Source organism: Pinus tabuliformis, chromosome 5_1, assembly GCF_031772625.1.
Source record: "Pinus tabuliformis cultivar Carrire ecotype Pingquan chromosome 5_1, CPIR1, whole genome shotgun sequence".
In the NCBI taxonomy this organism is placed as follows: Eukaryota; Viridiplantae; Streptophyta; class Pinopsida; order Pinales; family Pinaceae; genus Pinus; species Pinus tabuliformis.
Window position 1 is genome coordinate 463041417 of NC_142305.1, and position 72089 is coordinate 463113505.

The following is a 72089-nucleotide window of genomic DNA, read 5'->3' on the forward strand; positions in this document are numbered from 1 at the left end:
TCTTTATTTCTGCCATGAAGATAGGTAGATTGCATCATCTCATCCATTGTATTTTTCACTTTTTAGATGGGTCCATCATCCACACCATATATTGATCATGCCCACGATGTGAGTTGCTTGTCCAGGAATCTAGCCTCGGCAACCTAGCCAATTTTACCCGCTTGCATAAGTTAGTCCTTTCAAACCCCATGTGCATTGGATTCACCACCAATAACCAGGCTGAATATGATGCATTGATAGGATTCTTAGTCAATGCCCTTGCTCATCGCAACCTTCACCTTCATGTTCTTTTAGATTCCTTGCTACTTTTCATGCAGTTGAATGGTGTGTATCATGTGCATAAGCAAGTCCTATTTAGAAAATATCTAGGAGTTAAGCTGTTGGTACAAGAATTTGAAACCATTATGCTCATTCATGTTCCTAGAGCCCAAAATAACTATGTAGATATCATCACAAATAACGTTCTAGATTTGCATTTATCACCTGTATACCACAGAAGACAACCATAAACATAACACATGGTCAACCATCATCATCATATAAAGAAGCATAATGATATTATGCATCACAAAAAACATACAAGTGTTTGGAGCCCTTACCTCTAAATACATCTGGTACGCCATAGCATACTAAGAGGGGCATATAGGACCCTACATCTCCTTATCATCATTTGGAGGATCTTGTGCCAAGTTTGGTCAAGATTCTTGAATCCATTTTTCGAGCACTCAAAACACAATGGCATGCCACAAATGCCTCCTCCTATGGCCCATCATTCCCACCTTTCCATACCAGATTAGTCCCCTCCATAACATATGCTTTCGAGTAGTACATGCTTGAGTGCATGATGGTTTTCCCTTGGCCATCTTCTCAATTGATTACCATAAGTCTTAGCCTAGATCCCATCAAATCTATGTATGGTCAATTATCCTCCCATTCCTTGTTTAATTTGTCCTACCGGCCTTTCCGGCGAGCCATATTCACATCGCATATCGTAGATGTTTGATACCATATCTTCAAATATTATACTCTATGTCATACCACTTTTACCACCTAGTACCCATGTTTGATTTAGTGGGTGAGTATTATTCTAGACCTCCTCTAGTAGTTCATTCTTGTTTTCCTCTTCCCTTAATTCTTCACTAGGAACCATCATTCCACGAATCATTAAGACCACATTTAGACAAGTAAGGACCCTTTCGTCAAAGTCCTAGATCCCAATTCTGATGGTCGATTTGTCCGCTACGATATCCACAAGATTTAGGGCCTTATCCTCCTCTCAATTGAAGGAAAAATGCCCTTTTATAGGAAAACACACAGTTTGTCTAACGCACATTATGACCAAACTATAGCTCCATTTTACAAACCCTTAGAACCATGGGAAATCTCTCATAGAGTACTATAATGAGTCTTCCTTAGTTTTTGATGATTTGAAACTTCGCCAGGAAGTCATTTTTCCAAGAAGGGTCACTTAGTCACCTCTCAAAATCAAATTTCTTCATGAAACGAAACTTGTTTTTTGAGGGTCACCTCCTCTTAATACTTGTCGTACCACGTGTCGATTTTCGTAATGACTAACCATCATTTACTCATTTTTTCATGGTCCCCATTGGGCCTATTCCATGTGGTAACTTCATCAAGTCACCCTTGTTCAGAGCATTTGCGATGAGTCACCCTTACATCCATGGAGTCTGCTTCATGTCCCATTCTATCATGTCACTATATTCCATCCATATTTTAATACCATTAATCCTGTGTTGCCCATTTTGGCCTCTAGTCATACTGTGCCCATTCCCTCCATATTTGAGTCAGTCGCTGCGAGGGAAACCATGCACTTTATGCTCTAACAATGGAAGTTGTTTGTTTGTCCCTTAGTCCCACATTTTCCATTATCCCTATTGTCAGTCCATCAGTCACATTACTATTTTTCCTCACACCTTAGTTGAGGATCCTTATTGCGTCACCTATTGCGGGGCCTATTCTATCAACATCAACTCATTTATTCCAGAAGAATGGCCGAGGGGGTGGTGTATCTTGGTTCTAGATTCCTTTCTTGTTTGGTTCCTTAGATAGAGTAGAGGGACTCATCATTTCCTTTTGACTTGGTTGTTTCATGTTTGTGATTCATACACATGATGGGCTAGTGATGCAACAGATTGTACCGATGATTCCAGGTGTGTGTGATATGTTTCAGACCTCAAGAGGAGGGGGGCCTTCAGGTAGCCCCCACATGCCTAGATGCATTCCTATTATGCTACAACCTTAGATGCAGTTCCACAAAGTTCATGGGTTCCATTCCTACCGATTGCAGTGTTCATAGCATGCACATCTCCTTCAGATGATCCATTCAGTTTTGTAGAGCCCTTCCCTATTCAGCAGGGATTCTCCAGATGTTCTGCCCTCCCTCCCACCCATTTTTTGAGGGAAGGGCCATTATGTCTCATGTACTAAGATATTATTGTATTCAGTCTTGGTTCATGTTTTTCCAGGTGCATGATCTATATGGGATAGATTGTATTATTTTCTGGCTCTGTTATGCCAACATGTCCTGTACCATTCAACATGTACTTTATTTGTCAGTTTTATGTTTCTGGGTGCACAATTATTTTTGTACTAGGTTATCTTGGTAGGTAGGGGTATGCCTACCCCACATCATTTAAGTCCGGTACAACAATATAAAAGGAGACTTACATTAGTTTCCCCCCCTCTATCTCTATCCTCTTTCACTTAAGTTTAATGCTCTCTCTCTCTCTCTCTCTCTCTCTCTCTCTCTCTCTCTCTCTCTCTCTCTGACTCCATTGTGCTGTCTACGTTTTTCTCCTAACACGCGTACGTTGGGGGGCAATATGTTATCACCAAAAATTGATCATCTAGCCTAATTTACTAGATGGATTGAAGTACACCATGTAAAGCCAATTTTATCATTGTAAAACTACTTTCACTGTGAGAAATTACTTAATAAACCACCTTTGTTAAGTAATTTATAATTATACCCATGAAGAATAATTAAATAAATCAGTATTTATTTTATTTTATTCTAGGAATAATTAATTAAACCATTATTCAATTATTATTCCTTGTCATATTTGACCCAATTATGAAAAATCAACATATAAATTATTAATTATCTTATTTTTCTCTAGGAATAGTTAATTAATTATTATTCCTTATCAAATTGACTAAATCTCCTAGTAATAATTAAATAAATCATTATTTGTTTATTATTTCTTAACCAATTCCTTGAGATGATAAATAAATCATTTATTTATTTATTATTTGTAAATAAAAGTTTAAATACCTTTTCCTCCTACCAAAATATAATAAAATATTCCAAGCAGTTATTCCAACAATGGGGTTAATAATACTGTATTATTGCTCATTATTCGAGGATAACTCAAGATTTTGCTCTAAATAGAAGGGTTTTCCATTCACTATTCACTTTTGATTATTTCATTGTTGCACTCACTTCTATAACTCTGATTATTTTCATTGTCGCACACCATTTTCCTTCCATTTGAGTTCCCATTGACTCAATGATTTTATTTGGTGGGTTTGCACATTATAGAGGAGAGAGACTCTATAAAAATGTTCAAGACGTTTGAGGATAGCCAAGAACTCATCCCACTGAGGGGGACTAGTAACATTTATTTGTTCCCTTCAAAGGTGTTATAATAAAATCTATTCTTTGTATATCTGGTTTCCATTGGATGATTGGAGTTATTAATGTTTCTTTTTGTTGTTTAACTATGGTTATAGCATAGATAAAGACTTTGGCAAGTTTTTTTTTGATCAGTTGTTGTAGATCTACAATGTTTAGTAGCCATTTATATTGTTGAGACTTTTTGCTATCCACAATCTTAAGTGGGTTCCTTTCATACATCTTTGAGAAGAAAATACTACAACAATAGTTCTTTTACTATGTCAACCTACTTAAAAGATGTAATAGGTTCATATGAGAATAGTTCCTTTCCTGTGTTAAGCTCGTTAAAAATGAAACAAATCCCCTTTCAATTATATTCTTCGATTAGATCTTGTAAATTCCCAGTCGAGTCTTTCACTTGATCTCCTAAATGAACCTTCATTCCATCCACCTGTTAATACCCAGTAGTCTAATTATGTGAATGAATTGAAATTTGGGGGCATGTTCCTCGAAATTAGTCATTATGTTAGGGGTGTGCAAAATTATTTCAAGCATAGTTTCCCATGTTTCAAGATTGCGTAAAAATGAAACCAATTTCAAGCATAGTTTTCGCATGTTTCAAGATTCTGTGAAAATGAAACCATTCCAATTTTATCCCTTGTGATTTCTATTGTTATCAGAATGTTTTTTCCAGATGAGTCTTGGTTTTTTCATTCCATTTTAACCATCTTCTTGGATGATAATACACTTTCACTTGGATTTTACACTTTCTTAAGGAACCACTGGGATGAGTGGGCTTATTAGCTAGCCTCTTGACCTTTCCATGTTTTAAGAAGTTCCATCATGACCAAAACCAGTTGCTACCATTTATACCATTGTTTCCTTTAGGAGGAGTACTCTTTTAGCTCTTTCAGAATCCCAAAATATGAAAATACCATCAAGCACTTATCCTTTTGAACTCGTAAAAGTGAATGAAAATATTTCTACTCAGTATAAGTTTAACCCTTTTCTGGACTGAGATAGACTATCTACCAAATAACAATACCTTAGTCGAACATGGCTAAGAGTCTCCCTTGAGTATTTTTTTCTACCTTTCGAGACTTGAGAAACTATATACGAAAAGGGACATCCATTTTTCTTTTTTGCCTCTTTTTCAAACTCTCTAAACATGAAAAATATGTTGATTTTTACCTTCATTTGACTCATTAAAACATTAAACAGTGATGGAATTGTTGAACATGACAAGGTAGAACCTCTCCTTCTCAGGGTTCATTAAATATACTTGGAGTGATTCATCTGGAGGGTGAAATTACAAATAAAGCATATGTTATCCTCCTCAATCTTGTTAAAAAATAAAGATGTATTGATCAGTTTGGTTGGGGAAATTGACAAAACAAGATTTTCCATTTTCTAATGGTAGCGAGTCACTCTTGAACACAACACTATCCCACTTCATCTATGTGGCTGTTGCGTTGGGTAATTTTCTTCTCTTTTGGTTATCATATCATTTTCGGAGCCTCCATTTTAGTTTTGGGTCAATGATGCCAACTCCATTTGGTGTCATCGGTGTGTTTAATATAATTCATTTAGTCGATATTTGTTACAATACTCTTAAGCCTTTATAACATGTCTGCCTTTCCTAAACTAGTTTCGTATCAACATCATTCAGATAAATTTCTCTCAATCGTGATAACCATTTCATGTCATTTATGAGGGATACATCAAGGCCCTCATGTGACGGGTTGCTTCCTGTTGACATCAGAACATTATCCAAGAAGTTGAGTTAGAAACAATAGTTTGGTACCTTAGTGCTTTCATATGTCAATGCCAAATTTCCTCACTCTTGATAATATGTTTACATAAATGGACTTTGACCGAAAGCCTTTGTGTGGTGTTTAACATCAACTCATTTATTCACACCATACATATTTTACTGGACTACCTTCAACACACTAACATCATCAATGGTTTCTCTCACATGTGTTAATGACTTACATCATTAGCCCGTAATCCAATGGTGTCTACCATGTTCAACCTCAGCTAATTTATTCACATTGTTAGACTCGTACGTTGGTTGGTCATGTGAAGGAGATACAATACCCTTGATCTACTTTCATCCATCCAGGATGCCATTTCAGGAGTTATACAAATATCACAATATATCATGACCATCATCATACAAATAGTCATCTGTTAATGGGTCCACCAATTGTCATATGTGGACATGTCTTTTGATCATTCTACATGTTGTGTTAACTTATGTGATGACTATGGCTATGCCTCCCTCAACAACAAAGATGTCACGATGAAAATTTATTGTAACAAATGAATCTTGTTGGTTGTTCTTGATCTTGACTTGTCACAAGGTAGAGCACTTCAGTCATCAGTCGTCATTTCTAACTTTGCACATTAGGAGGGAATACTTTATAGGCCATTTTGTCACATCCAATCAATAAGCCTTCTAATGGGATTAATCAACATCTTCTTCCACCTTGTCATCATCTTGAACAAATCCTTAAGCATGCCTCTTTCATTCCATATAGTTTCTTCCTGAAACTACATTATCTGAGCCAGTTTTAGGACAAATGCTCCCTAGCCTCTTGTTAGACAATGTTCACCTATACGTTTGTCTATTATGGCATGGTTTTATCACCTACAGGTTGTTACTATTTTCACCTGCGTTGGTTCTAGAAATTTGGGGAAATGAGATAAATTCTGGAAGCTTCCTCTTTGAGAAACTTCCAAATTTTGTTACATTGATTATAGGTTTTAACATTGTACATAAATTACCTGGATAATAATTCTAAAAATAGAAAATAAATAATGGTGAGAGCATAAAACATAAAATAGATATACAAAGGTATTTTCCCCTATATCCCAAAACAAAGACTACTATATTGATTTTTCAGTATATTCCTTGCAATGTTACAATACATATATATACATATCGAAGCATCCATAAACCCCAATACATTAAGCCTAGATTAGAACATAATCGTAGTTCCCATGACTGTATCTAAAAAATACCATGGGCATAAAAACATCATGCCCAAAACCATGTGTGAAAACCATGCACAAAACCATAAGTAGGTTCATCCACCTAATATAGGGTCCAAAAAAAATTTCCTGGGGTGCTGCCCCGGACCCCATAGAGGGGGGCTACCACCACCAAACAGGGGGGGATGCTATGCCTAGCAAAATGAATAGGGGAGTCTATCACCCCCTCAAGCATGTGGCTAGTGATGGAAGGAATATAACACACACCCAACATTCTCCCACTTGTTGTTTTCTTTCCATCGAGGGCCACATGAGAGCTTAATCATTGGGTTAGCATTGCAATGCCCATTGTTTATGTACACCAAGAATGCTTAGTGCTCAAAGTATTCATTAATGCATCTGTGCATTCTTCAAAGTGCCCACCTTTACCAGCAACACATTTTTGTCCTCAACCATATCCCTCACAAAGTGATACTAAACATCAGTGTTCTTTGTCTTTGAATGATAAGTAGGTTTCTTTTACAAGAAAATTTCATGTTGGTTGTAAGAGAATATCCTTATAGATTGTTGTACTAACCCAATACTTGAATAAAATCTCTAGAACCAAACTACTTCCTTGCTTGCATGAGTGGCTATAACGTATTCTGCCTCTCTAGTTGAAAGCGCCACTACAAAATGTCTCTTGCTCATCCAACTGAGTGCACCTCCAAATAAGCTAAATACATACCCACTTATAGATATTATCTGATCCAAATCTATAGCTTAGTTTGCATCAACAAATACATGGATGTCCAAACTTCTATCCAATCATGGTCTTCCTTGGTAACACAAACCATAATCACTAGTGGCAGGCAAATACCTAAAAACTAGCTTCACTGCTATCCAATGCTCTTTCATCAGTTTTGTCATAACCTTGATCAATACTCCCACTGCATGTGCAATGTCTGGTCTAATACAAACCATTTCATACATCAGTCTACTGACTGCACTTGTTTATGGAACACGAGACGTGTCCTCTTCCTCTTCTTGTGTCTTGGGACACTCTTAAAAAGATAAATTTACACTGACAAGAATAGGTAACTTCACTGGTTTATTATATTGCATATTAAACCTCTGCAGTATTGTCTCGACGTAATTCCTTTGGTTTAACCAGAGCTTCCATTTTTCCTGATCTCGTTTAATTTCCATGCCCAAAATATAGTTTGCAGCACCAATATCTTTCATGTCGAATTTGGAGGACAATTGGGTCTTCAATTACTCGATAATTTATTTTTTATTTCCAGTCAACAACATCTCATCCACATACAACACCAAATAAATAACACATTCATCAATTAATTTAAAATACACACAATGATTTTCTTTTCTTTTGGTGAAGCCAAGTCCCCATATATATGTCTCAAATTTCTGAAGAGTGAGCTACCACATCCTTGGTGATTGTTTAAACCCATAAAGGGACCTTTTAAACCTGCATACTAGTTCTTTCTTACCCTTAACCACAAATACTCCAGGTTGTTCCATGTATATCTCTTCTTCCACATCCCTATGAAGAAAGTTTGTCTTCACATCCATCTGTTCTGCCTCAGAATAAAAAGCAGCAACAAGAGATAAAATTAATCTAATAGAAGCTACCTTGGCAATATGATAAAAAATATCACCAAAATTAATTCTTGGCACTTGGGAATAACCTTTTTCTACCAAGGGAGCTTGTATTTCTCCACCTTGCCATTTTCATTCATCTTCTTCTTAAACAACCATTTTCTTCCAATGGGTTTCCTTCCAGCCGACAACTCCACCAGATCCCATCCCTCATTTTTGTGCAAAGACGCCATTTCATCAACCATGGCCTTTTTCTAGATTTTTGTATCCTCTAAATCTATTGTTTCGCTCACAGTTATGGGATCATCATCAGTAATAAATAAAGAAAAATTTTAATAGAAAGAAACATGACTATACCTTTATGGCTTCCTTATTTCTTGAACTGATCTTCTCACAGCTGGAGTTTGTGGCTCTTAATCCTCTGGTTCCTCTTTTGCTGTAGAGTTAGGTTCCTCCTCCTTTTACTCAAACTATATCTTCTTAGGTTCCTTTGGTAGGACTTCATGTTTAATAACATCTTTCACCTCTCTAAACACCACATTGTGGTTGTACACAATCCTTCTTGTTTTTTGGTTCCAAAGATTATAACCTTTTAAACCATCCTTATACCCAATAAAGATGCACCTTTCAGATTTACTATCCAATTTAGTTCTTTTCTCCTTTGGAACATGTACATATGCATCACATCTTAATACCCCCAGATGTGAAAGAGAGGGTTTTTTTACCATTCCATACCTCTTGTGGAGTCGTATCCTCCAACACTGATGAAGGTGATCTATTGAACGGGTAACATGTAGTCTCCATCGCCTTTACCCATAACTCCTACCCTAACCTGGCACCACTGAGCATGCTTCTTTCCTTTTCCATCAATGTCCTGTTCATTGTTTCTGCAACTCCATTTTGTTGAGGTGTGTATGGAGTAGTCTTTCATTGTGTTATACCACTCTTCTTATAGAACTCTTAAAATTCCTTCTTGCAAAACTCTCCACCGTTGTCTGTCCTTAACACCTTTATCTTCTTCTCTTTTTGGCTTTCCACTAGAGCCTTAAGTTGTTTAAACCTATCAAACACTTTAGATTTATTCCTAAGGAAATATATCCTTGTATTCTTTGAGAATTCATCTATAAATATAGAGTAGACACACTTACCTAGTGATGGAACTGACACAGGTCCAAACACACCACTGTGCACAAGCTCTAATATCCATTTGACTCCTCTTAACACTAAAGGGTAAACTCACCCCATTCTACTTCCCGTATACACAATTTTTACAGAAATCAAAATCCAGAGAGAAATTAGACATACCTTCTACCATACCATTACGTGAAGTATTTGAAGGCCATTCTCTCCAATAAGCCCAAGCTTTTGATGCCATAGTATGGTATTTTCTCCGGAGACCACTAGATTTTCTCCTCCACTTTTAGGAACAACAAAATTGTTGCACCCATCAATAACAATGCTACCCTGAAGCTTGTAAAGAGTTCTAATTCAAACTTCCCGCATCAATACCAGTGCTCCCCATACCATCATGCAAGTATAATTCTTGAATACTATTTTTACACCTACGTCATCCAACTTGGTTAGAGAAATTAGATTTCTAGCCAGTGTAAGAATATGTAGAACACCTAGAAATGTTCTAATCCTTCCACCTTGCAACTTCAACTTGACTTTTCTGTGATCGACGATTCTAGCTTTCCTATCATCCCCTAAGAAGATATCACCACCATCATACTTATCATACTCGTAGAACCATTCCCTATAGGGAGTGAAGTGAAAGGATGAACTTGAGTCAATTAACCATGCCTCATGATATACATGTGTACTTGAAGAAGAATCCAAGTACACATACCCACCTTCATCTGAGGTGGTTATCACCTCTGTAAAAGGAGAATCATCAGATCCCTGTCCTTTCTTAGGACCTTTAGATGTACATTCATTTTTGAGGTGCCCTTCCTTTCTGTATTTCCAGAACAACTTTATAGGTTTTCCTGGAGATTTAGATCTGCCACTCGAGGATTTATTTTTGTTTATTTTCGAGGACCATCCTCGTACAAACAAGGCATCACCATTCTGGCCCACCATATTTTTCCATCTCGTCTCCTCTGACAAAAAGGATTAGACTATTTCATCAAACTTCAAGGCAGTCACATTGGTACCTATTGTAACAATTAGACTATCCCATGAATCTGGTAGAGAACACAAGAAACTGATGCACTTATCTTCATTTGAAATTTTTATATCAATAGATAACAACTGTCTTACCACAATATTAAAGGTGTTTAAATGCTCTATCACTACGTCTTCATTCTTCATCCTCAAGATATACATATTTTTTCGTAGCAACAATTTATTCACCGGAGAATTACATTGGTACAAAGTCCCTAACTTGTCCTACAAAGCGTTCACCAAAGCTTCCCCTGATACAATAAAAAATACTAAATCTAAGACACACAACTGTATTGTGCTCTTTTTCTTCCAATCCAACTTCACCCAGTCTTCAGCTGACATTGTCGTTGGTTTAGTACCCAAATCTACTGCGATCCATGATATTTATCCAATAATAGGTCCTCCATCTTGAGTGTAGACAACTCAAAAATATCACTTTAAATTTCTCGATCTCTATCTTTCCACTGCTCGCCATCTTCTTTGACCACAAGAATTGATTTCATAGATATCCCACTAAACAGGGTTTACAACAAGCCTGAGAAAAGCCTCTCAGTAGAAAATGCGTCCCCTTGAAGCCAAAACAACATTGATACCAAATGTAGTTTTTAACCGTGTATAAAAATTACTTTCATACGAATTCTAAAAAATAAAAATAAAAAATGGTGAGAGCATAAAACATACATACATAGATATTTTCAAATGGATCCCAAAACTAATACTACCAGATTGATTTTTCATTATATTCCTTTCAATCCTACAATACATATATATACATGTAAAAGCATCCATAAACCCTAATCCATTAACCATGAATTAGAACATAATTGTAGTTCCCTTGACCGGATCTACAAAGTACCATGGATAGAAAAACATCATGCCCAAAACCATGTGCGAAAACCATGCACAAAACCATAGGTAAGTCCACCCACTTAATATAGGATCCAAAAAAAATTCATTGGGCTGTTGCCCCCGACCTCGTAGAGGGGGGATACTACCCCCCTCAAACCCCCCAACAGGGCTAACACCCCCCCCCCCTTGCCCCCCTACTACACATTGTGCAATGAACAAAGGGGTCTATTACTCCCCCTGTGACCCCCCCCCCCCCCCCCCCCCACCACGCATTGGACTAGTCATGGAAAGGATATAACACACACCCAACATTACCTGAGATAAAACATTCAGATCCTATCCTACACTACTTTGGAGTTTCCATCCCTTATGCTTTCATCCCATCCTCCCATCAAAGGTGGAACTAAAACCTTAGATTGGTAATTGGATAAGAACTCTCAAATTACCCCACTCATTTATATATTTACAGCCTTCCATATGCAAGAGGTTTGCTTTTGGAGAGTGATTCTACCCTTATGATTATGTTCTAAGAGGTTTCATTTCTTGCATTTAGGGTGATTGGAGGTTCACACCATGAAAAATAAAGGATAAGCCAGTGTGGAGGAACTCTTCTACAAGATCAACATCTATTTATGGTTGTAAACTCCTTCCATTTATATTAATGAAAATAATTCATTATTTTCCTATATGTGATGTGGTTATTTCATGTAATTCAATACCATGTTGATCTATGGAATAATGTATTTAGATGTTATTGCATAGATCTCATAGCTTATTGTCTTGTGTTATCTGACTATGCAAGTTCTAATTTTTGCAATATAGTTGGAATTGGAGCATTCAAGCTAAAGAAGGAGCAAATCCCACGATAGATTCTAGGTAGGTTTCATTCTATCATCTATTTACTTTAAGGAAATAGTTTGGTTCCTTGTTTCTATGTTATTCTAGATTAGTCACCAAACCTAGGGGAGATACTTTTGTCCAAAATCGTAAATACCATATAACAATGCCTATTTTCTAGTGCAACATAAATTTGTGGTATATTATGAGCCACTTTGTTCATCATTTTCATTTCTTGTACATTTTACAACTTTGTGCCAATGTTGTTTCAATGAGTATATCTCCTCCATAGATGGTTTTGTCCACATGTCCAACCCAGCAGAGGCCCCTTCATAAACCTCCCAACCCCTTATTTTTACATTTTTGCGTGTCCTTTTCAATAGTAATAATTAAATATCATTGATATTCATTCTTGGCAAGAGTGGTCAACCTCCCAAACCTCCCTCCTTGCTTATATCCAAAAAAAATTGACCATTTTCCCTTGAATTTTTTCTTATCTTTCTTTTCCTAGTCTATTAAAACTTCAGTCCTACTTTTGAACTATTTGTAGCAGTACATGGTGTGAGAGATGGTATCTTCTAATTTTTTTCGATCATCAAATTTAGTCCTATATTGATAATCTTGGCTTAACTGACTAAGGTGCCTTTGAATTTTTACCTTCTCATATTTGATATATGATATGCACCTCAACAATTCCCAAAATATGTCAGTGTAAGCATAAAAAATTAGTTGTCCCAATTTTTTCTCCTAAAATTCCTTGACCTTGATGTCATTGTACCTTTTAGATATGTACTTTTCCTAGAAATATTTCTCAAATATTCTCAAGGATATTTATTTCTCTCTGATTTCCTTGACAATCCTCAAATATTTGCGACATATATTAGTTTTTCCTTTTAGGCTTAAAAGAGAAACTCCACTGTTCATGTTCTCATGGTAGTTGTGGTAACCTAAAGTATTTCTTCATTCCCAACAATGGGGCCCATTCCACTTTAGCATTATTTATCTCCATCAAAGGTAGGGTGATTTTCCTTCTTGAACTCATTTAGTATTGAGATTTTCTTACTTATCCTATGACAATGGTGTCTCCTAATTGTAGTATATGAAGACCAATGAGGGCTTGTTAACTTTTTTTTTCGGAGTACTGACTGAAATTTCTCCTCTCATAGTGTCTTCATTTATTTTCCTATGTATTTTCCTTGATTTTCTACTTCGTACTCTATTGGTTCTCAATTTCTACTTTGGACCAATAGTAAGCTAGGTTTGGAATAGTGCCTCCTAAAGGGCTAACCCCAAGATCCTATTGTTTCTTCCTTTGGATTTTTGATAAGGTCTATAATATTAATTCATTTACATCTGCTTACCTTTCTGTGCTTCAACAATATTTTCATTGTACATTTCGTAGCTCCTCGATAGATCTTAAACTTCTGATTGTGTCCATCTAATCAGGAGAGTATTCCTCTCTATCTTTTCCAATTGAGTCTTCTCCTTGACCATGTTTGGAACTATCAATGCTATATTGCACCCATTTTCTATACATTCTTAGATTTTCCTTCAGATTTGTTCATTCCTAGATTTTTTTGGTCACCATGAGTCATCCCCTTTTATAACCATCTCCACACATGAATGGGAAGAACTTTGGCTACCTTGAATGATGAGAGAATAAAAATTTTCTTGAAACATATGCTCAATATCACACTTTTATGTATATACGACCATGTAAGGCCTAATTTTAGGTTGTACACATCTAGGCTACAAATAAATAGCATGGTTATGATCTTGAATAGGTGGAAGACTCTTAAGCATATCTCCACACACCTTTGAATGAATATTGATAACAATTTGTAGATAGACTAGAGCAAGGGATAAAGATATTTGAACATATAATGACAGAATTTTTCTTAAATCACGTTATCCCTTTTTTAGCAAATTTTTCATGCTATTAGAGATTACCACTTTACATGGTTTCCCTTAGATACCTATAAGATAGATTTCCTTCCGTTTTGACTAAAATTTCATGAAAATATTTTGAAAATTAGGGGTTATTGTTCCCAATGATTGTAACCATTGGATACCTAATATAACATTATTAACACCTATTTCAATTGTAATAACGGGACCACCTAATAAATCTGTCATCATATTTAGGTTAATATTATGTCGGTTCTCTAAACAATTTATGGTACTTGCATTTGTAATCAATACTTGAAATTATATGATTGGATATACAAAGTAATTAAGAGGTTTCACCAGTTTGTAACTAGTGAAGTTATGAGTACTGCTTGAATCAATTAACATTGTTACCTCTTTCATTTTCATATATCATTCTCTACTGAGGGTTTGTGGATTATTAATGCAGTTTAATTCATGAAAACATATTTCTTGGGTAGCCTCTCCCATATCTATATATTATGATGATTTAAGTTCTTGACCTTCTTGATCTTCACAATCTATCTAGAATAATTCCTCTTGCAACATTTATACCCTTTATTGTACTTGTTTTCATAGTTCAAACATAGCCCCTTTTCTCTTCTTTCATCCATTTGTTGACATGTCAACCTTGTCATTTTAGGGGAGGGAGAATTATGTTCTCTATAGTTATTAGTGACCAATTTTAAATTATTTCAACTTCCTTTATATATTCAAGGAATTCTCTATGGTTTTAGGTTCAAAGATTTTAGGTAATGTTGGATACTTCCCTTTAAATTTCTTGTAAAGAAGTGTAACAAACTATCATTTGAAACGTTCGTTACCTTAAGACTCACAATTTTTCAAATGTTGAATGTGTTTTGTAATTTAAAAATTCTACTAATAATTTACCAATTGAATAAAGAATGTTCTCTTAATATCTCCATAATTTGCTACCAATTCCTCCATAAAAATGTACCAAGGTATAATATAATCAAATTTCCTTTCACAAAGGTATTTATACCATACAAATTGATCTTGTTCTAAGTGCATATATGTCATATTACATTTCGTAAGGTTGTCACTTGGTTTATATCAAAGTACTAATGGATCCAAAATATTCATATTATAGGATGGTTTCCATTGAACTTGCATGTATAAATATTCAAAATTAGTAGTTCCTTGGTGCTCATTTGAATACGTAATGATGTAGATCCTGACATGAAAAGTAGTTATTATGGTTCTATTATCCATTATTTTATAATTCCTTATGGTGATAAAATATTTCCCCTATGTGATTTAGTTGCAATAAAATTTTTCTCCTTATTTTCATCATTTACTTGAATTTGGATACACCTTCTAGGAAGGATTTCCAAGAGAATATTTTCCATGGAATTCATGGTTATTTTTATTTATTCCTTGTAGGACTGAAGCCTCTTCCCAGAACTTAGTGAAACTTCCATAAATTACAAATGACATAGAAACAAGGACTATAAACCAAAACTACCGTAACTTGAGCTTACTCCTCCTAACTGGGACAGACATTTCATCAAATATATGGTAAACATGAAACCTATAGGCCATGAATGCATACCTGAACATAAGGATCTAAAACCTTATCTAAGTTTAAATAAGAAGGACCAATGCCTTCTCACAATATCTTTCATAACACTAATTAGTTCAAGCGTTCATTAACCAAACATTCATTAATGGAAATGTGATAAGAGCCATACTTAAAGCGGTCAATTAACCATGCTTATAAACATCATATAACCAGATAAATAACAATAATATATCAACGATTAAAGTCAGAAATGTTGGAAATAATACTGAGAGGGGGGGGGGGTGAATCAGTATTATCAGATCAGTAAAACCTTTCCAATTTCATACTCAGAAACATATACGCTACTTCAATTAAGTGAACCCGCGTGTACACGCTACTGTGTCTAATGCAACTAGCATATATCCAGAGATCTTATGATTCAGTTAGCTTAATCTTCAGTAAATGCATCAGAACATTATTAAGCATATTTAACAGTAAACAGGTGCAGTATAACAGAACAGAACATCACACAAGAGCCACACACATGAACACCATGATATAAGGTGGAAACCCAATGTGGGTGAAAACCACCTGCTGCAAATCGTCTCTTTCTTCTTTAATAAGAAACTTCTTTTACAATGTACTGGTGCAGTCCTTTACCAGTACGCAGGCTACAACCTGCAGAGGGCTACAACCCTCTCTCGTTTTCCAACTACTTCTGGAAGGGAGCTACAACCCCCTCAGCTCTTGTACTAGCCGATCCATTTACTAGTACATAGGTGCTGACCCTACAACCTTCTTTCCTTCAGGGACCACGTTTCATCAATTTTCAGACTGGATCCAAGAGTACAAAACAAACATTACAGCAATACAATCATCAACTTATACTTGCATCATAATTCATTAAACAACCCAATACTGAATCACTGAAACCCTGTCATTAAGAATACAGAACCCAAACCAGAGCCCAGAACTCTGCAACAACCACCAGAATCAACAGCAACCTGAAATATCAAATCTTATTATGCATACACTACTTCACTGTACCAAAACCGAGTGTATACGCTCTTTCTCCAAAGGCAACCCGCGTGTAGATCTAGAAATAATTACTTATGCCTTCGCTGTCAGATCCGACCCTTGCCAAGCATCCTGAACAGATAAACAGTGATACCAGATCTTCTCACTTCGTCAGACACACAATGCTTACTCCCACTTGCCTAATGATCTTCTCCTTATATAGCCCTAGGCCCTTTACAATACCACGGTCCAAAACCATAGTAACCCAATACCATCAGCTTCAAAACTAGGGATCAACACGTTCGTCGAGACATCAAGGTCCAAAACCATAGGCACAACTTCCAAGGAATAACCGCCGTGGATCAAAGATAAGTTTTCCACATACACGCGCTTTTACTGAAGCCAACCAGCGTGTACACGCGACTTGGTATATAGCGAACCTGCGTATACGCGACTTGGTATATAGTGAACCTGCTTGTATACGCGACTTGGTATATAGTGAACCAGCGTGTATATATTTTTCTTCATACTTGTAGACTGATCATCAATTCCTTGCTGCTATCCTTCTGCACTATAATTTGTTATCAGTGTGATTTGCTAGTGATTTGGTGGTTGCCATCAAGTCCAAAGGGGGAGATTGTTGGCATTATGATTCAAGTGTTGTCCTTGATGGCAACTCACTCAGAGGTTGGTACAGGTGATGGCACATGAAAAGAAGAATGCAGAAACTGAAGAAGTTACCAAATTAAATGAACAATTGGAGACAGTAACCAGGGTAAGGGAGAAATTGCAGGATGTAGTAAAGGATCAGAGCATAACTATTCAAAGGCTTGAATCAAAGATCCTCTCTCTAAAAGAGGATCTTAAAAAATCAAGAGAACAGAACAAAGAAGCTCTTGAAGATCAAGAACATGAAGTGATCAAACTAAAGAGACAAGTGGAAGAAGGAAGAAAAGCTGAAGAAGACCTAAGGAATCAGTATCTGATAAAGGAAGAAGAACATCAAGTTGAGGTAAATATCTTGAAAGGTAAACTAGAAGAAAAGGATAAGCTTTTACAATTTCAAGATAGTACTAAAGTCTTGGATGATATTCTTAATAGCCAAAGGTCTCCTGCTATCAAAACTGGTCTTGGTTTTCATGAATATGTTGAAGGTGAATCTAGTTCACAAGGTGAGGCAAGAAACTCTAATGAGAAATCTGAAATGCTCAACAAGGAACAACCAAGGAAAGAAATTCCTCAAGGAAGATCCTTTACTCCTAACTATGGACGTGATAGACGATTATTTCCTCCACTGAATAATGTTGAATGTTATGTATGTCATAATCTTGGACATGTTGCAGCCAGATGTAGAAGTAGAATGGTTAAAGAAAGATCATCGCATCCCAGGTATTTCAGAGGATATTGCTTTGCCTGTAATGCATATGGACACAAAGCAATTGATTGTGATAGAAGAGAACATCTTGGTCCACCCTTTGCCCTTGATGTCAAAGGGGGAGAGTGATTTGGTGTTGTTGCCATGAGACTTCTAATATCTTCACTATCATTGAATGGACTTGTAATATGGGTATAATAGCTTCTACCATCTTCTTCAGATATCCTTCCTTTGTTATGAGGGCATCTAGCAGCATAGTGACCAACTCTACCACATAGAAAACATTTGAGTGAACATGACTCTATACATCATAAAAGACCTTCCTATCACCAAAGATTCATACATTCATCCATCTCTCAACTAAGTGAGGATATATAAAAATTGACTCATCCACCCAACCAAGTGGGGATACATCAAAAGTTTACATATGACAACCAATCACATTGTATCAATCATCCCAGGCATAGTGGGGAAACCAAAATAGGCCGTTACATGACCTTGACACCATGAAAGAGATACCACAAAAGAGATATATGACATAGAGATGAAAGAACTAGACCAAGACTTATGAAAGTCACTAGCAGCATCTGATAATCACCATTCAGATCAGCAACCAAGAGATCCTTCTATTCTCCTTTCGCCTTTGTTCCTCCTTAAATCAACAACAAACGTGAACTAGAACAAAAAGCTTTAAGATAATGCCAACAATGCATCATTGGAAGATTATCTGCTCCCCTTGAACCTGTGCCAGATGATCTCTGTCAGACCCATATCAGACTTTCTGCAACCAACATCTGTCCCTACTGATTTCCTTCAAAACTCCATATACGTGTCTGCAACCACATAAACAAGCGTATATACGCGGACAGGTCTTATGAAACTCGCGTACAGCTATTTTCATATCAGCAACCTGTAAATGTCTTGCAGCAAGGTATGTCTGAACATAGATGTCAACTCCTCCTTTTAAACATCATCATGAAATCATTCACATTACATGTAAAACCACCATAGCCATTTCATCAACGTCAAGATCTACATGATCCAAGTATCATTACTTGGGAACATCTACATCAATCATATGTAAGTATAAACCTATCATCATATAGACACGAACTCATCATCATGTCTCCAACAAAGTGATTTTGAGGAGTCATCCATGTATCAACACTATGTATCTTGAGCTCAATCTCTTTTGACAAAGTTTCTTGATATCATCATCAGCAACAATCCTTATCCACATGAGTGCCTGCATCATAACTGTATGATCTTTATGCATATGACAACAGCAGTATATAAGTGACTCATCATCAAGTGAGGAAGATGTGTATTCAAGCTTTGTACTTCTCCTTGTCCTTATGAAGATCACCATATAAGCACAATATATGCATCATCAAAGAATCAACCATAAATCTGATCTGAACATCTTCTATGTAACTTCAAGAATCATATGAGAGTTTATCATAGACAACTCACAACCACATCATAGCAAGATATATCATTTAGCCATATAAGAATCATCACCAAGGATTATTAACCATAATGCCAACAATGAATTACTAAAGGCATATGCCCCCCTCAACCAGTGCCATTTGTTAGATCTGATCATGCATATATCAGCAATAAGCATCAAAACATCATCATCCTCAAGTTAGGATCAAAACACTTCTAGACATCATACAAGTAACAAAACATTTCCACACATCCTCAGCAGTCTGTAACCAATAGAGCAAATAATAGACTGAATCATATCAGATCCTTTTTTTTTTGGATCCTGTCTCCACTGCTTTTCCTCAGACTGACATATACACAACTTTGCAGTGTCTAACTCGCGTATGTACGCGACTTCCCTTTAAGTAACTTGCGTATGAGATTCAGAAAACTGGAGTTTTAAAGGAAATCAGCAGGGACAGATGTTGGTTGCAAAAAGTCTGATATGGGTCTGACAGAGATCATCTGGCACAGGTTCAAGGGGAGCAGATAATATTCCAATGATGCATTGTTGGCATTATCTTAAAGCTTTTTGTTCTAGTTCACGTTTGTTGTTGATTTAAGGAGGAACAAAGGCGAAAGGAGAACAGAAGGATCTCTTGGTTGCTGATCTGAATGGTGATTATCAGATGCTGCTAGTGACTTTCATAAGTCTTGGTCTAGTTCTTTCGTCTCTATGTCATATATCTCTTTTGTGGTATCTCTTTCATGGTGTCAATGTCATGTAACGGCCTATTTTGGTTTCCCCACTATGCCTGGGATGATTGATACAATGTGATTGGTTGTCATATGTAAACTTTTGATGTATCCCCACTTGGTTGGGTGGATGAGTCAATTTTTATATATCCTCACTTAGTTGAGAGATGGATGAATGTATGAATCTTTGGTGATAGGAAGGTCTTTTATGATGTATAGAGTCATGTTCTTCTTGAAGAACATCTTTTGCAGATCTTGCCTACAGTCAGGAAGAGCATGATCAGCACACTTCAGCAGTACAGAGACTCGGCATGTACTCAGGGGGAGCATTGACAGATTGGTACACTTTGGCATAAAAAAAGGGGGAGATCATTCAGAGATTTTAACAGATACTCAGGGGGAGTATGGACAGCGAAATGTTCAACAAAGGAAGAGAACATCTTGGTCCACCCTTTGCCCTTGATGTCAAAGGGGGAGAGTGATTTGGTGTTGTTGCCATGAGACTTCTAATATCTTCACTATCATTGAATGGACTTGTAATATGGGTATAATAGCTTCTACCATCTTCTTCAGATATCCTTCCTTTGTTATGAGGGCATCTAGCAGCATAGTGACCAACTCTACCACATAGAAAACATTTGAAAGGTAGCTTACCTTTGAACCGTCCAGTTCCCGTTCAAGATTCTTGACAAAATTTACCTCATCTTCTTCTTCTGACACTTCGAATGCGGCTTCTGGTGGTACCTCTTGTCGCATTTCAAAAGCAGTTAAGATCCCGTGAAGCTGTGACATGGTGATTTTCTGCACATTCTCCTTTTCTTCTATGGCAGATACTTTAGAATCAAATTTAGCAGACAGAGATCTCAAAACCTTTTCAACTAAGACAACTTCCTCAAATTCTTCACCCAGATCCCTCATACAATTCACAATCTCATCCATACGCAGGAAATAATTAGCTATGCTTTCATTACTATGCATCTTAAGAGTTTCATACCAGATTCTGAGAGTTTGAAGCTTTGCTCTTTTTACCTGATCATCTCCTTCGTAGCTTGTGACGATTTTGTCCCATATTTCCTTAGCTGATTTGAAATGCATGATCTTCATAAATTCTGATTGTGTCAAACTACTCAATAGGACAGTAACAACTTTGGCATTGAGCTCATATTGCTTTTTCTCTGCTGGATCTGTAGGAGTTGCTGATGGGAATTTGTATCCTCCTTCTACGATTCCCCAAATTTCTGCTCCAAGTGATTGTAGATATGCAGTGGTTCTTATCTTCTAGTGAGTAAAATTGTTCCCGTCAAAGACTGGTGGCCTGATGTGTGCCTCTCTTTCTGGATTAGCCATTCTGATGGATCTTTTCCTTCAAGCGATCAAGCTTCCTCTGAAGGACCTGCTCTGATACCAATTGTTGGAAATAATACTGAGAGGGGGGGGGGGGGGGTGAATCAGTATTATCAGATCAGTAAAACCTTTCCAATTTCATACTCAGAAACATATACGCTACTTCAACTAAGTGAACCCATGTGTACACGCTACTATGTCTAATGCAACTAGCATATATCCAGAGATCTTATGATTTAGTTAGCTTAATCTTCAGTAAATGCATCAGAACATTATTAAGCATGTTTAACAGTAAACAGGTGCAGTATAACAAAACAGAACATCACACAAGAGCCACACACATGAACACCATGATATAAGGTGGAAACCCAATGTGGGTGAAAACCACCTGCTGCAAATCGTCTCTTTCTTCTTTAATAAGAAACTTATTTTACAATGTACTGGTGCAGTCCTTTACCAGTACGCAGGCTACAACCTGCAGAGGGCTACAACCCTCTCTCGTTTTCCAACTACTTCTGGAAGGGAGCTACAACCCCCTCAGCTCTTGTACTAGCCGATCCATTTACTAGTACGTAGGTGCTGACCCTACAACCTTCTTTCCTTCAGGGACCACGTTTCATCAATTTTCAGACTGGATCCAAGAGTACAAAACAAACATTACAGCAATACAATCATCAACTTATACTTGCATCATAATTCATTAAACAACCTAATACTGAATCACTGAAACCCTGTCATCAAGAATACAGAACCCAAACCAGAGCCCAGAACTCTGCAACAACCACCAGAATCAACAGCAACCTGAAATATCAAATCTTATTATGAATACGCTACTTCACTGTACCAAAACCGCGTGTATACGCTCTTTCTCCAAAGGCAACCCGCATGCAGATCTAGAAATAATTACTTATGCCTTCACTGTTAGATCCGACCCTTGCCAAGCGTCCCGAACAGATAAACAGTGATACTAGATCTTCTCACTTCGTCAGACACACAATGCTTGCTCCCACTTGCCTAATGATCTTCTCCTTATACAGCCTTAGGTCCTTTACAATACCACGGTCCAAAACCATAGTAACCCAATACCATCAGCTTCAAAACTAGGGATCAACACGTTCGTAGAGACATCAAGGTCCAAAACCATAGGCACAACTTCCAAGGAATAACCGCCGTGGACCAAAGATAAGTTTTCCACATACACGCGCTTTTACTGAAGCCAACCAGCGTGTACATGCGACTTGGTATATAGCGAACCTGCGTATACGCGACTTGGTATATAGTGAACCTGCTTGTATAAGCGACTTGGTATATAGTGAACCAGCGTGTATATATTTTTCTTCATACTTGTAGACTGATCATCAATTCCTTGCTGCTATCCTTCTGCACTATAATTTGTTATCAGTGTGATTTGCCATCAAGGACAATACTTATCTCATAATGCCAACAAGAAAATAACATGTTCACTTACTAGTCAAAAGCGAGTGGAAATGATCTCTTATTAACCATATGCAAAATCCAACCAAGTAAGGGAGTTCAACGTACCACCCGACCAAAGATTAGGTTAAACCAAATATTTATTTCAGTCAATCACCCCCATGCCATATTCCAAGCATGAATGTGTGATCTCATGGGATAAATCAATTCGTTAACAACTAAGGGAATCCAAAGGTTAAACCACCTCCACCCTCTCCATACCTTATCTCACCTAAACCGATTACGAGATCACAAAACCAAACTGATCTTAGATGCCTCAGAAGTTCTTCACCATCCCTTAAGGAATTTTCTTGTGTCTACCCACCTGTTGAGGGATTCCCATAGAAAATCATCTCCACTCCTAACCCGTGGAATTTTCTCGAGAAAACCTCACCCAGATCCAAACGCTTATCGCAATCCAAGGCTAAACCGAGAAAGAATCCCATCACACAATGGTTATCCGGAAATGGAAAGCCAAGGATAAAATCACTATCCAAACCTAAAAAATGCATGCTACTGAAAGCAAGCAAGCCAGAATACACACATGCATACGTCATGGATGCCAAAACTAGCTAGGAAATCATACATGCAATCTATTACCTACAATTATTCGTGTTGAAGTTGCCTGATCCAACCTTTCCTTGCTTGATCCTTGCTTCCTTTTCCTTTTTTGTCCTTCCTTTCCTTTCCTTGTACTTCCTTTGCTTTCCTTGGCCTTCCTTTTCTTGCTTGCTTTTCCTTCTCCTCTTGGTCCTCCTCTCCTCTTTGAGACTAACTCCAAAACTAAACTGACAAAAAGCTACCAACTCATGCTCTAATGTCTTTTTTATTATTGATGCATCTAATTTTTTATTTTTTCTTCTATTTTCATTAAATTACCTCCTCACATGCAATTTTTTACGTTTCACCTACCTTTTCTCCTAATTTCCTATATTTTAATAAAAAAATATGCCAAAGATACATTTTTCCCTTTTAAAATCCTTTGCAATTACCTTTTCCAATTTCCCCTTAGCCATAAACACAACAAGTGATGCCCACTGGGATATTTTTCCCAACTCTCAGCTTGGAATAAGTGTCCCATGACCTTGGTATTATTTTTCCTTCATTAAGTTTATTACATGAACTTGTAACCAAGGGTTGTTACAAAAGAACGCTATAAATGATAAGTCATAACATGGTTTGATGGGTCTTCCCCAGGATCACTGTTGAATTTGGTAATATCACTCAACAATTTAGTTGGAATAGCCGATCACCAAGGATAATGACAGATTCAATCGTTTGTGAGGTGAGAGAGGTCTCATATGTTTAAAATTTCGACAAATGGAAACTTCCTATTAAATTATGATTGAGGGGGATGGTAAGATTGTGAGTAGATATTAACTACTAGTGGAGGATATCCTGGATAATGTATATTAGGTTAGACCATTTGGATTTGTGTTCCACTAGGGTGAGTAGTCGTTTGAAAACGAGGATAGCTCAATCATGGATACCCTGATCCAGGAAGGCCTTCATAAGCTAAAAATGTTGGGCTTGGATGTATTGTCCTTGATAAGTTCCTGTCGTATGGTCACTAGTTTTCCAATGGGGACTTGTGGTATACTTTGAAAATGTTATTGGGATAGAATCTTTGGTATGCCCTAAACAGGTTGAGTAACTTGTACTTGAGGCACAATCGAACCAAGCTGACTATATGGGGTCTATGGTATGACCTACACGGGCTAGGTAAGTGGGGTTTGAAGTATCCCTTGTATCATTTGACTATTTTTTGCTTGAGGTATGATCTAAATAGGTTGAGTAGTTTGTACTTGAGGTACAACCTAGACATGTTAACTAGTAGGATCTTGATGTATGGCCTAGACAAGTTCACTAGTAGGAAATTAAGTTAAAACCTAACCAGGTTTACTAGAAGCACCAAGGGAAACATTCCAATGATTGTTATCCATTCCTAGAAATGGGGCACTAGTAAAAAGAGGAATCATAAAAGGTGGAGCACCAACTTGTGATATTTACTCAAAAATGGGAACATATTAGTAATAAGTTTCCATCCATCTAGAGGATGAGTGTTATAAGGAGGTCACTACTCCTTAGTGGGAGGATTCCTAGGGTAAGACAAAATGGATGGTTGAGTGTCCTAATCCACTAAGAAAGAAACCATATTGTTAATCTAAAGGGGTTTGTGGCACAATAGATTGAACAAGTTGTGAGGTTCTCACTAAATGTGAAATAGATGGTATTCCCGATGACATAGGTAAGTGGGAAGTCCAAGGATTACTCGACACTTGAAAAATGAATCCTAGCAGTGAGTGACATCTAGGTCCAGTACTAATGGGCTAGCATAAATGTAACTTTTTGGTAATTTGGTGAACATAGAAGTCGAGGAAAATTTAGTTTATTCACCCATAACGACATACATAGGTTGGATGGTTATTGATGACTCTATTATGGTGGGATTTTCCATATGAGTGTGTGTGTGAATCTTCCAAGGATAATTCAGGAGATAATTATACGAAGGATTTTTGACGTAATGGAGAAATATACCAAGGATTTTAGCACAATTGAGTATGAGGCATATAACTATGAAAATCCTGATACAAAGGAGAAAAACCATGTTGCAATGGTATTCAAGTAGTAGATCAATGAAGAGGATAATATTCTTGAGAAACATCCTCTATTTCAATAAACCAGGTGGAAGTGCTTCTATTTTAGCACCTGAATATGGAAGTGGTGAATGACATATAGGAAGAGGAGTAAAAGGATAAGTCTCCAAAGTTATTTCTTTGGTATATTTTGGTTCCTCATGTTGAATTACTTCAACTTCCAAAGTTTGTGACTCTATAATTTTAGGTACTATAACTTCAGGCTTGGCTATTTCAAATTCAACATTGTGAGTTTCAGCAACTTCTAATTGAATAGTTTCAATTTCCTTAGACTATAATTCACTATTTTCAGAAGATGTAACTTTGGGTTTGTTAATAGTAGGAAGTGATGATCCAAGCTGGGTAATTAATATTGTAATTTCATATGGAGTATATTTTGAATTATTGAATGTGGTAGATTGTGATTTTTTATGTCTACAACATTCTAATTTACTGGGTTTTACCTCTAGGGGTAAACCTTGCATTCTACATGAACAACGAGAATGGTCTCCCATGGTTAATTAGTTAATTAAATAGTGAAAAAACAAAAGAAAATGGTAACTAAGAATAGAAGGATTACAGGTCACCGTAAACTACAATATACTGCCAGGTACGTGCAAGAAATCTTCCTCAATTTTGTGTTCGGTGTATCACAGATGGCAAGGTGGTTGACTTAGTTACCTAGTGCTTGTTTGCAATCTAATGTGGACTTGTGATATATACCCAAGGGTATGTGAAAGCATAGTCCATGGTAGTATTATATAATGTGTAACGGTATGATGGGAGAATTCCTATATACTTGTCGTACTTGGAGTGCCTTCATATATACCCAAAGGTACGTAGAAGAATGATCATATATACATTGAAGTACGTGGAAAACTGACCCTCCCCATAATGTAACACAAATGAATAATGATAAATCCTACATTTAGAGATGTCGGAACACATCTCCTTTCCTAGAGAAACTAAATGGGTTTTTATTACTTCTAACGATCATTAGTTTCATTGGTAAATTTTAAATGTTTCCCTTGATTAAGGTTTTTGCTTGACTTTAATATCAAAACATTCACCTAAACTCTTACAATGCAGATAATATGAGAGCACTCTTTTCAATTCAATGATCACATAACTAAAAAAAGGAAGATATTTCGGTTAAATAATGCATAAAAAAATATTCAAAACAAGACCTTCAAAGACATTATTCCAATTTCACAATTTCAAAGCCCCAATGCACATGATATATATAATTTTTCAATTTCCAATGCAAAGAAAACTGATACTATATTACCGAAATAAAAAAATCGAAGATATCACTTCTTTCAAATGAAATGTCCTTTAATGAATCAACAAAGAAGCCATATGTTAAAAGCTCTAATTGAAAAGAAAAAAACAATTTCCTACCAAACAGCAATAAAACTCAAATTTCACACAAATTATTGGCTTTATAGGGAATAATACATATTAGAGAGTCACAAAAACATAGAAAAAGAGAAAAAGTTCAAAGAAAGGTAGGGAAGCATTGATTTTTGCATTTTCCATGAATCATCGCATGATTCTATAGACACCAGCGTAATGGATGCACTTATTCAACTAGGAAATTGCAATGATTTGCATTGTCACAGAATAAGAAGTGTGACGGGGCTGATTTGCACAAAAAGCAAGGAAAAATCTTATTCAATCTCAAAATCTAGTTTTCTGAAGTCAAAATAGAGTCTAAACAAGACTAAAGAGGTTGACTATAGAGAAATTAAAGGTCCATGGAAAAGAAAACCATTGAAGAACAACTCAATCCCTAGTGGAGTTGCCAAGTTGTTTTCTAGACAAATCCCTTCTACAGACATAAGTGATCTCCCTAGGTTCAGTGGATTAACCTAGAAAGAACCAAACAAACTACACTAACTTTACCTAGATATATTAAAAAAAGAAGTTGAAGACTTACCTGGTTTTTGTGCATGCTTCCTTCTTCCCTTCACCTACTCACTCCTTCTCTAACTTTAACTCCTAAAATTAGAACCTACAAAGTATCGAAGACAAACAAAGGGATCAAGATACAACATTGTATATTCAAAAAACTCTAAATAATAGATAAAGGAGCCTTATTGTACGCATGCATAATCAGAGACATGTTGTAAGGAAAAAACTAATGCAATTTGTATTAATGGTAACAAAGAAAGATTACAACCCTTGTTGTGGCCTTGATTTTGTGAATATCTCCCAGCCTTCTTGTCTTTCCTTTTCCACAATGACAAAGCCTTCAATCTCATCAATGCATAAGGATGTATTATGGACCTCGAAACTAAAATTGAAAACATAAGGGAAGAATTAGAGCCTCCAAAATCCAACCTAGACTCTATTACAGTTACTACTTCTCCAAGTGTCATCACATTTTTAATAAAGTAAACCTGCGATGACGAGTGCAAGTTTCATGTTTGCAACCTACACCATCGTAGGTTGCAATCAAGCTCAGTATGATGGGACCTTAAATTATGGTTTTGAGCCATTGTCATTGAGGATTATTATAAGTTTTGGGAATATATTTTCCTTTGGCCTTGTGGGAGATTGATGTAAAGTGTAACAGATAGCGATAGATCCAAGTTTTGGGCCTGTCACACGGAATCTGTCAAGGGTGCGGACACGACTGACCTTCCTAGAAGTCTAAGACGTTCTAATGACAAACAAGACAAAATGGAGTGATCTTTCTCTAAATACACCTTTTACAACATGAAAACTACAAGTGTTTAGGCTTACCTTATTCCAAAACGCTGTTGTTGAAGTCCGTTCTTGACGATCCGGATGAGCTCCTCCTTCAAGTCAATTCCTGCAACCACAAACAATCAAACAATTACCAAGCACTTGCATTTCATATAATAAAACATATATTCAACATGCAGACCAAGGAACACATGAAATAACTCATTAACACAAGCTATTGAGAAAAATAAACCAGTTTGTATTAATAACGAAACAAAGAAACTCTTACAACCTGGCCTTGGTGTTGTGCAAGTTCCTCCCAGGGTCCATCAAGGGTTTTCCTCTACTTTGACAAAGCTCACCCTCTCCCAAGTAGAATCAAGTGAAGACAATCTCTCCTCACAAAGGCTCTAATGGAAGACCTAAATCCTGCAGCATTTACCCAAAGAAAATGTATAGCTCCAACCTCCTCTCCTTCTGGCTCAATGCCTTTATTTATAGTGTTGTAAAGAGGTTATTCAGGTCCACTATCAATGGGATCATCCCCCTCTTTGGGTGGGATAGCTCCCTTATTGATGGGATAAGTTCCCCCTTAATAGAGATACATGAACCAACTGGAGGCGCATCCATTTCATCAAACCGACCTCTAGAATGTTCTAGAAGTAACCACAAGTAACTTTTTCAAGATAAAACTCGCGCATTTTGCCTTTTACAGAGGGACGCACCTGTCCCTTAACATACAGAGCATCCATGGACGCAGATTTTGTGAACATGGTCAGCGTCCCCGCAGGTAAGGCTAGAGAGAACCTGCGACCCCAGAGATAAACATAGTTTTTACAAGACTTTCTCTCTTCTTTGAGTTTGAGATGGATAACAGAGGCATGAGACTTGCCTAAGAGGGTAGCATGACTGTTGATTTGAGCCATACTAACTGTAAGTAGTCAAGGTGACATTTTTTAGTGTAACAGATTGCCCCCTAAAGTGCGAAGCCTGGAATAGAATAGGGTTTTGTAATTCTAGGAAGGGTGAAGCGCTTTATCATTTCAAGGATTGTCTTGTGGATGGCCTGGTTGGAACCTGCAATTTTCAACACAAAATACATGGATAAGATTATATCATCACTGAGGTAGGCATTCCCATACTCAGATTCAAAACTTTAACTAATGGACTAACTATTCTGATACAGGAATGATCTTGCAGTACATCATTTTTATAGACTTTTGTAGATACAGTATGGATGCAGCCATCTGTTTATGATTAGTCTACATAGATAATGAATACAAAACTCCTCGCAGCCTGGATGGTAGAAACTAGATCCAGGGTCTTCACTTCTACTTCCCGAATTGGTACGATTCTAACCATGTGATTAAATGATTCGATGTCGAACATGGTAGAAACCACTTGATTACCAGTCAATGATGTAAACTGTTAACAAGCGTGAGAGAAACCACCAGTAATGTCAATGGTTCTCAAAGTACCAAGCACAACCCGTGAAATGTGAATAGATGTTTTGATGTCGAACACTTCACGGAATCCTCTGATCGAAAGTCAATGATGTAAACTGACGTCAAAGGCGAGAAACCTGCCATTGATGCATGCAGACTTCAAGGTACTGTCGATTCCTAAGTCATCTTTCTAGATAATGTGTCGATGTCGATAGAAAGCGACCCGTTGCAGGCAAGCCCGCAACACGAAATCATTGTTCAAGTTGAAGAAATGTTGCTGTAAGGACTGACTCAGGGATGGTCAAATGGATGACAAGTATTTTGCAGATGAAAGTTTTTGCTTGCAGACCTCTTGAACACATAACGACACAACAGATGGCTTGGTGACGTATAACTCAAAGTTAACCCCGGAACCCGGTTAAAGACTTTCAAAATGATTTGGTCAACTGTGAGGAAAAAGATTTCCCAACCCAGGTGAATGAAAAGTGTCGTGTTCAAGAGCGGTAATAAAGTTTCTTCTGAGACAAAAGGTGACAAATAGGTTCATTCTTCTCTCTTTTCCCCCACCATTTCTGGCAAGTACCTCTTTATTTTTAACAAGCTTGAGGAGGATAACATATGCTTGATTATAAGCTCATCCTTCGGACGAGTCCAACCTAGTTTAACTTCGAACCCTAGGAAGGAGTGGTTCGTTCCTGTTTGTAATTGAACAGGTCCTCTACTGTAAAAGTTTAACGAGCCCAGTATAGGAGAAACTCGGCGTTTTTCAATTTTAGAGAGTCTGAAAAACTTAAGGAGACTCCACGTTGAACTTTTTCGTATATTTGTGTCCCTCAAGCCCGAAAAAGTATAAAATAATACCTGGGGGAACCGCTTGATCTTGCGACCAAGGAGTACTTTCATAATAGTGTCGTTGACCTGAAAAGTAAAAAGCGATCAAGGATACGTCGTTTTATTTCCTTATCGAGTTTGAAACGACAAAAACCCGGCAATCTTTTCCTGATTTTGCGGTCAGAAAAGAGCTAAAAGGGGACCGTCTTTTAATTCCGTTTTAACGAGTGTAAAAGAAACGCTCGGCAATCTTTTCATGTTTTAAGAGTCTAAAAAGGGCTTAAAAGAGAACTCCAAGGTTTCACTTTTTCGTAAGTTTTAACGAGTTCGAAAAAGGGATAAAAATGTACTCATGGTTTTCACTTTTTCGTAAGTTTTAATGAGTTCGAAAAAATGATAAAAATGTACTCATATGGCCGACTTTCAATTTAATTTACGAGCAGGAAAATACGGAAAGAACTCGGCATTTTCATTTGTTTTACGAGAATGAAAAATAGCAAAATAATCTCGGGATTTTCATGAGTTTAACGAGTCTTGAAAATAACTGAAATTGACTCGAGATAGGTTTCATTTTTACAAAAGCTTGAAACAGATAAAAACTATGCTTCAAATTAGTTTCATTTTTACACAAGCTTGAAACAGAGATAAAACTGTGCTTGATGCCCCCTAAGCATAACTGTTAGAGCGCATGCCCCCCAGCTTCATTTCATTCAACTAAGGTGGATGAAATGAAGGTTCAAGAACGAGATCATTTGAAAGACTCGACCTAAAACTGTAAGAAAATTATGCAAAACACCGAAACAACTAACCTAAATATACAACTTAACATTTACGAGATCTAGTCAATCTCTCGACTCAAGTAGAGGAGGATTTGTTTCATTTTTTAATGAGCTTGACATAGGAAAAGAACTATGCTCGGATTCGGTTTCATGTTTACACAAGCTTGAAACGAAAAACTATGCTTGTTACAAGTTCACATGCCCCCAGCATAATGATGCAAATCAAGGTACATGCCCCCCAAGCTTCATTGCATTCAATGAGGTGGATGGAATGAAGCTTTACTTTCAAAATCTTGGAAAGACTCGTGGGAGTTGTTTCATTTTTTAGTGAGCTTGACACAAGACGAGGAACTATGCTCATAACTACTTTCTACAATCTACCTAACAAAAAACTATACTCTAAAAAACCTTGATTCATTGTTTAACGAGCTTGACACAAGACAAGGAACTGTGCTCTAAAAAACCTTGATTCATTTTTTAATGAGCTTGACACAAGACAAGGAACTATGCTCTAAAATCCTTGTTTCATTTTTTAACGAGCTTGACACAAGACAAAGAACTATGCTCATGACTACTCTCTACAATCTACCTACTTAACCTACCCGTGTTTCATTTTTTAACGAGCTTGACACAAGACAAGGAACTATGCTCAAAAAGTTCGCATGCCCCCAGCATAATGATGCGAAATGAGGTACATGCCCCCCAGGCTTCATTGCATTCAACCGGCTGGATGAAATGAAGGTTTACTTTCAATATTTAACTTGAAAAGGGAGTTGTTTCATTTTTAAAGAGGTTGACACAAGAAAAGAACTATCCTCATACCTGATTCATTTTTTAACGAGGTTGACTCAGTAACAGGAACTATCCTCAAACCTGATTCATTTTTTAGTGAGGTTGACTCAGTAACAGGAACTGTCCTCAAAACCCTTGTTTCATTTTTTAAACGAGCTTGACACAAGATAAGGAACTATGCTCATAACTACTCTCTACAATCTACCTACATATCCTAAAATCTAGCTGATTCATTTTTTAATGAGGTTGACTCAGTAAAAGAACTGTCCTCATACAGCCTATTTCATTTTTTAACGAGGTTGATACAGGAAAAAACTATCCTCGTACCTGATTCATTTTTTAACGAGGTTGACTCAGTAAAAGAACTGTCCTCATGCTAGCCTATTTCATTTTTTAACGAGGTTGATACAGGAAAAAACTATCCTCGTACCTGATCATGTCAATGGACACACCTTGATCATGGCTTCCAAGAGATCTTCATCAGAAGGAAGAATAGTTCTCTGGAAGGAACACATGTCAAGGGACTCAAAAGGGATAAGAACATCGTGTTCAAGTAATCCCATAGAGTTTTCCATGTCAATTACCGGATCTACATCAACAGTGAGAGGCTCACTTACATCGGTAACTGAAAACATGGGACCGGTTGCCACATAATTAACCCGTGGCAGGGTAGATACCACTTTAGAATCAGGAACATTTAGGGGTGTCATATTATTGGTAGTTGAGACAAGACTAGGGAACGAAAGCTGGTCTACAGTCACAATACTGCCATTGTGAGGGAAAGACATCACGCGAAAGAGTGTCGATACGACAGCTTTCATTGCATAAACATAGTCTCGCCCAAGGAGTAAATTGAAATCCAAGGGACCTCGAACTACCATAAGATCAACACAAACAGTTTTACCTTCCAAGGTAATAGAAAACTTAGGAAGGATCCCTAAAGGTTCACTAATTGTTCTGTTAAAAGCTTTCAGATTCTGCGTAATAGGCGCAAGCTGAGGGGAACCCAAAGCTTTCCAAACAGCTGAGGATAAAATACTAACAGAAGCACCTTCATCTACCTGAGTACGATGTATGTCCCTACCACCAGCCTTGACAATGATTTGGAAAGGGATGGAGGAAGGAAGACGAGGTTCTGTCAGTCTATTCCAATCAAAGGAAAAGACCTCAGTACTTGGAGGGGGTTCTGTAGAAACAGGTGAAATGCCCCCCGGCATAGAAGAATCGGATGTAACAAGAAGAACCTGAGCGGTATGAAGTTTACTCTCGAAAAGGAGAGTGTGATCGATCGAATGTGAAATTGAATCGACCACTTGATCAACTAAAGGATCATCAACCTGAGTGACATGAGTTTCACTCTCCAATGGAAGAGTGTGATCGACTGTACTTGAAATTAGATCAATCACTCCGTCAGTTGACGGTAGGTTGGGAGAAAGTTTACGGTAACCAGTTGGAAATTCTTGCTGTGGAACAGTAAGGTTTTCCAACAATGTTGAGGCTTCATCCATGTGAGGGCAAATGTGAGTTTGATGACTCCCTTTGCATAACTTACAAGGAAACCTAACTTTACCCTTTTTCCCAGGAACCTGACTATCACTGGTTGATGGATCAACGGAAAGTTGATGAGATTTTTCTGACCATACTTCCAAGACCTTTGGAATACCAGGACAATTGACAAGGAAGTGGTCACCCTTACAAAGCCTGCAAGGGTATTTGGGTTTACGATGCATGTCGGAATTTTCCTCAACACAACTAACACTTACAGCCATGGTTGGTTGGTTGACTTCTTTCTTATCTTGCTTCTTCTTCTTCTTCTTCTTCTTCCCTTTCTTCTTCTTCTTAGCCTCCTGGTTACTAGCATCAAGGCTTTTACCAGGCGAAGAGGAAGAAATGGAGGAAGAAAAATTAGGCGAAGAAGGTAAAGGGTCAACAGAAGGTTGGTGATGTTGAGATGGTGAACTCTGTTGAGGTGAAGCATCCGGTTGAGATGGAACAATTGGAGTATTTTGGGCCAACGAAGTTGAAAATAACCATATCGGTAAACCTATTGTAAATCCAGGTAATGACAAAGTAGCCATATAAGGAGGACCAACATTTCCAAAGTAAGGAAAAGTACTAGGATTCTCATTAGGAGGGGTTCCTAGGTTGATAAATTCCGGAACATTTGCCATTATATTCAACTTCAGTGAATTTTATTAACAATTTAAAACTAAAATTAACAATTCACAATTCACACTTAACAACTAAAATTCACAATTCACACCTATGGTCTCTAAAAGTAAAAACAAACAAATTAACACGCGCTATCAAATCTAGGAGTCAAACCATACACAAACAGTAGCCTTCCGGACCGAAAACACTAGTTGGTGATGAAGCCCAACATCGCCGAATTCAGTACAGAAGTGGTGGGTGGAACAGTTACCCCGGCAACCTGCTTAATGAATAGACCGGCACAAGTTCCTCCACTTTAACCGTCTCGAAGTGAAGTGAACCCCCCGGAAAATCCAAGTGAGTATAACCGACGTCTGCTCCAGGTACAGTGGGACCTTCCCTCCACCGTCACCTCGGTAGAACCCTAAAGATTATGGTCACTAAGGTCACCAACAGTAACAAATACACCTGGGGGAACAGTCTAAACTCCGACAGCACGCAAGGGCAGAGTAGCAAGCTCAATCCCCTTACCGGCTCCTTGACAACAATCCAAGGTTTACCGATAAGTGACCCCTGGCTCCTCGACAATGTTTAATCCGAGGTTTACCGTTTGTAATACGTACGGTCTGGCGTCGTTCCCAACGAGGGGGGAATGATCCCCTCACTGGTTCGGACACGAGCTCGTGCTTCTCCTTTAAGAGGAGCTTTCCCAGAGTGCAATTGAAACAATTGGATTTATTCTACTCAAGATAAACTATCTGTTTGGTTTTGTAGTCTTGGAGAGTTAAGTACTCACCTACTCCAAGACCCTAGCCTAAGCTATGTTGGTGTTTCAGAGCCCTAGAAATGTAAAAATTACTAGATGAATTTTAATTAAGCGCTGTGTTATTAAGGCTGTTATTACTCAAATGGGTAAATGGAGATGAAACCAATGGTGTTATGACCCGACTCAACTGAATGCAATCGAATATGATAATGCAATCCTTTCAATTCGATGAATCCTAACTAGAGTAAGGAGAGAGTTTCCATTCACTTCCAACAATGCAAAAAATTGATCATTAAGAGAAAATTTAACAAATTCTCTAATGCACTAATTTCATCAAGAAAAACTAATGCAAATCAATTCCAAACCAATTTTTATTTTTATTTTTGTGTAAATTCAAATCAAAGAAAGCTGATCTAAATCTACGATTGATTTTTCAGAATGTAAACTATGCAATTGTAATCTATGCACAATTCACATGAAAAGTATGCAAATGTAATCTATGCACATTTTTCATTCATATTCTGAAACTGAGAACTCTAATTATGCAAATGTGATCTATGCAAGAGAATTCTCAAACACAAGACGATTCTAATGTAATCTAAGAACCAATCAAGTGCAAGTCGAGAAAATTGGGTGAGAGTTCCAAAGATCAAAAATAAAAACACTCAAAGGCGATTAACACTCATACACAATTTAGCCCCCCCCGGCGAATGAGGGGGAAATTTTTTTGCAAAAACAAAAGCAAAAAGATGCAAAATTGTGAAAAGACTGAGACAAACCTCCAAGTAATGATCAAAGGAAATCAAATCAAGAATTTCTCAAGAAAGAGACTCAAAACACCCAATTGATGAAAGCTAAGAGCAGGAACAAGCTTAGGTGAAAATTTTTGACAGGGTACTAAAGGATCTGGGCAGAAAACACTAAGAAAAACTAAAATCTAAAAGTAATTTAAAGCAAAAATGGAATTTTCTTAACTTTTACAGGAAGACGCAGGCCACCCGTTGTCACAGGTGCGGCCCCGCACTGTGCAGTCGACAAAAGCGCGTCCAAGGACGCACTGTGCAGCACACAGAGACTGCGTCCTTATGGAAAAAGGAAGAAAAACTAAAGCCAACTAAATCTAAAGCTAAGCCACCCAAATACTAATTCTCACAGTCAAAAACCAGAAAATAAAAATGATTTTCTCAAAGCAAAGTTCATATAAAGGAAAAGACTCTCTCATTAATGGATTCCCCAGCGGAGTCGCCAATTTGTCACACGGAATCTGTCAAGGGTGCGGACACGACTGACCTTCCTAGAAGTCTAAGACGTTCTAATGACAAACAAGACAAAATGGAGTGATCTTTCTCTAAATACACCTTTTACAACATGAAAACTACAAGTGTTTAGGCTTACCTTATTCCAAAACGCTGTTGTTGAAGTCCGTTCTTGACGATCCGGATGAGCTCCTCCTTCAAGTCAATTCCTGCAACCACAAACAATCAAACAATTACCAAGCACTTGCATTTCATATAATAAAACATATATTCAACATGCAGACCAAGGAACACATGAAATAACTCATTAACACAAGCTATTGAGAAAAATAAACCAGTTTGTATTAATAACGAAACAAAGAAACTCTTACAACCTGGCCTTGGTGTTGTGCAAGTTCCTCCCAGGGTCCATCAAGGGTTTTCCTCTACTTTGACAAAGCTCACCCTCTCCCAAGTAGAATCAAGTGAAGACAATCTCTCCTCACAAAGGCTCTAATGGAAGACCTAAATCCTGCAGCATTTACCCAAAGAAAATGTATAGCTCCAACCTCCTCTCCTTCTGGCTCAATGCCTTTATTTATAGTGTTGTAAAGAGGTTATTCAGGTCCACTATCAATGGGATCATCCCCCTCTTTGGGTGGGATAGCTCCCTTATTGATGGGATAAGTTCCCCCTTAATAGAGATACATGAACCAACTGGAGGCGCATCCATTTCATCAAACCGACCTCTAGAATGTTCTAGAAGTAACCACAAGTAACTTTTTCAAGATAAAACTCGCGCATTTTGCCTTTTACAGAGGGACGCACCTGTCCCTTAACATACAGAGCGTCCATGGACGCAGATTTTGTGAACATGGTCAGCGTCCCCGCAGGTAAGGCTAGAGAGAACCTGCGACCCCAGAGATAAACATAGTTTTTACAAGACTTTCTCTCTTCTTTGAGTTTGAGATGGATAACAGAGGCATGAGACTTGCCTAAGAGGGTAGCATGACTGTTGATTTGAGCCATACTAACTGTAAGTAGTCAAGGTGACATTTTTTAGTGTAACAGGGCCTTTTGCTTAAGGGTGAAAAAATGGCCTCTAACAAAGAGAAGTTATAGAAACAAATGCATCCTTTCTTTAGGCTACTAAGTGGTGTAATTTTTTCTTCTCAATCATGTACGAAAATAACCCACTTAATATTGTGGATGAAAAACTATCTTAACAATATAAATGGCTGCTAAACATTATGGATCTGCAATAAATGATAGAAACAAAACCTGCCAAAGTCCAGATCTATGCCATAATCATAGTTAAACAGAAAAAAGAAAGAGTAATAACTCCAATCATCCAATGGAAACTAGATATGTAAATAATAATTTTATTATAAAAACTGTGAAGGGAACAAATAAATGTTACGAGTCCCCATCTATGGGATGGGTTCTTGGCCATCCTCAAACATATTCATATTGTCTAGAGTCTCTCTCCTCTATAATGCATAAACCTAGGAAAAATATGGTGCACGACAATGAAAATAATCAGAGTTACAATAACCAAAAGTGAATAATGAATGGAAAACCCTTCTATTTATAACAAAATATTGAGTTATCCTTGAACAATGAGAAATAATAAAATAGTATTGGTCCCATTCTTGGAATAACTACTTGGAATATTTTATTATATTTGGTTAGGAGGGAAAAGTATTTAAAATTTAGTTTAGAAATTATAAATAAATAAATGATTTATTTATTATCTCAAGGAATTAGTTAAGGAACAATAAACAAATAAGAATTTATTTAATTATTCATAATCGATTTGGTCAAATTTAGCAAAGAATAATAATTAATTAGTGATTAATTAATTATTCTTAGAGAAAAATAAGATAAATAATGCTTTATCTATTTATTTTTCATGATTGGGTCAAATTTGACAAGGAATAATAATAAAACAATGGTTTAATTAATTATTCTTAGAAGAAAATCAAATAAATAGTGATTTATTTATTTATTTATCATGGGTTTAACTATAAATTACTTAAGAAAGGTGGTTTATTAGGTAATTTCTCACATTGAAAGCAATTTTACTATGGTAAAATTGGCTTTACATGGTGTACTTCAATCCTTTTAGTAAATTAGGCTAGATGATCAATCTTTTGGTGATAACAGATTTCCCCTCAACATACGAGTGTTAGAAGCAAAATGTATGACCGAAGTACGTTGTAAAGACATAATCACTAGACAACACAGAGGAGTCACAGAGAGAGAGAGAGAGAGAGAGAGAGAGTAATGAAGTTGAATTTGAAAGAGGATAGGGACAGAGGGGGTGAGACTAATGCAAGTCTCCTTTTATGTTGTGGTACCAGAACTCACTGAGGTGGGGGAGGCATACCCATACCCACCGAGATAACTTAGTACAAAAATAATGGTTCACCCAGAAATATAAAACTGAGCAATGAAGTACATGTTGAATCGTACATGACATGCTGGCATAACAAAGCCAACAAATAATACAATGTGTCTCTTATACATAATGCACCTAGAAAAAAAATGAGCTAGGACTGAATACAATAATACCTGAGTACATGATATACAACCCTTTCCCTCAAAAAATGGGTGGGAGGGAGGGTAGAACAACTGGAGAAGCCCCGTTGAACAAGTAAGGGCTCTGCAAAACTAAATGGATCATTTGGAGGAGACATGCATGCTATGAACACTACAATCGGTAGGAACTGAACCCATCAAATCTGTGGAACTACATATGAGGCTGTAGCATAGTAGGTATGCATTCAGTCATGTGGGGACTACCTGAAGGGCCACCCCCTCATGAGTTTTGAAACATCTCACACACACTTGGGAATCACTGGTACAATCTGTTGCATCACTGGACCATCAAGTGTATGGATCATGAACATGAAACAACCAAGTCAAAGGGATATAATGAGACCCTCTTCTCGATCCAAGGCGATGAACAAGATTGGAAGTTGGAACTGAGATACACCACCCCCTAGGCCATTCTTCTGGAATAAATGAGCTGATGTCGACAAAATAGGGCCCCTAATAGATGAGGCAATGAGGATCCTTAACTAAAGCACGAGGGAAAATAGTAATGTGACTAATGGAATGACACCACACATAATGGGTAAATGGGACTGAGGGAAAAATATACGAGTACCTTTGTCAGAGCATAAAGTGCATGGTTGACCTGGCAGCAACTGACTCAACTCCGGAGGGGATGGGGACTATATGACTGGAGGCCAAAATGGGAAATACGGGATAAATGGTGTGAAAATATGGATGGAATACTATGACATGAGATGATAGAACATGAAATATACTCCAAGAATGCAAGGGTTACTCATCGCGGATGATCTGAACAAGGGTGACTCAATTACACTTCCACACAGACTAAGCCCGGTGGGGATCATGAAAACATGAGTAAATGATGGTTACTCATGACTAAAATCGACATATGATACAACAAGTATTAAGAGGAGGTGCACCTCAAAGTAGAAGTGTCGGTTTATGATGAAATTCGATTTGGAGAGGCGATGAATTAACCTTTCTTGGAAAAATGGATTTTTGGTGAAGTTTCAAATCATAAAAAACTGAGGAACACAAATTATAGATCTCGGTGAGAGCTTTTTACTAATGGTTCATCAAATTGAGCTACGGTCTAGTCGCAATTGGAAATAGACAAATTTGGGGTTTTTCTATGAATGGACGTTTTCCCTCCAATTTGGATTCATTTTCTAAGTGAGCTGTCGTGAATTTGGAGAGGAGGAAAAGGCCCTAAATCTTGTGGATATTGTAGCAGGAAAAAAGACCGTCAGAATCAAGATTTGTGACTTTTAGGTAAGTGGCCTTACTCATCTCTTCAATTTGAATGGTTTATTTCCTAATTTTTAGCACCTGGCAGTTCCCTGAGAGACCCCTGCACTTGCTCATGGTTGCATTGCACTTTCTGGGCCAAGAAGTGCGATTTGGATTAGAGTAAATAGCTCGAAACCTATGAGCTCACACTTTCTAGGATGAAAACTGTGATTTGGGGCTGGAGAGAGAGTTGGTTTGTTGGCATGGTGGGGTTGCAGGTTGATCAGTGTAAACCATTGTTTTATTTTTTGAACTGACAAGACATGTGATGTTTTGTAGAAATGGCAGAGTTGAAAATCAACTAGCGTGAACAAGGCTTGGATACTCTTTGATTCGAGATCCAGGGTGATCAGGTGGTTTGAGCAGCATTGGCTCATTATGGGGTTCTCAAGTTGGTAGAGAACCCATTGATGAGGGTAGGTGATCCAAAATGGATCTAGAATAGACTTCTAAATCTATGAATTTTCCTCACAGAGGAAAATGAAAGTCAAGGGCTACTCTTGGGAATAGTCCCATTGCATAGATATTTTCATTCTGAATCTACTGCAACTTGAATGGGCTGAAATGGAATCTGGATGAAGGATTTATCGCAAATAGAATTTTACCCATTATCCTTAGAAAAGGAGGGATTTCCTATAAAAATGGCCTTAAGGGCTCCTTAAGGAAACTGCATCGGAAGAGGTGCAAAGGGCAGACTTAGACCCAAGGCTAGATATACCCCCGATCAGCGATCTCCAATATATCAAATCAGAGAAAAGCTTCAAGCAATATTGGAATCCCCGGGCCGTTTACATATGCGATTAGTGATTGTGATATCGGTGATCGGGCGATCGGAGGAGCAGAAGCATAGACCCCGCCGATGTGATATGCCAGGTGTGATATTGACGATTGGTGGATCAGGGGATCGGCGGTCAGCATAACCAAAGGGAAGACCCAAGGGCTGTTGCAATTGGGATATGCGATATAGTGATGGGTCCGATAGTGATATGCCAATATCGGCAATCGGTGATCCCCAATACAAGGGTTGTTACATGCGATTGCGATATGCCGATAAGTGGCGGACCCGATGGAATTATAGACCCGATTTCATAAGTTTTGAAATCTGGGAATTCAAGATTTTCAATGTATTCCCATGTATTGAGGTTTTTTGACCTCTCGCCTATGTGATGCGATATGTCGATTAAAGGTAGACCCGATAAGGATTATGAGCACGATTTCATATATTTTGAAATCTAGTATTTTGTGCTCGATAGTGTATTTCTGGTATATCTTTGTGTATTGGAATTTTGTTCCGTTTTCGGGTTTTTGCTTGAAGGAAGGCCCCAATTCCTTTGTAACTGAACCTAATCATTGTGCCATGCCTCAAGCAGGCATTTTCTAACAATGATGCATTTTTAATGCGTAGAGCCACAGAGCCAAAAGCCAGAGGGTCAGCCGAAGAGACAAAGGAATGATCACGCACAGAGAAATGGATAGGAAGCTACAGATCCGGAAGGAGGCCTCACAAAAGCCAGAGAGCATGATTGAGAGGCAGCGCAGAGAGAGTTTTTGGAGGTCGCTGGAAGGTTGCTGAGAGTCGCTTGGAGGTCGAGTGAACTACAGAGGCTCGCAGAGGCCGAAAGAAGCTCAAAGAGAGCCAGATCCAGATCCAAAGAGCCAGATCTAGAGCCGAGAGCACCAAAGCCGCAGAGCCAGAGTGTTTGACAGAGGCATAGCCACCAAAGGCTGGAGGCAGAGCCTCAGAGCCAAAGAGCTCAAAGCAGACTTCAAAGAGCCATGACGTTATAGTAAAGTTGCAGAACAGCAAAGGTTCGAAATGATGAAGCTTTTGCTGGTGTCCGAAGTATGTTGAAGATAGAAGAAGGCATTTCAGAGATAGCTAAAAGAATTCTGAAGGAGTTGGTGCAATCTAGAGTAAGATAGCTGAGAGTGCTGATTGAAGGAATCTAGTCCAGAGAAGCCTAGATCTGTTTGCAAGGGACAACCAGCATGATAATATGGTATTCTAAATCCATAGGTTTAGTGTGAGCCAATGGAGTTGAGCGTAGAGCTTGTAAAAGAGTTTATGCTATAATCCTAGAGAGCCTAGTTGAGTTGACTAGAGCTCAAGGAGACATAGCCCAAGAGGTTTGGGTGAACTCCATATTATATTGTTGTCTTATGTGTTTGTTTATTTACTACATTATTTACTGTTACATGTATTTAAATATCACCATAGGCAACAGAACTTAAGGCACTTAATAGTTAAAAACAAACACAAGCATCCACCTCTTTCAAGCACTTTTTAATTCCGCAATTGGTTAATCATAAGGTCTTGGAAATATATAAGCTTTGGAGTGGGAGAAGTTCTTATAAGCTTGACAAGAAGCCTTTAGTGCCCCATTTTTAGATCAAGTGGTATCAGAGCTTAAGTTTGATTAACCCCACCTTCAAAGAAGGTGATATCAAAGCTGGTTATACCAAAGCAAGTGGTATCAGATCAGAATGCTTGATTGACAGAGTAAAGATTACTTATCTGAAAGGTGTTTAAACAGTCAAAGGTTGATTGTATGCTTGTTTGCAGACTAACTATTCTTTGAGTTTGCAGAGGTGAAGGGAAAGCTATTGACAACTCAGTCTAGGAGAGGACAGGAAGGAAGAAGAGCTAAAGGCATTCTTCTTATCCCAAAGGACGTCTAAGCAATCCTTGAAGCACAAGAGGTTTGTTGCAAAAGATTGCTTGAAAAAGCTCTTTGTTAATCTTGTTTGAAGTTCTTTTGTTCATTTTGATAATGACAACTTCTACAAGTGAGTCCTCAAATGATGCTTTCTTCACAATATTCTCTGATGAAGACAAGAAGCAAGACTTGTTCACCATGATGGATATGGTGAGAGAAATGTATGAGGATGGAAGGAAGAGAAGCATACTTAGAGAGCAGTTAAATTCCATGGAGGAAGAGAATCAGTTGCTTTCTGACAAATTTTAGGAAATGGATAGGCAACTTCATATTGTAAATATGAACCTGAAAAGGATGCATGAGTTGGAGACACAACTCTTTGTTGCAAAAGAAGCATTGGTCAAGTATTAGCTTGAATAAGAGGTAAACAATTCCTTTTTGTTTTCAAATTCTTCTAAGAATTCTTATATTCGTTCTTTTTAAAAACATACTAGAGGCATAGGTTCCAAGTTAATTTCCAAGATGGGCTATGAAGGAAAAGGCTTGGGAAAACATGCACAAGGTATTTTTGAGCCAATAATAGTTGAGGATAGGCCTAAGTATTTGGGTCTTGGCTATGGACAAGCTTATGGAGAAAGTTCCAAAGCTTCCATGAAGATAATTGAAACAGTTCCAAGAAGGAGTTTCATTGCAGGCCTTCTACCTCAAGAGTGTGAAGATTGTATTCATGGGGAATACAATAGCTTGAAACATCATTTGCAGGATGTTGGTGTTCATAAGCATACACTTGAACTAGAGAGTTGTGGAAACTCTGAAACCATTGAAGAGCTTGATGGTGTTCCAAAGGGAACTACTTCTTCATTTAGTTCACCTCCTCATGAAGGCAATAAAGGTGAAAGAGAAAGGTATAAATCTGGTTCTAATAATATTCCTTTTGATTATGTTCAACATCATAAATTTCCATATAAGTATGGGAAAATAATTTCATGTTCCTTTTGTGGTTTGGATAACCATAATGTTTCTAGATGTTGGAAGAGAATGGCCACATATAGGAAACTTTTGAAGGAAAGGAAGCAAGAAGCCAAAGGTCCATTGGACAAGGCAAATCATGCTGTCAAGAGGACACACATGTGTTGCACTTACTGCCATAAGCAAGGACACATTGCTGAAAAGTGTTGGACTTTGAATCCAACAATGCTTCCATGAAGCTTGAAGAAGGTGGAAAGAGAAAATGGCAGAAATGGAAAGAAATATTCAATGATTGATGTGTTTCAGGATGATTCACATGTGGATGCTGATGTGCAGACAAAGGTGGCACCTTTGAAATGGATTGGTAAGAAATGGTTAGAATTCTTATCCAATTAAGGTTGCATGTCTTTTGAAAATGCATCTATTTGCATTTCTTTGTTAATGAGATGCAAGTTGCAGGTTTTTACCAAGAAGGTGAATGGAAAAAGTTGAGTAGGAGACTCACTTTATTGCTACAACATTATATTCATTTCAGCTTCGAAAGTACAGTGTGCTTAAGGGAAAGTTGAAGGATGAAATGCATGCATGAGAATGGTATGCATGAACATAGGGTTGGTGATTTCCTTGTATTTAAACATGTATATGTAATTAACTTGAAGGGTTGGTTGCTTTGGCATGCATGTAATGTAACATTGACTTGGAGAAAAATTGATTTGGTCTCCAAGATGGAGATGTTGATGAAGTGTTCATCTTTTGAAAAGAATCCTTGAGATATTTTCCACATGCTTGACTTGAAGGGTCAATTATTTAAAAGCATGTTTTTTTGGCTTGTTATCTAGTCAATCATTTGTATGTAGATGTAGAGACATGGAGGTTTTCACAAGATGTGAAATCTATTTCTTTTGTTGAAGCAGGAGTTTAAACCATCCAGTTGTTGTCTGTAATCTTGTTGTTGATAACAATTGTTGTTGATACTGTGTCAAATAGGTACAAATGAAATCTTTTGTGAAGTAGATGTAACTTCACATTGGTTTGGGCCACCTTTATATCAATGATCAAGGAAGAGAAGTTCAAACTACCTTCTGTGACCATCTCAATAGGAGTTCTGCAGGAAGTCAAGGAGGAAAATAGTTCTTCCCAAGAGGACCAACACATCCAGGAAGGAGAGTCATCAAAGGCTTTGGTTTAGAGGCACTAGCCATGCAGGAAAGTGTATGGAGGCTCAAAGAATAGGGTGTTGTTACTCCAATTTACTGTTTAGATCAGTAGATCAGTCTTTTAGAGACCAAAAGTTCTTTTACTGGGAAGGTCTGATCCAAAATGGATCTAAAATAGACTTCTAAGTATATGAATTTTCCTCATAGAGGAAAATGAAAGTCAAGGGTTGCTCTTGGGAATAGTCCCATTGCATTGATCTTTTCATTCTGAATCTACTGCAACTTGAATGGGCTGAAATGGACTCCGGATGAATGAGTTATCACAAATAGAAGTTTACCCATTATCCTTAGAAAAGGAGGCATTTCCTATAAAAATGGGTTTAAGGGCTCCTTAAGGAAATCACATTAGAAGAGGTGCAAAGGGCAGACTTAGACCCAAGGCCAGATGGACCCCCGATCAGCAATCTTCGATATATCAGATCGGAGAAAGGCTTTAAGCGATATCAGAACCTCGGGCTGTTTACATATGCGATTAGCAATTGCGATATCAACGATCAGGCGATCGGAGGAGCAGAGGCATAGACCCCAGCGATGCGATAATGCGAGGTGTGATATCAGTGATTGGTAGATCGGTAGATTGCCGGTCAGCATAACCAAAGGGAAGACCCCAGGGTCGTTGCAATTGTGATGTGTGATATAGCGACAAGGCCGATAGCGATACGCCGATATCAGTGATCGGTGATCCCCAATACAAGGGTCATTACATGTGATTGCGACTTGCGATTGTGATATGTCGATAAGGGGCAAGCCCGATGGAATTATACACCCAATTTCATAAGTTTTGAAATTTGGGAATTCGGGATTTTCAATGTATTCCCGTATATTCAAGTTTTTTGACCTCCCGCCTATGCGATGCGATATGTCGATTAAAGGCAAACCCGATAGGGATTATGAGCGAGATTTCATAGATTTTGAAACTCGGGATTTTGCACCTGATAGTGTATTTTCGGTATATCTCTGTGTATTGGAACTTTGTTTCGTTTTCGAGTTTTCACCTGAAGGAAGGCCTTGATTCCTTTGTAACTTCCCCTGATCATTGTGCCACACTGCAAGCGGCCATTTTGTAACAATGATGCATTTGTAACGTGCAGAGCCACAAAGTTAGAAGCTAGAGGGCTAGCCAAAGAGACAGAGGAATGACCACACACAGAGAAACAAAAAGGAAACTACAGACCCGAAAGGAGGCCTCACAAAAGCCAGTGAGCATGATTGAGAGGCAGCATAGAGAGAGTCTATGGAGGTTGCTGGAAGGTTGTTGAGTGTCGCTTGGAGGTCAAGTGAACTACAGAGGCACGTAGAGGCCAAGAGAAGCTTAGAGAGAGCCAAAGATAGAGCCAGAGAGCCACAGCCAGAGCCGAGAGAATCAGAGTCGTAGAGCTAGAGTGCTTGACAAAGGCATAGCCACCAGAGGTTGCAGGCAGAGCCTGAGAGTCAAAGAGCCATGACGCCATAGTGAAGCTTAAGAACAACAAAGGCTCAAAATTATCAAGCTATTGCTAGTGTTCAAAGTGTGCTGAAGATAGAAGAAGGCATTCTAGAGACAGTTGAAAGAATTATGAGGGAGTTGGTGCAAGCTAGAGTAAAATAGCTTAGAGCACCGATTGAAGGAGTCTAGTCTAGAGAAACCTAGATCTGTCTGCAGACTAAGGAGATCTAGCAGGATAATATGGTATTCTAAACCCATAGGTTTGGTGTAAACCAATGGAGTTGAGCGTGGAGCTTGTAAAATAATTTATGCCATAATCCAAAAGATCCTAGTTGAGTTGACTAGAGCTCAAGGAGACGTAGCCCAAGAGGTTTGGGTGAACTCGATTTTATATTGTTGTCTTATGTGTTTGTTTATTTGTTGCATTATTTATTGTTACATGTATTTAAATATCAGCATAAGAAACAGAACTTAAGGCACCTAACAGTTAAAAACAAACACAAGCATACACCTCTTTCAAGCTGTTAGTGTCAGTATCTTCATCCATCCATCAGTGATCAAAATTTCTCTTTTTTCATGCATTTTAGATGTCCCATCCAATCATCTACATTCCATTAGGATCATGGATCATATGATTGTAGTGGTTCTTTGTCAAATTTCCCACATGCTTTTCATCTGCTGGCCTATTTCCATATGTATAAGTCATCTGCTGTCATTTTTATTTCATTTCATTTGTAGTAGTCATTTTAGGGTTTTCAAGTCTCATTAGGTCTAGGGTTTCCCACCATTATCTTCAAAAGCTCAATAAGAGGCCAAGAGTCACATGAGGATGTTCAATAAGTTCATAAAATCACAAATATTATTGATGATTTGCTCCATAAAAGGTTTTTAACTCAAAACTATGTTTTGAGGTGAAAACACGGTTTTACCATTTAATGTACAAATTTTTTGTAATTTTGTTTTTTCATATGTAATAAAGTATCATCTGCAACCCTGGGTTACCTTGCCAAACTCCAGCACTCCAGCGTTTTCTAAATGAAAAATTAAAGTCACTTGTATATAAAGAGATCATTTGTGTTAGAAGACATCATTTCGTGCAAAGGAAAGAGAGAAAGAGCAAAAAAAATCGCATTTGAGGAGCAAGAAAGAGCAAGATAAACTCAAGATCTTGGCTGAAGCTTCATTGGCCTAGCATAGCACTTGACATAGATCACTCATACCAAATTTCAAGAAATTTGGTAAACTTTTTGGCAATTTTGAATTTTTCATGGAAAAAACAGGTTTTTCCAGCAAGTGCGTAGCGCCACCTGGCATTCGCCTTTGATAGAGACTTCCTTTTGAAGAAAACTTTGGATTTTTGGATTCCTTATGAAAAGTTATGCATGCCCAGAAATTAATAGGAAATTTTGACAACTTTTGGACCTCCAAAAGGGCCAAAAACACCTCAAAAATGCCCTCTTTGCCATTTTTTGGCCACACAAGAAGCAATCTTGGGAGATTGCAATTTTGGAGGGTCAAATGGACTCCAAATCAGAAAATTCAAGTTGTTCCAGAAAGTAGACTCACAGGGCTTTCCAACGAGCTATCCTTCACTTGATTTTGACCTCAGAAAGCCCTAAAAAAATAGCTTGGAAAAATTGCTATGCATAGAAAAAATGGCGCTACGCATGGGATGAAAAAGTGCCAGTTTTGCTCAAAAACTCTGTTTTTTGCCTAGTTTTCTTTTAGTTTGACTTTTTATCTCTTATGGTCAAATTGATGATGTGAAATGATTTAAATTGATGTACTATGATTTAAAAATGATCAAAATTGACTTGATAAGGTAGATACATCAGTTGTAGGTGGTTTTGAGTTGAATGAACCAGTTTCCTAGGTTTTAGAGGCAAGTTGTTCCACTGCCTATTTTTGTGTTCCTAGTTTAGATATGGTTGAACCACCCCTCCTCTCATGGATTCGACCCTTGATGGATAGCACAAGTGGTTTGGAGGTCTATATCATGTGTTTTTTAGTCATTTGTAAAGGTTGGACTCTTGTGAATGCTTTGAGCACTATTGTACATCATCTCTGCAGTTTGGCAAGGAAATAGACCAGGGTTTGCAAAATTTTGTGGGATTCTTGTGGCAAGGTGACTTAGTATCGCTTTTCCTTATGTGATTCAAGTTATCATATGTTTATGTGTGCCATTATCTCTCTCTTTTCTGCTTAACTAAATGAATCAAGTATAATGGTGGAATTCATTGATGTTGCAGTGCTCTACCTTAGGGTTTATTTGATTTTACATGTTTTCAACTGTTTGAAGAGGACTCATGACACTTTCATGCCCTCTCCAACTCTTCACCAGTCTTGAGACTCTCCATTTCACTTAATTCAAGGTACTAAAGCACTTGCCTACCTCTCCCCACAGAATCCTCTGCGAAACTGAGCTCATTCCCTAGACCCAAAACTGCCCTTTACATCTGATCCAGCAAACCACCATTAAATTCAATCAAACTCATCTAAGCATATACCTAGCCTAAAATTAGTCTTTATATCAGTCATCTCAAGTTTTAGTTGCCATATTTTCCTGAGATTGACAAGGAGAGAGCCCTCTCCCGACTTGGTAGGGCTAGCGACTAGGTTAAGCATGGTTTGATGTTACCCTAGACCTACCTTTCTCAGCCTGAGGTAGATTTAGGCCATAACACAAGCACTTTTTAATTTTGAAATTGGTTAATCATAAGGTATTGGAAATATATAAGCTTTGGAGTGGGAGAGGTTCTTGTAAGCTTGACAAGAAGCCTTTAGTGCCCCATTTTCATATCAGTAGGTGAGCCCTTCTATCAAGAATTGTGAGCTATTTGGATCAAGAAGAGGAGGTCTTTGTCATGCAGGGGCACAAGATCAAGCTCACGTTACATGATATTTATTTCGTGATTGGTCTGCCTCCCCGTGGAGTGGTGGGGGATATTCATCCAGTGTTACCTCGTTGGAGGAACATTGTTGAGTTTGTGGAGCACCATTTTTTATGGGGTGTTCGTTTCAAGGGAACGATTATCCCTCTTATTGATCTAGAGAGGCTAGAGACACAAGCTATTGCCACAATTGTGCTACGGGTCTTGGGAAGCTAGGTGTTCCACCACATCACTGGTGGGATGATGATGTTCATTGAGAGTGTTTTACTGGGTCCTACTATTGGTGGGCCCAGATGATGCTGTCGTTAGTGAAATGACAGTTGAGTCTTTACAAGAGGCAAGTGAATTGTGATTTCGCTTTTGGTATAGTACTATTTTCATTCTCCTTTGAGAAGATACCCACTATCTATCCTCATGTACAAATCTGAGATGGGGGCCCATAGGAGCCCATGATGCATCACTGGGGGCAATGACTACGGAGAGGAGGAGGAGTGGGAGTCGGCCGGTTGCTCCGACCTAAGTTTTTTAGACATTGGGATTAGATGCCCCTTTACATTAACGATTACCCTTATAACAGGATGAACTATAAGGGGAATCCTGACTTACCACTTCTGCCTGGGCAAGCATGGGGACCAGATGGTAAGTGTTGAGTTTCTATGTTTTATGGTGCATTTTATATCTCTATCAGATGTATATGATACTAAGTGTGAAACATGTTGTATTTAGAAATAGCATCGTAAATCTGACAGGATATGGAGGACGAGCCGCAACACCTAGGTCTGTAGATCGGGGGACATCATCATCACAACAGGGTCCAAAGGATACTGCACTCCTTGCTGATTTGCATCGTAGATTTGATGTACTCTTGACCAGGGTTTGAAAGTGCGGATGGCATGAATTAGAGGATTGATACATAGATGAGTTCACCAGTCTTCCCTCAGAGCGGCAAGGTATCGTGCGGTGTGTGGTGATGGCTAGCTAGGAAGTACATTATCTACGTGCAGGTGATGCAGAGCCTTTGGTGTGAGATACACTAGACAGTGACTAGATGCAGGGACATGTGGGTCCCTTTGATTGTGATTTTCGTAAAATTATATGGGCATGTCGAATGTATTTAGAGCTATGGATCCAAACACTTTTATGATACATAATATGATTATGCATTTTATATGACGATGATGGTTTTCCATTTGTTTTGTTATCTTCTTTAGTATACATGTGATAAATGCCAATCTAGAATGTTGTTTGCAATGGTATCTACATAGTTATTTTGGCTCTAGGCACATGACTGAAAGTAATGGTTTCAAATTTACATACCAATAGATTCACTTGTAGGTATTTTCTAAATAGGACTTGGTTATTCACATGATACACACCATTCAATTACATGACAAGTAACAAGGAATCTAAACGAACATGAATCACCTCAATGCAATCACAAAAGTCATCGATATGAGGTCAGAAATGGGAATAGTGACCATAATGATCACACAGGGCACAAGGGTGATTTGTGTGTAACGTTTTGAGTTTCTTAGGTGGGACCAGTAAGTTAACATGGACATCTGAGATATTTGACTCAGGGAACACTTCATCAACAAAAGGTTTAAGTTGAGTAAGTTCAGAATAGTTGTTGGTGTTGTGCTGGGATGAGGTTCCCTAGGGTCAATTTTGGGGCAAAATCCCAAGTTCTTTTGTATAAAATGCAAAGTATCCACAAGTTGTGGTCACAGACCGTGTATATAGTTAAAGTGTCATAAAGGGTTTACGCTTCTTTTATGTAAGTTGAGTTGGATTTTGTAGATTTACCCACGGTTCGCGGACCATGGGATTATATAGATAGGTGTGTCTTAGGATGTCTAAGGAAAGTACTGATGAGGAATATGAATGTAATGGGTTAGTAAGAGTAAGAGAGAAGAAGTCTTAGAGTAGAAGCAAGGCTCTACAGCCATGTGAAAAGAGACCTAGAGTAGAGTCTGCAACTGAGTGCGTGGACCTCTGCAGCTAAGTGTGCAGGGAAGTCTTGAGTCTGTAAGATTGAACTGATTATCAATAAAGAAGATTGTTGCAGAAATACTTGTGTTATCTCTTTACTTCTTTTATATGAATGTGCCTTATGTTATAATGGGTTTATGAAATAATGATGTATTGATGCGTGACTTTACATGATTTATATTAATACATGAACACAATTACTATTAACTATTTACGCGAAGAATATCTTGTTGTATGTTGAAGTTATTGAACACTTAAGCCAATTGGAGTAATTACTGGGTTATAAGTCATCTTTGATGTGCGTAAGTATTTGATCCACCTATTCAGGGTCCGCGAAGGATAGTCGTAACCATTCGCGGAGGTATAGAAAATGATTAAAGGGAGTTACATTGATAAGCCTTAAAGGCTTATTGATCTGTGTGAAGGCATATTTATGGCATAAATTGACATGACGTCCATTTCTGGGTGTGGAAACTTGGTTCCAGCATCCCCCCATACTGCTTCAGGTGAGACTTCAGTCTGTGCTCCACGGGTTGATGCTGAAAGGGCTAGTAGTGTAGGGATTTGTTTGGTGAAACTAACTCTGAACCTAGGTCAGGACCCACTAAGCCAACAAATGGTTCTCTTCCCAGGACCGGGATCTGCATAAATAGATGTGTGATGTCGCATCACTAGAATCCAACTAAGAAAGAAATTGAGAAGTGGTTGGATAGAAATGTCCATGAATTTGCAGCACAAGAAAACAGAAATTTGTGCCTGATGTAAGAACAATGGTTGGACAAATACCTATACATAGAGATACATGGAATCTTCTTCTACACCTTCCCAATCGAACTATATGAGTGGATCATTAATTTGGCAAACAGCCAAGGAAGGTGGCAGCATGACGGTCCAATAATGTGGACCCTAGATCTAGTGCAGGGATTGGAAGCTTCTGAAGATAAAATCACATGCATCGTCGATCACTGGCTTAATTGAGTCATAAGAGGATTTGTGACAGAATTCATGGTCAATATCTCGGTTAGCTACAACGTAGCAGAGTGAAACTTCTTCAAGGGACCACGAGGTAAGTATTTAAGATCTTTGAATACTTGGATTAAAATGCTCTTGTGTTAAAAGCAGATTGTTCCATTACCTTGATGTTTGGAGCTACGCAAAGTGGAAATTTATTCAGGGATAGAGGGAGAACAAGCCTTGAATATAGCCCACTGATTGAGCCTCCTCTGAGTGACGACGAGGGAGTAGCATAGGCTTCACCGTAGAGTGTTGTCCAGTTGATAAGGCAAGGGTTCCTGCGAATAACTCATCCGTCCACACCACCTCCACCTTCATCTCCATAGCATACACCTTTTCCCACACTGCCACCACCCACGCCACCATTCAATATCTTGAATATGATGAAGTTGCCCATTTTGAAGGGCTTGGGAAATGAGGACCTGGACTAGTTTTGGTTTGTTACGAAGGCCGTCTAGATAGCACAAAATATTGTAGATGGTCATATGAAAAAGCACAGTTGGTTACTGCTCTACAAGATCATGCGTTGACATGGTACATTAAGTACTACCTTGATAACTTGATGGCGTCATTATCAGACACTCAGACTACTCTGAACAAGGAGTTCGGTAGGCCTAACTTTGAAAGACAATCAGTAGTAGGATTCAAGGAAATTGAGATGAGGATTGGTGAAACACCGTGGGAACTAGATCAGCGACTAAAGTGCAGAATCCGCGAAGCTAATATGAATCTCATAGACAGTCAGCACCGAGATTGGTTTATAGTCGCGCTCCTGCTCCACTGAAGAATTGCCTTGTCACAGCAAAAGATAGGGACTCAGGCGGGAGCATTGGAAATCACAATGAGCTTACATGAGACTTCTATCCAAGACACGAAATTAGGAGTTCAACAGATTCATGTGGAATTGTATAATTGCTACTTGGAGTTTCAAAGCTTGAAAAAGGAGAAAGCGGCTCAGCCCGAGGTGCACGAAGAAGTTTGGTGCCTCAAGTGTAATAACCAGGGGCATGATAAGGATCACTGCCCCGTTTTCACAAATTATATGGCAGGAGGAGGACCAATGCCCCCGAGGCAGGAAGATCAAGCTATACCAAGTACAGGACCCACGTTGTGGTGCACTATCTTTCAAGTAGCATGAAAACATGTAAAAAATAATTGCCACTTACTCCAAAAATTTGTATAGATGCCACAACAACTATTCTGCAACTTCTGTAAATCAATGGGCGATGATGAGCATAACTATTCTAGCTATAAGTTAATGATGGAAGGAACTCCCACATATTGGATGCAAAAAGAAACTCAACCTCTAGATCAAGGCATAGGGGGAGTGTGCAAAGGATATCAGGGATGCATATGAGGCCCATGGGCAGGAGGACTTGGTACAGGTCGAGGACAAGTTATTTGATATAATTGTGGACTACCAGGACACTATGCATGGGAGTGCACAAGACATACATGACTGTCATGTGGGTATTGTACTCAGTTTGACCACGTGATAGAGGAATGCCCTATACTGATAGCTAAGATGTAGGAGAAGAAGGCGCATCCTCAACAACCTACCTAGAATCTATAGATGATAAGGGTTGAGCCTTGCGAAGAATATCCCAATGTGAATAGTGTGCTACAAAGTGGTATCATGACCAATGATAATAAAGGGAAGCAACCTGAATAAAGTGAGAGGGTTTGCAAGGCTCTAGAAAAGGAGGTGGGATTTGATCTGGAGCACGTAAGGGAAACATTCATGGAAGTGAAGAAAAGCTTCAATGAGGCCTCTCCTTGAGGAGGTTAGGATAATTTATCTGAAGAAGTTGACCCCTCTATGCTTACCACAATTTTGGAGGTTTGTATGAAGCTTCTGTGCGACAGAAGGGATGTGAAGTGGTTACAAGAACTAATAAACAGGTGTGGTGGTAACGAAATGACTCCTGAAGGGCACTACACAGTCAGAAAGATAGGCAAACAGAAGATGAGAACAGGGTGTGAGATGAGGCTCACTGTGCAAATAGGAGAGTATGAAATGGACCAGGTCATTCTAGATCTGGGGTCAGATGCGAATGTTTTTCCTAAACAGACATGGGAAAGAATGGGGAGGTGTTGTGGGGAAAAGTATCCGACTCGGAATGACCCTATCCCTACTCTAAGGGTGATAGTTCCTTAGCAACAACTGAAAGTAAAGCTTTGATATTTTTCCTTTATGAAAGTACAGAGAAGGAAGAAAAGATTGACCAACCGATGTCTTTCGCTTTTGTCGATCCTGTCTTCTCTCTTTGCCTCTTGTTCCCAGCTCCTTGCTCCCTTTGCCGGCCCAGCTACACAAAGATCCTGCAAAAACAAGAGAGGGAAACTACAAGAAACATGTACTCATAACTGATGCATGGATTAGAATGGATCAAATATACAGATAAAAACAATACATCATTGCAATACAAGTATATAGGAGAACATCAAAAGCTTTATTGATAGAAGAAAAAGGTTCTGAGAAGGTTACAACCATAAATGGCTCCAATCCAGCAGCACCTCCCCAGCAGCAAGAAATCTCCTCTTCTCCTCTATAAAAGCAATCACCCAATAGCTCTAACTGTAAACCAACAGCACTTCCTTGCTTTGCACAAAATTCCAGCCTCCCTAGACCTCATAGAAGAGCTCTATATATAGGGTAGAAGGAGAAAGGATGAGTCAGCTTGAGACTGACATAAAGCTGCCTTGTGTCCTCTCCCTCTTCAGTTAATCTTCAGTTCTTAAGTCCACTTGGAGATCCTTGCTTACACATGGAGATCAAGTACCTCTTACTCATCACAGGGCGAATTCCTTGAACCAAGTGTCAGTTTGGAAGCTTCCTGGGCAATTGACACCTTGCAGAATGACTGTGCCACTTGGCCAATCTCGCCCAGCGTAGGTAGCCTTCATTAGAGTTGAATTTCAGCGCAGGTACAAGGAGGAGCAGTTGACATTCAGCGTAGATGCTCAGTGGAGCAGCTGACATGATCCAAAAAAAGCCTGTTTTTAAGTGTTTTCAGGTGGAGAACTGATAGGAAGTGCTGTGGTTTGCTGACCTTGTTCCTCTAGGGGTAAGAACAACATGTTTAGGGACTGAGGATCCCTGTAATTATTGACATTTCATGCTCCATGCTGCGAGGCACAAAAATGTCTATAACAGTTTCCCCCTAAAGTATGAGGCCGTTTATCGGGTGAAATGCTTTATCCAGAGGGTCTGAAGTTCATTCAAGTGCTGAGAGGTGCCCTGTAATACAATACAATACAATACATTATTTTTCATTCTGTTTTCATGATCTAGCTGAGGCGGGCATTCCCATGCTCAGCTTTATAAATTCATTTTGGTACATAGAACAGACGATCGTCTGATGGTAGACTGATAATTCTCTGCTGAAATTATCATCCTTTGAGTAGGATGATCATCTGTTGTAATGATGTACATGACAAATGCTTTTATATTTCCTGAATATGTATCGCAGCCCGGATGGATGAAACTAGATCCGGGGTCTTCAAACTCGTTCGATCTTCACTCTAAGTACAAGTCAATCCATGTGAGAATTTCGTTGAAGTCGAACATGGAAAGACATCGCTTGATTACCGGTCAATGATGAAAACCGTTAACAAGCGCGAGAGGAATCACCGATAATGATAATGACCCTCAAGGTACTGCAGTACAATTCACGTGGCATGAATAAAGGACTTGGCGTCGAATGCCACACAAAATCTTCTGGTCGAAGGTCATTGATGTATACCTGTCGCCGGAAGTGAGAAACTTGCCATTGAGGCATGCAAGCTTCAAAGTACTGATGGGGTTGTTCCTAGATCAACTTCTTGGATAATGAGCTGAAGTCGACAAGAAGCGATCCGTCAAAGGAGGGCCTTAATGAATCCCACATCAATGACATGGAACGGAGCTAATGATTTTAGTGGAGGTGAAAACAAACTGTGACATATGATTCAGGGTGGCGATCACGAATGGATGAAGGATAATGTATGGCAGTGGATGGGACACGGTTGACACTTTCAGAATGACCTCTCTTGAACATATAACGACACTGATGCGATGGATCGGTAGCATTACCCCAAAATGTGGATGGTTTGGCGAAGACCATGGTGATGAGACCGGTGAATGAAACAACCCAACCCGATGTGGTACGGAAGAAAAGTGTCATGTTCAAGAGCGACTTGCTACCATTAAGCTTTGATGTTCTCCCAATTTTTCCCCAGTCATTTCTGACCAGTACCTCTTTATTTTTGTCAAGCTTGAGGAGGATAACATATGCTTGTTCTATAACCTGCCCTTCGAGCAAGCCCATCGCTATGATTTAACGAGCTTAGCGATAGGGAAACTCGTTCTCGTCTAAAGACAAGTTTGTCGCTATTTAATCATTTTAACGAGTCTAACGACAAGGAAAACTCGGTCCTTTTCATTTTTAGAGAGTCTGAAAAGGTACAGAAAGTTAACTCTATAATTCCTTTTTTGTCATCTAATCCCTTAAGTCCGAAAAAGTATAAAACAATACAGAAGGGATGAATTTTCGATTGCTTTAACGAGCCGAACAAAACAAGCGCTCGATCTTTTTGTGCAATAATCCCTCAGGTCCAAAAAGATTAAAATCTAGAGGAGGGATAGCTCTTCCGGTCGCTTTAACGAGCTGGAAGGCCAAAACTCGGCAAACTTTTCATATTTTACGAGTCAGTGAAAAGAGCTCAAAGAAGACTCGTCTTTTGAGGAACGAGTGATAAACAGGGATAGCAGCAGATTCCAGGTACAAGTTGGAATATTCCAATCACGGCAGTGTCACAAGGATGGCTAAGTGAAATCACTCTTCGCAGCTGTTCCTCAAAATGGGTAAACAAACATATGGAGATGAACGATTGGCCAAATGAACGGATGGAGGTGAGACTGCAAGAACACGACCAAGGGCTTTAATATGGCTGTCAAAGGTTACGTTCACCAAGGTTATTTACCGGTTCATTTTTTCTGGGTGAGCTTGAACTCTATGGGAAGATTGCTCACAACTTATGTTTATTTTTTAACGAGCATGAACTATGCGCTAAAACTGCTCGGATCTTGCGTTTATTTTTTAACGAGCATGAACCATGTGCTAAAACTGCTCGATCTTTTGCATGCCCCCAGCATCATAATAACGCATGTCAAAGGAGGGTGCCCCCCAAGCTTCATTGCATTCAACTTGGTGGTTGGAATGAAGGTTTACCTTTGAATTTTGAAAAGGGGATTTGTTTCATTTTTTAATGAGGTTGACATAGTAAAAGAACTATCCTTGTGACTCCTTGTTTCATTTTTTAACGAGGTTGACATGAGATAAGAACTGTCCTCGGCGCCCACTGTATTTACAGTATTTCCATCAAGGCGATGATCCATGATGACAAAATGTTTAGGAATCTTCCGAATCCATTAGATATAGAAGATTTCATATTGTAGGTTTCCATTGTGGCCACTTCCGCTAGATCACTTGCAGGCGGTAGGGAAAAAGTACCCATTAAGGCAGGGTCTTTTAGGAGACCTACTCCGATATTTTGAAGCGAATGATTGCTTCCATGGATCATTGGAATGCTTCCCGTAACTTGTGAACTGTCGGGGAGGAAAGTTTGTTGGTCGATGACTGTAATTCCTCCTTGAAAGGGAAATGCAATCTTCCTGAAGTAGGTCGACACAACTACGGCCATGGCATATATCCAGGGCCTTCCCAGTAGGATGTTGTAATCGAGGTTTCCATCAATTACTTCAACATCGACTTCTACTGTTTTGCCCCCCAGTTCAACTTGCAAGTTACCTAAAATCCCGTAGGGAGTGTATGATCGTCCATCAAATGCTTTTAAGGTCGTTGACGATTTCGACAAGGGTGGTGAGGCTAAATTTTTCCAGCAACTCATCGACATAAGACATGTAGATGCCCCCTCATCAATAATTGTTCGATGAACAGTTTTGTTGAGGGCTTTCACTTGAATAAGGAAAGCTAGTTGAGCTGGTAACTTAGGGTCATATCCTTTATGATCAAAGGCCACAAGATTGGAATCCATTGGGCCAATCCCACCTATTGCTGATAATAAAGTTTGCTCTTGGGAGGGGCAATTTTGCGGTACCTCAAGTGTCGACATAGCGGACGGCGATTGGGCCAGGTCCTCTATTATATTATAATTCTGTGCTATTTTGGCACGAGGATTAAATGTCGATTTGTGTACTACTCCCTTTGGCAACTTTACCATTGGTTCAGGAATGATGGGTGGCACAACTTTGGTCAAAGCTGTCGTCGAACTACTAGGTTGTTCATTAGCCTTGTTATTTGACAGCCATGGATTCCCGTAATCTTTATTCCTTGTCAAAGCATTATTCTGCTGCTTTGAGGTAGACAACATAAGCACTTGGGATCGGGAAGCATTTTGATTAGCAACCAGATTTTGACCAGGATTAGGAAACAGATCAGTCAACACAGCTGAGGTTTTCGGACTCTTAAAGAATCTTTTAAGCTCAGCTTTGCATGGACAATCTGCTGTCCAATGATCCTCATCGCATATATGACACCCCGAAGGGGGTTTCCCTTTTCTCCCTTTCTTTTTCTTCTTGTCTCCTGGTTGGTTCAGTTGTTTGCCCTTGTCGTCCGACACGGCACTTACTTCCGAGGCAAGAAGTCCTTCATTTGCATTTTGATTCGAAGTCTTACGGGTTTTCTTAGACGAATCCCGTGTTGACTTTGCATTTGCAGTGCCAATCACACCATCGCCGGCATGAGAGTCACTATTTGATCCAGGAGGGGGAGGAATTGAAAATTCCGGTCTAGGGGCGTCAGGTATCTTGTCATAGAGCGTGCCAGACTGAGTATATACTAAGTCTAAATACTGGGCACGAGCAATAACTTGCTCCTCTGTTACGACGCCTCCCTTGGCCACATCTTCTGTTATAGCAGGAAGAAGAGACTTTATAAACCACTCAGCTAAAAGCTGATCTGGAACATAAGTCTTTACCATTCTGCGACGACGACGCCACTCATGTATATGATCTGATATATGTGTGGCCGTTGTCTGCTTGAAATTGGTTAAGATCTCGGTTCCAGTTTCGTACCTTATAGGTAACTGAAAGTGTGTTAAGAAAGTCGTGGCTAGGGAACTAAAATTGTCGAAAGAGGCTCTAGGTAATTCAATATACCATTTAGCCACCGGACCAGTCAATGTCCTCTAGAAAAGGCGAAGCCTTATCGAATCATCATTCAAGGTATTCGACGAACACCACAGATGGAAAGTCATCACATGATTCGACGGGTCTTCGCCAGGATTTCCATTGAATTTAGGAATGTCCGAAGGAAGTTTGTGAGGAATCGCTGGCCACCAATGGGCATAGGCGATTGGATCATTCGTCAATCGATGTAAATCTGGTAATTCTAGAGTCGCCACGAATGGCAACTGCTGATTTAGGTTTGGCGAGGCGTACCCAGGATACGATGGAATCGCCTGAACAGTAGGCCTTTGCATACCAGCATAATGCAACTGATGTTGATAGGACTGATATGGCTGGTGGGCTTGGCCACTGTAAAGTGGTTGATTTAACCCGTTCTGAATATAGGGTTGCCCACTATTTGCAAAGATCTGTCGCTCAGATCCCTGGTACACCTGTTGAAACTGAGGTTATTGGTATTGCATCATCCATGGCTGCGAAGCCATGTTTTGCTGTGCGATACTAACCGACGGACCAAGATGCGGGGTTATGGTTCCTGTTTGTATCTGTGTCGTCCCAGCAGTTGGCGATTGTGGTTGTGTTGCAGGGTCAAGGGGCTGTTGCATTACAACTTGGGGTTGACATACAACAGGCATCGATTGAACTTGCGACACGGTTACAATTGCTGGCGTCATCGGGATGCTAGACATAGGTACACATTGTTGCATGGAATATACAACTCTCGGTTGTTGGGGCAACATAGGCACCCAACCACTCGTCGTGACTTCAGTCAAACCTGAATGCGGTTGAAAACTGCCGTATGGGTATCCTCCCGGAGGGGGAAGTGAAAGGGCATATTGCCCCCCATACGGTAACAATCCGGAGCTCAAGGGTATAGATTGCCTTTGAGGACTGGATGGTCCAAACTGATTTCCAAAGGGATCAATTTGTCTAGTTTCAACATAAGAATTACCGGGTATTATACCGGAAGAACAAACTGGAACAGACCAAGTTGTCATAATAGTCCCTGGGTGGACTCCTTCTAGCTGTTGAGAGCTAGTCGGGACAGCTGGTATGCCGGCAAACATCGTCGGAGTGACAGCAGGAGCTTCTGCTGTCGCTGTGTCATTTGGCACAGTCCTAGATGTCGACGGTTGCTCAGACATTTTAAGTCTATCCAATAAACTGCCTAACGATTCTACAGGAACTTCCACTGGCGATGGACAAACTTCTGATGCAGAAGGAAAAAGAGTGATGCCTACTCCAAAATGAGTTGGAGTATTTGCTTGCTGGTCCTCTACGATTTCCTCTATTGCAATCAGACCAGGAGGAAGAGGAAGACCGTCAGGTCCGTAAAAGATTTCTGGTGCCGAAGAAGGGGTTGCTTCGACAGCGACAGTTGTTTGAGCGACAAGACTCTGTGGACCGGTTTCAGATGGAACTGGTTCAGTTATGCAAGTACTTGTTCTCAGACTAGGATCAGTACAACTGTCCCTCTGTCGCTGTTGAACTTCTTCAATAGAGGCAGGGATTCCAGAAATATTAGGAGTGACCAGAATCTCAGATGTAGTTGGAACTGTTGTTCTAACTTTAATGGGAGATTTTGACCCGGTCAAGCGAGTTTGCTTCGTCCGTACTACTCTCGGTTCCGGAGACAAAGACGGTTGACTCGCGAGTCTCCTCGAACGACGGAGTTCTAATTGACTTTCCTCCACGGTTGCGGATTACTCGATCAACTAAAATACAAAAAGGGGAATTATGTTTCCGTATTGAATGAATTTTATTAGACGCTTTTAGACACAACTTTGCTTTTTCATGTTTTAAGAGTCGAGAAAAAGCTAAAGATGACTCTAGTCGCCTTCGATGTATTAACGAGCCCGAAGTGACAAATGCTCGGTTGGACTTTTTCAGTTATAGAGTTTGAAAAAGGCCAAAAGAAACTGCTCTGGAGATCTAGGCAGAGGGTGTGCCAAACCTTTCGCGAAACCACAGAATACGTTTTACGGTACGGGTGGTCGATCTTCGTGAATGCTGTGTTCACTTCATCGCGATCAGTAGGGCGGCCGACACGGCTTCCTAAGGATAAAGGATAAATGCCTATAGGGGTCTCCCAATATACGCGACGGTACGCAGGAGCACAAGTCCGTATTAGTGCTATCGTCCCTCAGGAGGAATCACCCACCTTCGTAGAGATCGACAGTCACTACGTTTAACGACGCTAGAACACGTCTCTACCTAGACCTCTATTGTGAGCATTATGTTACAAAGCGTTTTTAGATTCATTCAATATATTTTAAGTTGATCTTCTTTAGCAGTTTGTCTTTCAGGATCACCACGAGATGTATTGGTACAAATTCCTAAATGCAGCTAAAATGATAAGCAAGCTTTACAATCTTTTTAGCTTTGAAAATCCTAACTACTGAGGGGAGAGAAAAACATTATCTTTCCACACAGAGCACAAAGCACAAACTAATGCACTTTCCCCTAGATCAATCACGCAAACTTATCAAAAAATGCAAATGCAAGATGCATGTATTTCTTTTCTTTTCCCTTAATGTTGATGTAAGACAAAAAGGAAACTGTTGTATAACTTTGAATCTAATTTCAAGCGAAAGTAAACAAGCTTGTCCAAAATCAAAAGACACCTTAAGATCGACTTGTTTAGACACTGGAAATGTATGAATTCAAACCATAAAATGAAAAACAAACAAACTCAAACAGCCATGAACAGTAGTAAAACTAGCTCTTAAGATCACAAAGACACTTTTACAGTTCAGGATCTAAGAGGCCACAGCTATACTGGTTTGCTTTTCACAATGGGAAACCGTAACTGAAACAAGAAATACTGAAAGAACAATCACAGTTTCATCACACAACTGAGGCGGAATAATGTCAAGGAAAGTTGGTTTACAGCAAGTACAACTGACAAGCAATCAGCAGCAAAACAACAGTGAAAACAGGGCCAAGACTCAGTAGGAAACCTCAGGAAGACATAGCCTAACTGGTTCAGTGCAGGCTCTGGTATGTCAAACTGACTCTCAGCACAGTTCCTGAAGGGAGTACCTGCGCTGAAATGCAGACTGCCTTTGGACAGCCTGCACTGAGACACGAGAGTTGCGTTTACAAGGATTTCTGGGTCATAAAAAGCTCAAAAATTCACTGTTTTTGCTGAAATAAAAAGCTATAGGTCAAGTACAAGCTAAGGGATGATCAAGAGGATGAAAAGCTATCACAAAGAGCACAAGATTCTTTTGTAGATCAGCTCTTCAAATCATGAATCTGCTCAGAAAATGAGCAAGAGTAGCAGCCCCTCTACTTCGCTTTTGATATAGTCAAAAGCTTTTCGATTCGGTACTCTTTGGTTCAGGAAATGAATAGCAAAGATACTACAAACACCAACAAGATACTAGGCTCCCCAGTGGAGTCGCCAGTTTGTTGTGGGGAAAAGTATCCGACTCGGAATGACCCTATCCCTACTCTAAGGGTGATAGTTCCTTAGCAACAACTGAAAGTAAAGCTTTGATATTTTTCCTTTATGAAAGTACAGAGAAGGAAGAAAAGATTGACCAACCGATGTCTTTTGCTTTTGTCGATCCTGTCTTCTCTCTTTGCCTCTTGTTCCCAGCTCCTTGCTCCCTTTGCCGGCCCAGCTACACAAAGATCCTGCAAAAACAAGAGAGGGAAACTACAAGAAACATGTACTCATAACTGATGCATGGATTAGAATGGATCAAATATACAGATAAAAACAATACATCATTGCAATACAAGTATATAGGAGAACATCAAAAGCTTTATTGATAGAAGAAAAAGGTTCTGAGAAGGTTACAACCATAAATGGCTCCAATCCAGCAGCACCTCCCCAGCAGCAAGAAATCTCCTCTTCTCCTCTATAAAAGAAATCACCCAATAGCTCTAACTGTAAACCAACAGCACTTCCTTGCTTTGCACAAAATTCCAGCCTCCCTAGACCTCATAGAAGAGCTCTATATATAGGGTAGAAGGAGAAAGGATGAGTCAGCTTGAGACTGACATAAAGCTGCCTTGTGTCCTCTCCCTCTTCAGTTAATCTTCAGTTCTTAAGTCCACTTGGAGATCCTTGCTTACACATGGAGATCAAGTACCTCTTACTCATCACAGGGCGAATTCCTTGAACCAAGTGTCAGTTTGGAAGCTTCCTGGGCAATTGACACCTTGCAGAATGACTGTGCCACTTGGCCAATCTCGCCCAGCGCAGGTAGCCTTCATTAGAGTTGACTTTCAGTGCAGGTACAAGGAGGAGCAGTTGACATTCAGCGCAGATGCTCAGTGGAGCAGCTGACATGATCCAAAAAAAGCCTGTTTTTAAGTGTTTTCAGGTGGAGAACTGATAGGAAGTGCTGTGGTTTGCTGACCTTGTTCCTCTAGGGGTAAGAACAACATGTTTAGGGACTGAGGATCCCTGTAATTATTGACATTTCATGCTCCATGCTGCGAGGCACAAAAATGTCTATAACAGGAGGCCTGTGCTGTAGTGGTCTCCAATTCAATTAGGAATGGAAAACCAATAGAAGATTATCCCTATGGGAATATTATATGGAGTAACAATAGACATAGAAGGCGCAAGCGCATTGGCCGATTTCGAAGTGGTCGAGATTGTTGACAATAGAAATCTATACCCCACGCTCCTTAGGATTGATTGGGATATTGACATGAATAGGGTAATCAATCTGAAGAACTGGACAATGTCATTTGAGAGGAAATCGCTCCATGTTGTAGTACCTTTGTACCCTGAAGAAGGGTTGTGCTATACTGAACCAGTCCATGATTATGAGGAAAGTGACGATGATTTGGACCAAATCTACAAAATAATAGCATGAGATCAAGATTAGGTTAATCCGATCACTGATGGATGCATTGCATGGGACCGCGAAAGTTCTTGTACATCAGATTCAGATGAGGAATTAGAACATTGACAAAATAGATTACAGGAAGTATCCACATTGCGATGTAATATGATGACTAAATCGTTGTGTTGTGTATCATCAGAGGTAAGAAGTTTGCCTTATTATGATTGTTTAACTAATGTAGATACAGTTTTGGATGCATTTGAAAGGGAAGTGCCTGAAAAGCATCATTTCTAAGCACTGGATTTGGTGCTACGCGCTATGCCTGCAAGATGGTGGGATATGCATAAAGAAAATTTTGATGGGTGGTGCGAGTACAGAAAAATGATGAGATTGCGGTTTGGTCACCCAAAAGTTCAGTTAATAGAGAAATATGATGGAAGGAATGATCCACGTGATCATTTAGCAAAATGGACTGACGCTTATGGAATGGAGCCGTAAGCTGAGTGGGTGCATTTATTCTGTCACACTTTTAGTTTAATAGACACCCATATTATATTCTGAAACCATTAGGACATATATATCTTAACTTAGGAGTCAGATTTGATATACACTTGGAGATTCTGAATTTAGAGGTTGCATATTGTCAATCCTAATCTACGTCCAGTATGTTTTAAAGAGTTGCTTGTGTAACTCGAACTATGCACCCTTGTGCTTCACAGCCCCCAACAATACACCTAAAATTATAGAAAATAGGTAAGTGCTTATACATCAAGTTGGGCCCAATTTATCTAAGGTTTGATATACACTTTGAGGTTGTGAAGCTAAAGCTTGCATATATACAACCCCATGGGCCACACTGATTTAATAAGATTTTTTTGTCAACTCAAGATATGCATCTTCGAGCTTCCAAAACTCATGCCACATATGGCACTTGGGTCTATGTGGTGGCCATATTTAAATACACCCAATAAACATTTAAAACAATGCACCTTTATAAGCCCAAAAAATAGTGGTAAAGAACCTATCTCTAGTTGCAATCATCCATCAATTTTATTTTAGAAAGCCTTGTCATCAGTTGATTTGTTTTCTCTATACTAGCGGTACCATGTGGTTATTGATAAGACGACTTCTTCTACTTTTGATAGTAGTATTAACACATGATTTTTTTTAGGAATGGATGTCAATTGTGGAAGTTATTATCAAAAATACACAACGTCAGCAATAACCAAAGGAAAAGTGAATGAATCACATATCGAAAGATCATTTCACAATTTGTTCTTTATACACATGCATTTTGGGATTTTTTATGGTGATATCAACCATCAACTGGAGGAAAAACTCAAAATGCAGGTTGTGTGCTCTACTGAACATCAAATATTGGCATTGGAAGTTGCAAGATGGGGTATTGTGCTTCTCAAGAACAAAAAAAAACATATTCCCTTGTTGAAAACATGGACCAAGTAATTCGCTGTCATTGGGCCTAATGCCAACAATGAAACTACTCTCCTAGGAAAATACTATGGTCAGTATTCCTAGACAAAAAATCGTTCATAAATACCTGTTTCATTCTGCAATCTACACACATGAATAATTCATAAATAACTACTTCATTCTACAATCTACACATGTGTAGGTAGTGAAAATTACTTATCCTCTCTCCTGCTTGTGAATGTATAGGTCTTCCATGTCACACCATAACACCTCTTAAAGGCCTACAAAGACATGTAAGGGACACTCTGTATTACTCCGGGTATGAGGACCTGGCATGCATTTCTAATAATTTGTTCGCTGAAGTTGTAGAGACTACAAAGAAATTGGATGAAGTGGTTGTAGTTGTTGTCTTAGACCAAACCCAAGAGAATGAGTAATGAGACCGAATAAAATTTACTCTACTAGGCCAACAAGACAAATTAATGTATCAAGTTTTCTATGCTTCCAAAATACCTATTGTGCTTGTCATCCTCTCTGGTAGGCCAGTGGATGTGTCATTCATAGTAAATGATCCTCAAATATCTAACAGTATTTGGGCAGGCTACCCTAGTCAAGTTGGTGGTGAGGCACTTGTAGAGATTATTTTTGGTGACTAGAATCTAGTTATTTTATCATCCCATGGATTTATTTTTGTTTCAAAGAAAAGAATTGGGATTTTATACTTCAACACTATTCATTTTCCCAACATTCACATGGCTTAGATATTATTTTCTATTATATCTTTGGTTTCATAAGTGAAATTTTCTATGAGAGACATCATCATACATAAATAGAGAAGGCCATGGAAACAATAAAGGTGTTTGGTTTTCATTTTTATCAGAAAGGTAGCCCTCCAAATGGTCTCTAAGTTCTTAAATCTAGTCCCCCCATTTTTTTCAGTTTTAATTTGAGTGGTTCGTTGATATGTGTAAGGGATGCTATTTTTACAAAACAATGCTAAACTTACTCACAGGATCCTGCCTGTGGAAATTAGGGTTCTCTTAAAAATAGGGGCAACATATTATTTTTGGAAACCCATATATTCGCACATGGTATTCGAATTTCCTAAATAGTAATCTTCCCCTTTACCATGAGAAATCCAGGTTTTCCATAAAATTTGATGAGACTATAACCTAATGTTAAATGTCTAAATTTCTTGGCAAGAAGAGTGGATAAACTTTAAAAACATAGATTTAGGTCCTCATGGAATTCGTTATAGTAGCCATTATACTATTTTTTCCTATGGTCTTACTGGAAAAACCTTATTATCTTTCTAAAATTTAAAGAAAAAGAGAACCAAAATGCTATTGACATCCTACCATGGTTAGCAATTGGAATGAAAATTTCTTATCCAATATCCTACAATTGCAATCAGAGAAGAGTAAAGTAACAAAAAAATTTGACCCAATATCCTACAATTGGTATTTCGATTTTCTTGATCATGGACTAATTCTTCTTGTGTTTGGTGCTCTTCTTCAATAGGACCAAGGCCTGACCAGATATTCTAACAAAAAGACTAAGCTATAGGTTTCATTTTCCCTCCACATTGGCGATGGATTCACTATTTCTGAAGATGACATTCATAGTGATTATGATTTGTTCCTTAATTTTGGAAAACATAATTCCAGAATCCATAAGATCTTTTGGGAGTTAACCAATGATTAAATCTTGGCCTTTTGGCCATTGAGAGATTGATGCTACAATTAAAAGGCTCTCGAAGGTTATAATTTTGTCCCTTCTCTCCTTTTCCTTGACCAATTTCTGGTACCATATTTCTCATTGTGGAGTTTCCCCTTTTAATTTCTCTCATTATAATCCGCCTTGGAATATCTCTAAGGTAGGTTGTTTCATGTAGGATTTTCATTCTTGACATGTTGTTTTCTGCTATTTAGTAGTGCTTATCCAATTTTGTTTTAAAATTTGAGTGTGATTTATTTTACTTAGTTTACAGGGAATGGAAATGATTATACATCGTTTCCAAGAAATTGTAGTGATTTTTTTTGCTTAGTTTATAGGCAATGTTAGTGATTTTTTTAATGATTTTAAGAATTGTTTAGTCCATGTAAGTAGCAATTTTGGGCTATATTAGAATTTGTTTGGTTTCCTTCTAAATACAATATATCGAGAAGGTGGAATATTCAAAACTTTAAAGTGATTAATTCTATATTAATTCTATATTCAAATTCAAATGCATATTTTACAACAATATTATGAGATGTTTCTGCAATTGAAAGAATTTTGTACTATGATATTTTAGTGTTATTGCCACATTTTGTAAGAAAATATCTAGAAAACTTGTTTGAATAATAACTATTTTCTATATCTCTAATGTCCTTGAAATCTAGGGACACCTCATGACTGCACATCTCCTTGTTGGCATGATGATTTTTTTTATCAGTTTATTTTATTGATAATTTTTTAGTTCCATAGCCAAGTAAAGAAAAAGTTGGTGTAAAATGAATTATATCACCAATGGTAATATGCAACAAAGCATCAAAATTATCTTGTCCCTTCGACATTGGCCTGTATTTTTGTTGTTATCTTTTTGTGAATTTGGGATTTGTATATTGTCAGTTTCTTTTGATGAAAGGAAAAACATACTATAGAAAAACTGAAGTACTTGGATGAGATGTGTATGTTTGTACTATTTAGGTTGGAGATTTCTTGTGACATGGTTCCCTCAAGACTTCATGAAGATATTAATGATTGACATGAAAATGCTTCCAATTATCACATAGGCTATTGAGGTCGTACATATAGATTTCACACAGGGAAGAAAGTGTTTCACTCTGGTCAGGGACTAAGTTACTCAGAATAATCATATGAGTTCTCTTCCACAACAATCAATAAGATTGATATGAATGTGACAATGGAGCATCTTGAAGCCCTTGGTGATAGAGGAAAATCTCATTTCGGAGTGGGTAATACCCCTTGCAGTAAGTTAAAATTCAAATCCTCCATACTAATGTGGAACCATGATAACATGGATGGGAGGCATGTAGTGTTGTTGTATTCCAAGTCTTGTGCAACGTTCAAAGGAGCTCCACAAAAGAAGCTAATTAGATTTCACAGTGTTCATGTCTCAGTAAATGGACATCCAAAATTATGTTTGTGCTTAAAACTTATGATCACTTCAGTAATGTTGAAGAGAATGGGAAAAGAGTTTTTCCCATTGGTTCACATTCCCTATTTGTTGGTGATACTCAATATCTAGTTTCAATTGTTACCAAACAATTGAACATAAATCCATAGTACTACCACCTATAATGATAATCCAGTTGGCTTCAGGATAATACTCACATTGTCTTCCATCTCTAGGAAGTAAGATGGCTTCATGAAAATATTCATATTTTCCTCTACGAAGTAAAATAACAACTACGTTTATGGTTTTGAGTGGGTTGGATCCTTGTGTAATATTGAGACATTTGTTTGTTGTGTAACTAATATTTTTGTGCAATTTTATCCACACTTGGGACTTGTGCACTCTTCCCATAAATGTTATAAATAGGAAGACGAAAATCCTTGACCACACAAAATGACATACCATCTAGTCAGTGCATGCCTAATATTCAAACAAAGTCATTGATCTGGTAGTCTTTCCATGATCTCGTTTTTTAACCTAGAAAATTGGTAAACAGCTGGTACCCAACGCTTATTTTTTTCATCAAACTTACTGATGAATTTTCCTATCTTATCATCATCACTATTCTCCTTGGCAAGTATTTCTTCGATAAGTATATCTCAGTTACCTTTTTCCATGATTTTTTTTTATGAAAAGGTTGGAAAGATCTAGGTTGAACTGCACCCCAAATTGATATGGGCAACGAGTAGAGTATACTAGAGTGAGTGATTATTTCAAGAGGAAATCAAAATAGACATTGTCATAGCCTTTTGTCCAACATAGGTGCTGAAATTGTCTACAGTTTGCCCTAGAAGATATTGTTTATCATCTTCCATAAGGATTTATCTCGGAATTTCATTCAGATCATCAAAAATGTATCTTGGAATATTGGAAATACATGTCCCTAAGTATCAAGGATGTCCTATTCAATAACAAAACAATAATTTTATTATCTTTTTGAAAAACTAAGAAATGATTTTTATGATTCTGAGACAAGAGTTCCTTCTCTAAATTGTTTCTCTATCAAGACTCCCTCCTGCAAAAAGAAAGGATGTTTTGGGAGTTGGTTTTCCTTTGTATCAAACTCCATGTAACTGTTGGTAAACAAAATGATTTGAAATTTGATTTTTATCTATAAAAATTTGAGCATTACTGTATTCAATACCATAGTTGTTATCATCTTATCTCCATTGGCCCAATCAATCAGCAGTTTTTGATCCCCTAAAATTTGCATTGTTCCATCACCTGTTTATACAATTGCTCTTAGTAATACCAATAGAACATAAAGCTCAGTTCTATGATCAGTCTCTTGCCCAACTCCAAATTTTATAGAAAAATAATGAGTTATTTAAAAATAGAAGACATCTAGAGCCACACTTACCTAGGGGTTTCTTGAAATTCACCATCAAAGTAACCCTAGGTTGTACAATGATCTATCCTGGACCTTTGAGAAATCTCTGAGCTTTTTGAGACTTTGACTTCCAATATCCCCCATAGTTGGTTCTTATTTAATGAGCCATGAATCTTGGATGAGGTTCTTTACCTTGAAATAATGCATTGTTTCTAGCTAACCACAATCCCCATACTCAAACTCATGTAAACACCATAAAAACATAGAGAGATACCAAAAAATTAGGTGAAGCTTCATATTAGCTCATTGTAAAAATAAAAACACTAGAGTCATGTGCCATTATAGGCAGAAATCTCTCATTGCAAAATAAAAAACCATAACATGCATCTAGTCTCAATGAACTTTCCAAATTCCTCATTAAGAGTGACAACTAGTCTAATTGACTATTTTGCATGAGCATTTAATGCCCATTTATAGCATTGATAGGTGGTTAAATTTCTTTTAGAAGAATCAAGAATGAACAACTACGTACTGTGAATTTCATATTTGATTCCATTCGCATGACCTCTATCCTTGTGTAATATTTATACATCTGTAGGCTATGTAACTTCTATTTTTGTGCAATTTGCTCCACACTTGGGACTTGCGCACCCTTCCCATTATTATTATAAATAGGAAGACAACGATCCTTGACCACACCAACTGACATGCCCTCCAATGAGTACATGCCTAATATTCAAAGAAAGGCATTGAATATGGTAGTCTTTCCATGATCTCATTCTTGAGCATAGAAAATTGGTAAACAACTAATTCCCAATGATTGTTTTTTCATAAAACTTATTGATGAAGTGTCCTATATTAGCATCATCACTATTCTCCTCAGCAAGTATTTCTTCCATAAGTATATCTCTGTTACTTTTTTCTGTGAATTTTTTATATGAAAAGGTTGGAAAGATCTAGGTTGAACCGTACCCCAAATCGACATGGGAAATGAGTATATTATACTAGAGAGATCACTTATTTCAAGAGGAAATAAAAATAAACATTATCATATCCTTTTCACCAAAATATGTGCTGAATCTGTCTACAGACTACCCTAAGAGATACCTTTTACAGTCTTCCATAAGGATTTATCTAGGAATTTCATTCAGATCATCAAAAATGTATCTTAGACTCTTGGACATACAGGTATATAAGTATCATGGCTTTCATATTCAAGAACTAAACTGGAATTTTATCATCTTTTTGAAAAAATAAAAAAGGATTTTTCTAATTTTGAGAGAAGAGTTCCTTCTCTAAATTGTTTCTCTATTAAGACTCCCTCCTACAAAAACAAAACATATTTTGAGAGCTCGTCTGCCTTTGTATCACTCCTTGTAAATGTTGGTAAACAAAATTAATTGAAAATTATTTTTTACCTATAAAACTCTAATCATGATTATATTCAGTACCAGATTTGTTATCATCTTATGTCCATTGGCCCAGTCAATTATTAGTTTTGGATCCCCTAAAATTTTCATTGTTCCGTCACTTCTTTATAAAGTTTCTCTTAGTAATAGCCATAATGCATACAACTCAGTTCTGTGGTCAATCCCTTGCCTAGCTCTAATTTTTATAGAAAAATAATGAGTTATTTAAAAACAGAAGACATCTAGAGCCACACTTACCTGGGGGTTTCTTGACATTCACCATCAAAGTAACCCCAAGCAGTAGAATTATCTATATTGCATCTTTCAAAACTCTCTAAGCTTTTGGATATTTTTTCTTCCATCAGACCCCATAGCCAGTTCTTATTTAATGAGCCACCAATATTGGATGAGGTTCTTTACCTTGAAATAATGCATTGTTTCTAGCTAACCAAA